Below are 72089 nucleotides of genomic sequence, written 5' to 3' on the forward strand. Positions count from 1 at the left end.
ACACACCTAAAGAAAGGTATCAAATGAATCACTCCTCTATGTTTGTGGAAACTAAGAAGGCTCAGTAAAAGAGATAGTACTCCAACTAACACAAAGAGATGAATTAAACATTCCGACAAAAGTGTCAGGGCAAGCAGAAGAATTCCGTTAATGATGCAGATTTCCAGGAAGTCTTTTAATCTAAAATTCAAAAGAATAATACAGTTAAATTTTACTTTGATAGAATAAAAACTAAATAAATTTAATATATATTTTAATAGGAAAAATAGTACATTATTTAATTGGGAAAAGAGGCTTTTTTTTCCTTCAGCAAATAAAAATAAAAGTGTAAGTTCAGCGGCTCTTAACAACTGGTCTAGCGAACCAGTACTAATCTGCAGGAAAATCTGACCGGTCCTCAAAGATTTTTTTACTTTCTGTGTTTTTTTTTTTTTTTCATGTTCCAAAAAAATATTTTAGTATTTTATAAGATTATATTGTATTAATTACTTTGCATACATTTGGTGGTTTTTTTCAAACATTTATTCACTAATGCAGAATTAACATGATAACTAGTTATATTTACCTTTAAATAATATATTGAAACAACTAGACAATAATAAAAAAAATTATTGTTCTTATAAGTGCTTTATTTTGAATTAGTTTTTCTTTCTTTTTGTTTTTCTTTTGTAAGAAAGAAAGAAAAAACCTCAACGGTCAGCAGAATGTTTTCAAGTTTTTACCAGCCCATGGGTCAAAAAAAGTTGAAAAATGCTGGTCTAGTTTAATTTTAAGAATTTCTCCCCACCTCAACATGAAAATTATACTATCCCGTTAGAGCTTGGTATGCAAACCATTGGATTAGTTCCTCAATAGTAAAATGTTTATAGAAGACAGAGAACAAGATCAACATCCTTTACAACTTGAATTCACTTAACCTGAATGCATCATTTGGGAATGATGCTGTTGCCTCCTAGCCAAAAGTATTTCAGTACAAATTGTGGTAGCTAAAACGCTTTTTCTTTATTATATGGCTATATATATCTTTATGTATAATTTACAAAAAATAAATAAATAAATAATTGGTATTTCTAAGAATGTATATGTTTCTCACTAAAATAAAGAAAAATCGCAATACTTTTTTTTCTCTCTCTCTCAACAAAATGTGGTCAAAAGCTAAAAAACTGGCTTGACTTCAGTAAAAACAAGTTACCTGACAGATAAATTGAAAAAATATGCTGCCATCTGACTAAGGACAAATGCTGTAGGTACAAAAAATGTTACGAAGAAAACTTCACTGGGACTGGTTCCATCCATCCATAACTCTTCAAACAAAGTGATATTTGAAATGTTGGACTTCATTTTACTTTAAACCTAGAAATACAAATAATTAAAACATTTTTAAAAATTATTTAAAATAAACTGCTGCTTTCTTTAGCAAAATTCTTTAAGTGGCATTCAAGGATCTTATTAAACATTTTCAAGGGTCAAAACAACAAGAAATGTTACTTACAAAGATTTATGAAAAGCACTGTAAAGAAAAGAAAAAAAGGTAGAATAAAATTGATACATTACCTATAAATACTAAAAAAGCATTTTTCCTATTTTATTAGTGATGTTAAATACCTGGATATAAATTTTTTTAGCAGTGAATACCCTGGTTAGACACACAAAAAGGGTATTTATTTTTCAGTGAACAAAATTCCCATATTTGTGTATAATATGATAGTGCAATATATATTAAAATCTTGCTAAACCGAGATTGCTCGCGCGATAAAAACAAACGGGAGTACTCCCGATGGGTATCTCATATCCAAGGAGGTTTTTAAGTATTTTCGAGTTCAATTTTTTTTTTCAAAAAGGTTGAAAATACAAATAAGAGAAAAGAGTATAATGATAAAATACTTGCATTCAATTTCTACATTTTTTTGAAAATGCATGCCATAAGACAAATGTTTTGGTCATATTTTTCACACACAAATTTGGTTTTTGTCTTTTATATTAGGGCTTTCAGTGAAGCTTTTGTACGTTGACTTTTCTTTTTTAGCAGGGGATGTAATGTCTTCACTAGATCCTAGTTTTAATTTTAAGTCTCTTGGAAGCATTGCGTATGCTTTAGTTCAGAACTGCAGCAGAAATTACTCGAGCAGGGTATGATACACCCATTGAAGTCAATTCCAAAGAAACTAATTTTTGAATGTCCCCACCGTTTCTACCCCTTCAAGGTTATGACCTATGGGTCAGCTACTCAAGCAGTCGTCCACTACCAAAAAAAGGTGGAGAGAAATTTGATTGAAAGCGAAGAGGTAGGTATGTCATACCCTGCACGAGCAATCTCGGGAAATGATTCTATTACATAAAAATCTTTATAACTTTTGTAGAAACAACCCTGATTTTAAAAAATTTTAAATTCAAACATTTGAAAAGTAAGAAAAATCGCAAAAATCTGAAAATTGTTTGTACAAATGTAAAAAGATAAAAATGATCAAAAATTAACTTAAATATATTCAGTGTCAACTGACAATTAACTAAACATTTCTATTTCCAGGTTAGGGTTAAGAGAGGCTTTGAAGTGATTAGAATGGGATAAACTCTTGAGACAAAACCCAACCTAAAAAAAGAGAATACTTGATGACCAGTGTCATATCTGAGGGAAGAAAGCTGGTGGCCCCTGCTCCAGGGGAGGGGGGCACATTTATTCTATTTCTGTTTTATTGGTTGAAATTCAATACAAAAACTTGAGGGAAGATGAGTTAGGGCAGCAATTTTTTGCTCCGACTGAGAAAAATCTAAGATCTATTGCTTGTACTAACTATTAAAAAAAAAGCAAAACTAGTGAAATTTTTAAATTGTAAGGATTTCTCTCAAGGACTTAAGTCAAAAATTTATTTATTTTCATTCTTTTATTTAATTTTCTGTCCACTTTACTGTGTACTTTCCTTAAACAGAAAAATCAACTTGCTTTGTGTATATGTGGTGTTTCTTTTTTTTTCACCAACATTCAAATATAAAGTGAAAACATATAGTGTTCGATAACTATATACAGTGGTTTCCAAAGGTGTTTGTACACTTTGAAATTTTTTAGTAAAACCAAAATAACTCGAAACTGAATTCGAATATGAAGTCCAATATTTTTTCACATCATTTCTATATCATTCTAAATACAACCTATTGGTTTTTTCAAAATATTGACGCATCTTCTTCTTGAAATGGGTCAGAAAACGAAGAGACAGAGAAATAACACGCCACAAAAGTCATCGTACACTCAAATATTTTCGAATAAATTCATGATTAAAATTATCATATGCCGTTTTATTAATATTTTTGCATTGTGTTGACCCTTTTAAGTCATTTGGCTTTAATTTTTTGTTTATTTATTCCATAATATTGTGCTTATTAGTGTAAAATGGCTGGTATTCGTAAAAAAAACGCAAACACCATTCAAAATTTGAATTTTTTTCCCACAGTAGTGGTAGATTGGTTTGAAATGTCTCTAAATTAGTTAATTTATTTGTTTGTATAGTAAAGTGCTTGATAAAATGCTTAAAAGAAAGGAATCGGACCAAAAACAAGGTAAGAAAAGGTCAACCAGCAAAGTTGACAAAACGTGATCGGAGATTTAAAGTTAAAAAATTTATGAAAAATACACATTTGAGTGCTGTAAACGTTTCTGCGGAGTTAAATGAAACATATTACATTTAATTTTCACCTAAAATTGTTCACCAAGTTCTCTGATTAGCTGGATTAAATGGGACCTCTTCCCGCAGAAATTTTCTTGGTCGTGCGTAAAACAGAAAGCTTACGCTTTTCGTCGCAAAATCAATTATAAATAAGCTAAAAATGTTTTAGAATCACGTCTTACTTACAGATAAAAATTAATTCAACACTTATGGTTAAATTGTTGTATAACTGTATGTAGAAGAAAAAATTAGGCACTTAATCTTAAGAACTTATTTGGATTAGTTAATCAGGACGGTGGAGGTGTTCTAGTGAGAGGACTTGGTAGTTTGTAATTTTTTGATGAAATAATGAATCATGCTGTTCCTTTAAATATTTTAAAAACCAATTTTGAACTCTTAGCCAAAAATTTGGTTATTGGAAACAACTTTGTTTTTTATCAAGATAACGTTAAGAAGCACACGGTTTTCAACATTTGTGTCTAGTGCCACGAAAATTGTCCTAAAGTTTAGAAAATACCCCCTAAATCTCCAGATTTTAACTTAATGTAACGTATTTAGAGATATCTGGAGGCTAGATCACGCAAATAGGGCTTTAAAACGAAAATAGATCAAGAAACAGTAAGACTCGAAGTGTGGTAGAACACTTACTCAGAAATTACGCAAAAAAAAAGAAAGAAAAAGAATGAAATCTATTCCCAGACGTTTAAAAGGTGTTATGAATACTGCATGATATTCTACTAACTAATAACTTAATCAAAAGTTAGATTATTCAATAATATATAGACATTTCATAAAGTATACAAAAACTTTTTGAGATAAAATTTCCGGCACTTTTTGGTTTTTGATTTTTTAAAAATTAAATTTTAATATTTTTTAAAAACTTTTCATGTAGTTTTGTTAAAAATTGATCATAGATCTTATAATTAAATACCTATTCCAAAATATTAATTCTAACCAATCGATTGGGGCCTATTTCGTTGAAAGTCGTAGGTGTACGAAGACTTTTGAGAGCCACTGTATAAAACATAATGGGTTCAGAAAACATAATGGGTTCAGAAAACATAATGGGTTCATTAAAACTGGGAGAAGAAAATCATGAAAGCACAGAAAATAATTCTTTTCTCACTTCAACGAAACAAGCAATATTCAGGAATCCTTGACAGGACATCTAGCAGAGAAAATGTTTTATAATATTTATCAGAATTTCCCACATTGAGAAGTTTGTTTACATCGGCTGAGTCGTGAGCATGGCCACACTAGATTTTCTACACTGGCTGTAACAACAGCTGAAAATCATGGAAACAGATGGCGCTACTAGTTGCTCACATATCAACCTAAAAAATCATATTTAAAAATAAAAGAAAGTAATCGTTTATCAAGCATAAATTAAACAAATTTTTGATAAAATAAATATAACAAAGAAATATCTTCTTTTTATGACTTCATAATTGAAAAATGTACTGTTATGAAGATGATGACTTCAACTTTCATTCAATTTGTCGTTCGCTGTCGGTTTTGCTTCGTGCCTCGTGGCGTGTAAAGTAAATTTTTATTTTAACTTCGAATTTGTTAAAATAAGCGGACTAGATCAAAGTAAGCACTTTTTGCTCTATAAGTTTTTTATTTTTGTTCTAACTTTAGCAATTGCCTTTTAAATGAAATGTATGAAACGAGAGCATTCAATATTTGGCGAACTCAAAAGTTAGGGTAAACACTCGTGCGTGGATGAATGCTCAAGAAGTGCCAGCCGATGTTAAGTTTTAAATAGTAATTTTGCCTAAGAAGATTTCAAGGTCGAGGGTTTTTTTCGTTTCAGGTTATGATACTCTTTTGAACAATTAAGAAATCAAAGAATTAGCTAATTGCACGCTAAGTCGTCCTTGTTCCCAGCGCCAAAAATTATTCAAAACGAAATCCGTATATTTATTACAGAAAAATGAACATTTTTGAGTTTTGTAATGAAAAAGTCTGCTGTTATCTTAGTTTGAGTTGTAATTGCTCTGTTTCAAATAACGTTCGCCTTTATATTCTTAGATTGAAAATGAAACTGTTTTTGTGCAATTCGCATCGGGATAGATTATGAATATCCCTGTGAAAAATTAATGTATTTCACATGTAACTTATGATTGAAATCCTTCGTTATGTTGACATAGCTAGTGTTCAATGTGCTCTTTTTAACGTTATTATAAATTTCATATTCTTCATTTTAGATGCCATCTACAAGCGTTAAGGATGTAAATCAGCATGATTTTGTTAAAGCATTAGCAGCTCACCTGAAAAAGTAAGATGCATCAGTTGCTTTTATTAAGATATAAATTGTCAAAACACTATTCGCATATTGTAATATCTACTGTGTAGTTGTGTAATGTATTTTATAGTACTTTCATTTACTGAAAGTTGTAAAAATTTTGGCAGTGGTTGCGGCACCGACCGCCGGAAATGCAATGAAGTACCGACCTCCTTCTGCGCATGCGCAGAGTAGAAATTACTGCCTTGGGGTCGGGATTGTTTTATGAACCCGACCAAGGGGGCGTTACGATGGGCGGGATCTAATTTCAACAGCCGACCAATGATATTCTATGCGGTCGGACGAATTATGTATGGCCGACCACACAAATTAAGATACTTTCCCAATGACCATGCTGAGCGGTCGGACGAAATATGTATGGCCGACCACACAAATGATTCTTTCCAAATGAGTCTAAGCGGTCGGACGAATTATGTATGGCAGACCACCACAAATTAAGATACTTTCTCAATGACCATGCTGAGCGGTCGGACGAAATATGTATGGCCGACCACACAAATTAAGATTCTTTCCCAATGACATTCTAAGCGGTCGGACGAGTTATATATGGCCGACTACGCAAATTAAGAAAAATGCGCCGAGCGAAATGATAGTTCTGGAATTAATATAGATATTAAAACGGCATACACGATCTGTAATTATGCTTTAATCATAATTCAATTATTCGATGCGATACATCGACCATCTCCGACCCATGCCCTCGAGTGCCGCTGCTTTGGGTCGGACAGATTCAAATAGACCTTATGAAATTCTATGGAGGTCGGATGTATAATATGAGACTTAATATGAATTTCCAGTGAAATACTATATTTAGCGATAATTTAATAAGAATTAAGGTAGATTTACGGCGACTAACCGATGTGTGTCACCGCCGGTCGTATAATACGGCAGGAATTCTTTTCCGAACTCTGACTCATGCCCTCGAGCGCGAAATTCTAGGGAGGAAAACCGTAGAGGTATTCATTTTGAACTCTTTTAAACAGTTTTCGAATATTCAATGTACGCTTTGAAACTCGCACCGCGTTCCATGATGCTAGCCATTTTTACACGAACCAAGAGCACGCACGCACATGGTCGGAAGTAGTTGGAACTACTGACGTCGCTAGCTGGAACCGCCGCGCCACGCGAGGCGAAGGAGGCGTGTCAATCCGTTGAAAGTGTCAGATTTGCGCATGCGCAAGTTTCTAGGTCGGATGCCGAATCCAGCTCCGACGGTCGGTGCCGCAACCACTGCGAAAAATTTTACCTACCATGAGAGAAATGATCGCAGATTACATAGCTTTCTGGTATATTTTTTAACAAAGCAAAAAGAAACATACAGTCGAACCTCATTAAACTTCCAACCTTAGCGACGGGCCAAAAGTTGGCGAAATTCGAGGGTGGCGGTTTAACGAGGTTTCCTCTATCTTTCATAAATGCATGGTTTTAAGAAAATATAGTTAAACATATGTATTTTCCTTCCCAATTGATCTTGGAATCATCACCAGATCCAAGATGGGGTGGAGAATAGCTGAATAAAGGCGAAATGCTAAAATGAAGAGTAGAAACGTGGAAGAGAAGATAAGCTCAGGTTAAGAATTCTTGGAGACGTTGAAAACAATGTTCCTTGGGGAACTGAGCTTCGCAGGGGACGGACGGATTAATGGGTAAATGGCCAGAAAGTAGAGGTGGAGCACTACCTGTTGACAGTGAGCGAAAGAAAGCTGGACAATTACCTGGTGACTAATCTAGGGAAAATTGTTGAGGGCAACAAGAAGTGGCAGGTGCAAGTGATGGCATGTGAATGATTTCTGTGTACGTAGCCAGGCTTTAGTAAATGGTTTATCTCCTACTTTGAACTGCCTGACATTCTTTGAATAGAAGGCATTGAAAAGTATCCATTGTATAGTCTATCTTCTCTAGTCCTGCTTTCAATATGGCGGTTTAAACAGTTGTTTTAACATGCTGAGTATATAGTTTCCGTGGAAAATCAATGGCGGTTGGCGGACAGTGAGGTCGAGGTTTAATGAGGGAATTAGTACTACATTCCAATACGGAACGGTTTTTGGCGAACTAAGAGGGGGGGCGGTTTAACGAGGTTCGACTGTACTTCTGGTTTATAAAAATGCAGACCTTGTGCCCACCGTCGGAATATCCTTAACAAATTTAGTACAGTCAAAAAATCACGTTATTATGGATTTCTCAAGAACTACAAGACCAATTGTTCTGTAATTTTTTTTTCACACAAAGGGATACTCCAGCTGTCATTTTCCAACACGAATTAAATCTGCCATTCATTTAGGGGACCTGCAATAGTGATAAAACAGAAAAAAAAGTGTGATTATGGTTCATTGTAAATAGTTAGGAATAAGCTATAAAGAATATCTTAAACTATGTCGAGTTTAATTTTATATTTTCATGAAAGTATCTCGTTAAAAATTTGAAGAAATATGAATATTAATTTTTACTGCACATGCTAGAAAGGTAGCAATTTATAACCTTCATAATCCAAAGCGTAAGTAGATCCTGTAACTCATATCAAAATTCCAACTGGATATCTTTAAAATTAAAAAAGTTGTCAATGATCTAATAAGCCGAATTTCAATAATTCTCCGATTGGCAGTAAAACATAAGGGGTTGTTTGCAAACCGGGTACACTTTCCGGTTCTCATGCAGAGTGACTTGTGATAAAAAACAGATTATTTGCAAACAATCCCTCAAGATTCATCACCTATTGAAGAATTGTTGAAATTCGTCTCATTTGATAGCTTTTTCACTTTTAAAGATATCCAGCTGGAATTTTATAATGAGTTGCATTATCTATCTGAGCTTTGTATTGTGAAGGTTATAAATTGCTATCATCCACGCATGTGCAGTGAAAGATTAATTGCTTTATGCAATTAATCTTTCATTTCATCAAATTTTCCATCTTTTAATTTTAAATTTTATAATTGCGTTTCTTTTGTATGCTGTCGAATATTCTGAAAGTTTAATAAGGAAAAACTCTGTGTTATGAGCCAAAAAACCTTGAAATAAAAATTGGTATTTTTGAAAGGAATGCTGATATCTTTGCAGGTATGGGGGATACTTTCACAAAAATTAAAAAATATTCTTCTAATTAACATATTTCTTGAAGTTTATAGCTTATTCCAGCGATGATGGATGATCAAAAGCCTGTTTTTGTTTTCTAAATTTGCTGGCCCCTAAAATGAGTAGTAGATTCAATTTTTGTTGGAGAATGACAGCTGGAGTATATTTCTTATATGAAAAAATTACAGTACAATTGGTCTCATTTCTCGAGAAATCCGTAAAAATGTGAATTTTTGAAAGTTCCCATACTTTTAATCACATAATGTATTTATATATTTCATATATTGTATGAAAGCAAGTAGAGACGTACCGAGTAGCACTTTGGCCGAGTACCGAGTACTCGGCCGAGTTCCAAGTACCTATTATGTTTTAAGAAGAGCCACCGACACACATGTGATGAATTTTGAACTTATTGGAATAGTAGTATAAACCTCCTTATCCATATAATAGTTTTTAAAACTAAATTCATGCTGAAATTTAATTACTCATTATATATATACAATTTTGTTTGTGTCAAAACTTTTACAAAAAAATAATTTCTTAAATTAAAAATAAATAAATAAAAGGTATGATTAATCAAGTTGGAATTAAAACAAATTACAGTAAAATCCCACTAATGCGGACACTAACAGGACAAATTTTTTTTCTGCAATATAGAGGTTTCCGCAGGACAGGGGCTTAATAATGTTATTTGCATTGGAACTGGGGAATTAAAAATTGTCTGCATAAGAGGGATGTCCGCCTTTGAGGGGTGTGTGTTAGGAAGGGTTTCACTGTATACCAATAAATTATAGTTCTAATCTGCCAAACATAAATAATTTTTAAAAGCAGATAAAACAAATGTGCAGGAACACTCCAGACACGTGTTTCTGCTCCCCTCCCCCCTGTTACAAGGAACGTCTTTTTCAGTGCATAACATGTGAGCTAAAGAATGTAAAGACATTCAACAAAAAAATACGACTTTTGTCGGATGCCTTTAAATCTACGAGCCCCCATTTTGTGTATTGAAAAAGAAATTCCTTGTAATGCCAAAACACGTGTCTGCAGAGTTCCTGCACTGCTTTTAAGGTTGTTTTATTTTTTAAGCAAAAGTATTTTTATATTTTTTATAACTAATTTTTTTTTGTAGCAAAAATCCATTTTTAATATAAAAATTCCATATTTTCTATACTTACATTTTTTGCGTAATTTTTAATAAATAAGTTTTATTAACTTTGGGGACATTAAAGTAAAGATTTATTCCATTGAAGCATTACAAACTTCATTATTCTCAAAATTTAAATTTGACTTATAAATTTTAATTGTAAATGATTGCAGAATATAATGCTTGCTCTTTTTTTTATAAATTTTAGTATCTGTCTTGGACAATATTCAATTTTTTGCAACTACTCGGTATTGGCCGAGTATCTGATCAGAATTTGGCCGAGTACCGAGTACTCGGCAAATTGGCCGAGTAGGCCGAGTACCGAGTAGTTACCGAGTACTCGGTACATCTCTAAAAGCAAGAATAAATGAACAGGGGTCTGTCCGGGATTTTTCACAAGGTCCATTTTTGGTGGAAAATCAAATAATTTTCTGAAAAATCAAATAATTTTATATAAAAAACATTGTTAAAACAAAGTTTTAGTATTTAGAGATGGCACAAACTGCATCATTTAAACTTAAAGTTGAGTGTTTTCCTCTGCTATGTGGAGAATATCATTCTGGAGTGTTTTCTAATATTTGGTGTTTGGAGGGGGGGGGGCATCACTCAAGTATCAATATGTATCTACCATTCAACATTATGTTAAATTATACTAGAAAAATTTTTGTACAGTATTTTAAAAATTGTAACAAAAAAAAAAAAAAATCAGACGGGTTCAGCATTTAACTTTTTGACCCAAGACTCTCTTAAAAAGCACAGAATTTTGTTTAAAACTTATAAATTCTTTGATTTTAACAAATAAAAAGAGATTTTGTTTACCTCTTAACAAAGAGTACTAAACATCAAAAATTAGAAAAATCGTATTTCCCATAGCGGATGCAAAGAGATCACGATTCTCAAAGTGAAGGCATCAAAAATATAAAAACGGCTTGTAACAAGAAATATTTTTGACAAAATTATTTTAAAATTGCATTTTAGAGTCCTATGATAAACATATCATTAATATCTGAACACAGTCAAAGCAAGAAAAAAAAATTAAACCATCGATTCAGCACTTTAATTTGACTAGTAAAAGATTTTTTTTTTTTGCAAAATTAGCAGATTTTGTATTTTAACCCTTTAATTACACCCCTGTTGTGTAATAACTCTCTAATTCGACGTCAAAAAAGGTTCCAAAAATTATGGGTTTTATACAGGGAAATATGTGTTATTTTACTTTCAGATTTGCTCTTTCAATAAACAATTTGAAAGATCCAATCTTGTGTATTAGAATTTTGTAAAGGGTCTGTTCCGTTTCGGTTGATCGGATTTTTGTCAAGGGTCCGTTAACGGACCCAAATATCCTCTGGCTAGACCCCTGATGAGGTGTGCATATTTTTTTCCGAAATATATTTTCAAAAGCATCTTTCAACTAAAAACTAAGATCCTAAAAAATTAAACTAACTCCTGCAAAATTCCTCACTTATAACTTCAAAATTTGAATATGAATCTTACCATTGATTCCTGTACTTGTTATATTTATTAAATAGTGAAAAAGCAGAGTTAATTAAATATATTGCAAAAGCTTTGAAGAAGAGAGCAAAGTTCTAATATAACATACTTTGTGTTCTAGATCAGGAAAGCTTAAAGCTCCTGAATGGGTGGATGTGGTTAAAACTGGAATTCACAAAGAACTTGCACCATATGACGAAGACTGGTTTTATACCCGCTGTGGTAAATAATTTTATTTTTTAAATACTTATTGTTGTAAAATAATTGCATGTTTCACTCTCACTTGTTTTTTTTTTTTTTTTTTTTTTTTTTTTTGTGACAATTAAATTAATATTGCGCATCTTTTAGATAGTTCTGTATCACAAATGCAAAAATCTGGAGTGTGCATGCAAATCATAAGTCGGATATTTAATGTTAAAACCAGCTTGATTCATAAAATTACAGAAGTGGGATAGGGGGGTCATATTTGGATTCTTTGTGGTTAATACTGTCTCGCTTCAAAGCGATTTTGAGTGCATCTGACTCAACTTGGTTGAAAACTGCAGTTGAAAATTCATTTTCTTTAAAAGAGAAAAGCTTTATTCGTGAATGTTTTTGATTCTTCTGTAAGATTTTAAAGAATAGATTGTCCTAGTTTTGATAGGAAACACCTCAAGTATAAAAGATATTTTTTATGAACCAGAATTTTTCTCAGTATTAAGATTTGAAACTTGACCCCAGTTATATAACCTACATTTTCACCTTCCCTGTTACGGGTTAAATAAATGATGGTCAATCTGACACTTACCGTATATACTCGCGTATAGGTCGATTTCACGTATAAGTCGACCCCCTCTTTTTCAGAGAAGAAATCTAAAACCCGCGTATAAGTCAACCCCCATACTTTCCAAAAACATCGCGAATTATTTTCAAAGTAATGAACACATTCATTTACAAATAAAATAGGAATTAAATAGGAAAACATTTCTAAAAGCCTTCAAACACGGATTCCGAGTCGGGTGCAAAAAAAATTTATTAAAGTCCGCTTCCGTCATCACCGCGTCATCGTATACATCGGCAGCTGCGGAATCGTCAATGATATCAGAGTTTGAATCGCTGTCGGCACTAAGAAAACAGGAGGCAGAAGTGTGCACATACTTGAAACAAAATGTATAGCAGTTAATTATTTGAATGGCGTGACAGTTGACGATAAATATTTTCATACGTTTCACGATATTTGTTAATTGCTGATTTGATCCTTAATAAAGAGGAATAAAATTATCTTTATTTATGTGTATTATTTAGGTTTTTTTAGTTATTATTTTTGAATAAGTTTACTTTTTCACACGATCAACTTATCAGCAACTACCTGTAACCGTACATCGGCATTTCTCGTAGCTTCCCAGCTCTCGTTGATAGGAGAAAAAAAATTCGGAAACTTTGACCCGCGTATAAGTCGACTCCCCTTCTTTTGATCTCATTTTTTGGACAAAATTTCTCGACTTATACGCGAGTATGTACGGTAATAATTATCGTTCAGCTTGCAGTGGTGATTAGGGTGCCATAATTTGTAGTGCAATCTATACAAGAGATACATTTAATCAAAACAGCAAGTGTTTGGGGTAAGCTAGAAATTTGATCTAGCTTAACAAGGTTCTGCTGTATTTTGGTATTCTCAAGAATTTTATTGTGTTTTTGAATGACCTTTTTCATTAAAATTCTTGAAAATTTGGGTCTTAACCCTTTCCGGCGCGGTGGTCACAAAAAGGGACACTAATTTTAAAAATTTCTTTAAAAAAAGTTTTTTCTTTAAAACTCCAAAAATCGCTGCATTAGTTGCTTTTATTTCGTTTTAATTCACGCAGATTGCAGCACTATTAAATATGACTCTTTTTGTTGTCTTAATTTCTTGTTCAAAATACCTCTATTTTCAAGCTCAAGTACAATATTTTTTTCAAGATTCTAAAATTTACACCATAAACTAAATTAGTCAACCATTTTCCCTCAGGAATCCTGAGCTAATCAATCATAATTTTGTAAAAGATTCGAGTTCATTTTTGAATGCATAAACAAAGTTTCTTTCCAGGTGTCCCCAAATGTGGACACCGCCCGTCTAGAGCATTGATCTCACTGTTGTATGTGAAAGATGTAATTTGATACATTTCAGAAAAGGGAGACCAAAAGAATAGTCTACAATGGGCTTTTGTTTATTTATTTTGGGTTCTTGACCCAGAACAGGTGAATTTGAAGGTCCATGCGTGCACACATTTGAGATCTGCTTTTCCTACCAGACAGTTGTATACTTTTTTTATTATCAGCTTTGATATTATTTTTTCTGTAAATGGTATTATACAGTCGTATTTTTTCATTTAATATTTTATAGCACAAAAGGAATGCACATAAAGCAAGAACAATGTGCCAAAAATATTTTTAACATTTTAAATTGCTTATTTAGATAATTTTATATAATCTATATGAACTTTCTTGAATTTTACTTCATCATTATCTTGGAATTTTTATAGTAAAAATATTAAATTTTGTGTTCTAAATATTCTTAATGTCATAAATTATTGAAATAATTAGTAAAAATGCTTAAGAGCTTAAAATATTTGAAATTACTCTAATTGTCATACGTGGTAAGCATAACCACTTCAGAAAACAATTTCTGCTCTAGGCGGGCGGTGGTCACAAACGGGGACACCACCCCAAGATGGAGGGGCTGAATTTAAAAAAAATTTGACTGTAAAATCTACGTCCAGATAACCAATTTATCCCATTCATTGTGTTTTTTATTATATTTCTAAAATTTTAATGACCCGCGCCTGTAAGGGTTAAAAGTTATTTGAGCGGAATGCAAAACTGAGTCTTGGCTTTAATGATGCAAAAAGTTTTCCTTCATTTAAGAAGAGAACCAAGAAACTAAGAAAAGATGAATAATCGTGGCTTATCAGTTACGCTGAAAATAATTAAAAAAAGTTCGGTGTTTTTTATTTTTTTTTAATTTTTTTAAAGGGATTATGGTTGCATTGTTTGAGATTTTTTTCCCTAGACTTTATTTCTCATCTTTTTAAGATAGTGTAGATGCTTTTCGCTTTAAAAAAACCTTGTCTTTTATTTGTATATGATTCTCGCCAACTCTTTAAACCTTTTACCACCAAAAAACTACCACTGAACTACTTTCAATCGAAGTGTTTTACTTTTAGAGGCGTAAAATTGTCAAGTACTAATTTTCAAATAAATAGCCTTGAGAATTACAAAAAATGCAACTTTGGTTGTTATATTAGAATGATAAGTTATGTTTGAACATTCTAAAGGATGTAAAAATAGCATTACATCTATGAAATGGCAGACAGGACTTCTTCCATAACAGAAGGGTCACAATAAACTAAACAATTGTTGACTGTATTATTCATTTATTAAGGCTTTTCTCCTCTTTTAGCTTCAGTTGCGAGACATCTGTACTTGCGATCTCCTGCTGGAGTTGGTGCTTTTACAAAAATTTATGGTGGAAGGCATAGACGAGGAACCAGACCTTCACATTTTTGCCGGGGCTCTTCCAGTATTGCCCGCAAAGCTCTTAAAGCTTTGGAAGGTATCAAACTTGTAGAACAAGATCCTAATGGGTAAGTGATGTGAAAAAGAATATAGTTTGTTCATAATGGGAATGTGTATTGGCTCCTCGCTGAGGGAAGATTGTTAGTTTTCTTCAAATTTAAAAGGTATGGGGAATTTTAATGATTAAGATAAACAAGCAGCTACAGTTAATTAAATCTTTCCGAGAACTCGGTAACTACTCGGTACTCGGCCAATACCGATTAGTTGTAAGAAATTGAATATTGTCCAAGACAGATACTAAAATTTATTTTTTAAAAAAAAGAGCAAGCATTATATTCTGCAAACATTTACAATTAAAATTTATAAGTCAAATTTAAATTTTGAGAATAATGAAGTTTGTAATGCTTCAATGGAACAAATCTATATTTTAATGTCCCCAAAGTTAATAAAACTTATTTATTAAAAATTATGCAAAAAAGGTAAGTATAGAAAATATGGAATTTTTATATTAAAAATGGATTTTTGCTACAAACAAAAATTAGTTATAAAAATATAAAATGAAAATATAAAAACACCTTTGCTTAAAAAATGAAAGGAAATAAAACAATGTTAAAAGCACAGTGCTGGAACACTGCAGACACGTGTTTTGGCGATACAAGGAATTCCTTTTTCAATGCACAAAATGGGAGCTCATGGATTTAAAGGCATCCGACAAAAGTCGGATTTTTGTGTTGAATGTCTTTACATTCTTTAGCTCACATGTTATGCACTGAAAAAGACGTTCCTTGTAACGGGGGGGGGGGGGGGGACAGAAACACGTGTCTGCAGTGTTCCTGCACATTTGTTTTATCTGCTTTTAAAAAATATTTATGTTTGGCGGACTAGAACTATAATTGATTGGTATACAATGAAACCCCTCCTAACGGACACTCCTCTTATGCGGACACTCCTCTTATGCGGACAATTTTTAATTCCTCAGTTCCAATCCAAATAACATTATTAAACCCCTGTCCTGCGGACAAAAAAAATTGTTCTGTTAATGTCCGCATTAGAGGAATTTTACTGCAATTTTAATTCCAACTTGATTAATCATGCTTTTTATTTATTTATTTTTAATTTTAAAAATAATTTTTTTGTAAAATTTTTGACACAAACAAAATTGTTTATATAATGCGTAGTTAAATTTCAGCAGGAATTTAGTTTTAAAACTGTTATATGGACAAGGAGGTCTATACTACTATTGCCAATAAGTTCAAAATTCATCACATGTGTGTCGGTGGTTCTTCTGAAAACATAATTGGTGCTTGGTAACTCGGCCGAGTAGTTGAAAGGTCGAGTACTCGGTATGTCTATTCCAAACTACAGTGAAATTTCGATAGGCCTAAGTAAATCTTTATTCCCATCTTCCTGCATGGGAATTAGTGTTATTTCTTTCAGCTTTGGCAAATTGGAGTTGAAGTATTCAATAAGCCGAATTTTATTCAATAACTGTCCTTAGATTTCTCTTGTCAATGTAGCTCCATAAGTGAAAGTAGTTTTCCACTTTAATAATACGAGCAAAAAGAAAGGCTAAATTGAAAATTTGAGTACAGTTTTGTTAAAAAAGAAAACATTCACACAGACACAGATTTTATGGATATTGTTAAAGTTGATGACGGAATTAGTCACAGAGCACTCAACTGGTGAAAATATTTTTTTATGCGTAAGTGAAAATAGAAGAAACGTTTATGGTGTTGAAAAGAAATATGAACTTGAGACAATAAAATTATCTTCCATTCAAAACACTAGAAGAGCAGCAGGTGTTTTGTGCATTTTCTTGGTATCCTGTCCAAATATTCCTTGACCTCCTTGTTGGCGGATTTGTTTAATAAAATTTCTTTAAATTTAATAACTAAAAACTTATATTTCAGCATAAAAATTTCATTTGTTTTCCAACCTGTACAAACTCTTGAATTTATATAGTATTCATATTACATGTTAATTATGTCTAGTTGATATAGAATCTTCATGTGATTCATTATTAATTTTTGCTCATATTATAGATTTTGAGTTTCGTCGGTATGATGTTTTTCATGTGAGCCGAATTTTCGATAACTCTAATTTTCGCAGTTTCGACTAATCAAATTTTCACTGTATTCAAAAAGAAACAAATCATACATAAAATAATCACTTTCTCAGCTTATACTGTTTTTCTTTGCTAACAAATTATAGTTCTTGTTAGACAGTTAAGTTGGTTATGATACTCGTTATTGAAAAATCCGTAATTTTGGTCATGGAAATAAGCATGAAAGTTGTTATTTACATGAGTATCAGTAGTAGAATGTTGTCAGTCTTAATTAGTCATGAGTTAAAGTTTAGTCAACCGTGCTGCATAGCAAGTACAGTTGAACTTCCACATATCAAAATTTTCTATATCAAAATCCCAGCAAATTTCTATGTTCATTACATAGAAAAATTGTTTCTATATATCGAAAAAATTTCGAGATATTCATAGATTTTTATTTTATTTTTCTACTTTTGACTGTTTGTCTCATGGAAACTGAAGGTTACGATAGAAAAGTAGCTTCACTAAAGGTTGCTACAAAAACTCATAAGGAATCTGAGGTTGAGGGGTGTGTAGATATGTCGTTGTTCCCTTCTGGAGTTCTTAAATTCCCTCAAGTTTATTTCAAATCTTAGTTTTAACCAGTAGCACTGTAAAATCAGTTTCAAGTTATCCCTTTTGTCTGTTGATTCTCATTCCTAGTCTTTTCAGCTTCAGTAAAAATCATTCAAGTTAGAATGATTTTTTACTTCTCTCTGATTACATTGTCAAAACGAAAATCCCTCTTATAATGCGGATCAAGTTGAATTGCCGAAGAATGAAGATGTATGAAAGCGCAAAAATGTGATTTCTGTTAATTTTTTAATTATCAATTTTCATTTAATCCGATGCTCGTATAAATTAGAAATAGGGTTTCATTCGTAAAAATTAGCTTTAATTTTAATGTTTATTAGAGATTTTTATGATAAAATAAAATAATTTCCATATATCAAATTTTTTTCCGGCAATTTCCTACTTCGATATATAGAGGTCTGACTGTAATAACATAATGTTATGTTTTTCCTGTAGATATCGCATATTTCTAAAGTTTTTTCTTTGTACAGAAGTTTGGTGAAACCATGATTGCTGTATGCTGTACAGTTTTTAATCTGTATCAGGGTGGCGACAGATCAGGGAAAAGTCAGGGAACTTTATTAATCAGGGAAATATCAGGGAATTTTGAAAAAATAACAAAAAATCAGGGGAAATTGATTTTATGAAGAAAAAAAAATGTTATTAAGTACTACAATTCCCTACGCATTATCCGCGAATTATCTGTTCAAAAAAAAGTAAAATTAATGAGGCGCGATTATACACTGCCGCATATTTGTGCATCTTTTTTCCTCAATGTCAAAGTATTGAATCTTGCTTATTAACCACAGGATGAACTTCCTAAGATTGCTTTTGTGTCTGTTAGGTTGTTTATTTTACCTTAGCTTGGAATTTCCTTTTGCGTTTTCAATGCTACGTAAAATAAACAACCATAAAGGCAAAGAGGAAGCCTTCATTAATGTCTTAGCTCCATTGCCTTTATTCCATTGTCTCGAAGTAATTAAGTTCTGTAATCACTATTTCAAGAAGAAATCTTTGGTTTTTGAATTAATACAGTAAAAACTTAAAAGGTATTACTTTGGGTTTTTAATTTAATTGCTAAAATTGAACTTTCAATTAAAAAAAACTTTGTTTTTTGCCGTTATACTATTTGTTGTCACCGCAGATTATAAAGGTTTTCTTTTCTTCAGACTTAAATATTTTTTTAATTTTATAACCAAGTTGCATTCTTTTATATATTTTGATATTAACTAATTGCTTTTTTTTCCCCTTGCATTCGAAGTTGTTTGTTACAAAAGCAATCTAAGATTTTTTTTTTTCATTACATACTGAAATCATTTGAAATAGAGTTAACTTGTGAACTTAAGTAAATATCTTTATTTTTTTTATTGTTAAAATGCTGTATTCATTCATTAAAATCTATATTCTTGATTAGAGAAAAGCTCCCTACGAATAGATGTCAAATGTTTCATCTGTTTTGCATAAATATGCCAATTAGTTATATAAGAATAACTACATTACTTCTATTCTTTCACTATTACTTGTTATTCTTGCAACAATTATACTGTTTGAAAACTTAGTTCAAAATAATTTCAATTATTTTTTAGTCCTATCATAAATACACATATGTTTTTAAGAGTAATTTTAATAGTTTCTTAGAATTCTTATGCTAAGTGGTTTCTGGAAATAAAGTTTTTTTTTTTTAATTTTCTATAATCTTTCCATTTATAAAAATTTAATATACTGTTTTGTAGGTTTTTCTTTCCTTCCAAAGAAATTGTCTAAAACCATTTTATTAAAAAAGTAGCATCTTTTTAAAATATATCTTTAGTTCAACAACTTTACACAACTTAAAACGTTTAAAATACTGCATTTAATACAAACATACAATGGATTTCAAGTAGAGCAAAGAAAGAAAACCATTATCATAGGTAACGTAAATCAGGGAAAAGTCGGGGAACTTTTTTTCACAGTTTCTGTCGCCACCCTGTGTATCTTAGCAAGGGTTCAAAGGAGAGGCTGCTAGGCTAATATATTTTTAGATATGAATTAATTCCTGGCTTAAAGAACTTTTATGTGAAGTAGAGATACACCATATATTTGGTTGGTATTTGGTATACTGCATATTCGGCAGACAAACCGAGTAGTTTTACCAAATCAAGGTTTTGAAAAAAATTACATTAGTAAACTCTCAGAATTTCTTACACATACTTTATGTATATTTATCTTCGTACTATGCTACCACATTGCATAATGGTTTACAAGTTATTCTTCAACATTTTACTAGAGAGTTAAAATTTATTTCCATTCCTACTTCGATGTAACAAGATCTAGTATTCAATTTTTTTTGACTGGTTACTAGAAATTGTTAAAACTGGATTGTTAGCTGTCTCTGATTAGCAGACCTTATTTTTCATTTATAATTTCTTTCATCATAGTGTTTTGCAATAACTTTTCATTTCAGATGATTTGGAGGTAATGTTTTGTATTTTTCTTGCAGTGGTAGGAAATTGTCCAGCCAAGGTCGAAGAGATCTTGATCGTATCGCCAGTCAAATAAGAAAACCATCTGTTGTGTAAAAGAACTTTCCGAAAATAAATTCTTTATTACATTAATGTTGTTGTTAATTGTCCATAAAAAGTTTTGATTCATTTGCTTGGGTATCATTGCATAAATGGTTTCCTTTTGTCAGGTACGTAGCTAAGGGGGGGGGGGGGGGTTGGGGACAAACCCCCCCCTCAAAAAAAAAGAGAAAAAGAAGAGAGAAGAGAAAGAAAAAAAAGAAGAAAAGGAGAAAATTCCAAGCGATTATACATTTATATATATATAATATATATATATGTATATATATATATATATATGTGTGTGTATTATATATATTATATATATATATACATATATATATATATATAAGAAGTAACCCCCCCCCCCCCCCCCCGAAAGTCGGGTCTAGCTACGCCACTGCCTTTTGTCAAAAAGGTAAAAATTCTTGTGTGTTGCCTAAGGCTAATAATGCATGCGAGTTCAATGCATGTGTCTAAACTAAATTTTAACCTAGGTTTGGTTGAGGTAAGTGGGACCCCTTTTGAGAACAGTTCGTTTTTGAAACCTTATGCATAAGTTTTGAAACAAAAAAAAAAGTGAACTTATTGTCTTATTTTATCTTGGCTATTATTAATAATCAAAAGTTCATCATAATTTTCTAAAATGATGCTTTAAATATTCTTGACGAAAATATTTTTAAAAAACTGGATGTCTCACTTACTCCATAGTAGTGGGGTCTTGCATCATAAAGTATGTACATTTTTAGTGAATTTTTTTTATAAAAACAAAATTTCATTTGAAATTTATTGAAAGGCTGTAGGGATATATTTTACTTTTACATATAAAGGTGTTTCATTTTAATGAACGTAACACAGTTGATTAAGATCAATTTCAGTAAATTTGCCAAAACTTTAAGTTGAAAAAGAAAATTTAGAAGCACTAAATAACTCTTGTCTATATGAATTTGGCTGAAGGATAGCCATTATTGCTTCATCTGCACTATGCCAATATAAAGTCACTTTTTTTTTTTCGTTTTAGCAAATTCAACTGTATTTTTTAATTTGTATCAACTTCCAACATTAGACCTACTTAAATCTAAATGATTTTCTTTCATGTATGTTTCACAAATATAAAACCACCATGGGGAATCGATGGGAAAGCAATAAGAATAAGCAAGCCTTTCTATTATTAAAGAGATTGTTGCTTTATTTACATTATCGAATTCGAGATTATATGCTGGTAGATTAAGCCTTTTTGTTTTGTAATTCTTCTAATCTGCTGTGTTAAATTATGCACTCAAGTATTTACGAAGCAGCTTAATTTCAAGTGCTCTTAAGAAAGCTTGTTAATGGTTGAAATTTTCTCAAAAGGTAACCTTAACAATTTTTAAACTGAGTTTTTAAAAAAATCTATATATGTTTAAAAGAGAGCCAAATTTTTGTTTGAAATTAGTTTTAAATGTTAAAAAAATATGTTATGCATGATTTGTGACCTTAGTTTTTGAGGAAATACTGAACTTATGCTAAAAAATCAATGTTGGCGTATGGGAAAGTTGGCTCCTTTAGTTCTAGGCAGAACTTATTCTTTTACTTACATGGGAAAATCAAAGGGTTTTCTAATGTCATGATCCATAAATGAAGTTTTCCCCTAAATCTTCTATTGCAACAACAAATAATAGAACGAAAAAAATCCAATATGGAAAAAAGGTAAATGACTGACGATAAAGTCAAGTTCTTGCAGTGTGTTGCATTTATTTTTATCTTACTATTCAAAATCAAACATGTGTTTTTTCAATTATATCTTCAAACTTTAGAGCAGGAATATAAATGGAGGCAGCAAGTCCAATCACTGGCTTAGCAAAAGCTGAGGCTACGACGCTAAGTCACGTGACTCAACAACGACGAATGGTTGGCACGTTTTGCGCGAAACTAAATGCTTTGCCTTGAAATCTATCACTTGACTTGGGGTCTTTGATTCGCGTAAGAAAGTCTTCGCTCCCTCCATTTTATCTCTTCTCAATGCATTAAACAAGAAAAAAAGCCAGCACTATTTTAAAATTAACGAGGCTACATTCGGAAACAGGCACCGGTCACCGCAAGCGGTCAAAACGTTTAACTCAGTAATTAAAACGTATTGCTACTCGATTGTTTCCGAACGCTTGCCGTGGCACCGGTGCGGCGGATACAGGATTTCATTTGAGGGGGGGGGGGGGGGTCATGCTTAAGAACGTAGTCTTACGTACAATAACTTCCTTCTACGAACAACCCCCGCCTCCAGTATATTGAAATCATCAAGACTTCAAATATGCTTACAAAAATCATCGAAATCATTGACAAAAATCGTTTTAAAAGTTATCTTTTAAAATAATTTTTAAGTTTTTGAATGTAAGCCCAAAATTTTCGGTAACGACAACTCAAAAGTTTTCGGATCAAAAACCTCTGGATGATTAAATATTTGCATTAATACTCGACACATCCATCTTGTATGCAGAAAAATAACCTTACTTAAAAAAAAGTAAAACATCTCTTAAAATAATAGTAAAAAATGCGGCGAAAATGTAATTAAAAATTTAATATTCTATAAAGATAATTTGGACTTGATAAATTACTCACCGACTGATTCACTTCCAATTGTAGAAAAATCGGAGGTTGACGGAGACGTCGCAGTCTGAGTCTGATACAGGGACTCCAGATATGTTTCCTTGTTTTAGGTTCTTCAGTTTTTTCTACTTTCCAAAAAAGAGACTGCACTGCTTTCTTCTTTGTCACCGGAACGCTTCATTGTTTTTGTTATAGGTCAAGGGTTCCTAAAGTGGGTGCCGCGAGCTGTCCATATTTTCAATATGCGTGAATAATAGAAATAGATTATAGTCCGGTCAATTTAGACAATTGAAATAACAAAAATTCCGGGAAAGCTAAATTTTTGTAGAGACCTTGGGCTTACTATTACAAATAAGGTGCCAAAAGTCCCCATCGATCCCATGTGCGCTAAAAAAGTTATTCGGGGTCAAAGGTCAAAATTTTAGGTTTTTTGGATTTTTCTCAAAAACGGTAAGTTTTATCGAAAAGTACCGCAGACCAAAGTTGTAGATCTCAAAATTCTCTATAAAAATGGTCCTTATGATTTTTTTCTCCAAGACCAAACCTTTCCAGATATTGCGTACTCTCAAAAGACAGCCAGTCATTTACAGAATCCCCTCTACTCGCGTTCCCTTGAATAATATCTGGCTATTCTAGTCCGTGTGGCGTCGTTCACATACCCAGAGGTGCCCAACCCACTAAGGGCATGGGCGCGGCCCTCAATATCGCGGAGCCCCCCCCCCCCCCCCCCCCAAAGCAAGAGCCCCCCTCCAAAAACTAAAAAAAATACCCCTCAAAACAATTTCCCTAAAAATTTCGATGGCGCAGTCTGGGTCACGACCTCTCCTGGGGGGGGGGCACCCCTGACGTACTTGCTTCTTTTTAGAGTTAAACGTGCAGTTCGAGTGAATAAACGTATTAATCACAAGCGTCTACTATAGTTTGTGCTGATCAATATTTAAGAAAAATGTAACAATTTCGCTTTATTTGCAATAAACTTTTGACAGAATGTGAAACTGTTGTGCTGGGCAGTTGTGGAATGCCAACTTTAATCGATGCAAGTCTCGGGAGAAGTTATAAGAATGCTGATTATTTAAGAAGTCAAAAGTCTGTTACAATTCGCGTGGATTGCAGAAAATCATACACGCGGAAAAATTCAATCTCTGCAGCAACGTGAGGATAAAGAGGCTAGTACTTCAAAAGTAAGTCCTCCTCGTACTATAGCGCGATTAAGTGAATTTGAATCCAGCTTTTGTTTTTAAAATTACTGCTTATTTTGTGGCTGTAAAGCGGATGAGGAGGCTGAGAAGAAGAAAACGCAGAATAATGAAAGAAAAATTCATAAAGCAGCGACTAAATCATACTCAAAATTAAAACGTGCAAGAGCAGCTTTTGACACACCTCAGAACGATCTTTAGCTAATTTTAAAAGGGATTCTTTGAATGTAAGTGTGGAAACTTTATAAATTTTTCTGCGATAATTCTGCGTTTTGTTCTTCTCAGCCTCTTCATCTGCTTCCTCGCCACAAAATAAGCAGCGTTTTTTACAACAAAAGCTGGATTCAGATTCACTTAATCCCGCTCTTGTTCGAGGTGAACTTACTTTTGAAGTACTGGCCATGCTCATTAGGGTGGATTGAAGAAAAATCAAAATCTGATAAACGCTAAGTAATAGCCCGGAAAAGTTGCCTTTTGTAGAGATATTTGGTTCAACAAAAGGATTTCGACCGCAAAAAATATCTTGAAGTGTCGCTTGCGCCTCGAAGTTGACCATAGATGCATAAAAACTGGAAAAAGTTATAATAATTTCATCAAATATCAAAATTTGAGAAATTTGATGTTATTGCTCTTAAGAGCAGGTTTTTTGTGTACATTACACATTGCATAAGATCATTTTAATAATAAACTGTATTTTAAAGTTCCACACATGCGTTGAGTCTTGAATTTGACCAATATAGTCAGAATTGAATAGCATCGTGTTGCTCCGTACTTAGAGAAAAAAATAGTAGAAGTTATGATTTTTAAAAGTTTGTTTTCATATTAATTAATTCTTACGTAGATACGAAAAAAAAAGTAATAAAAGCATTTCTTATCTAGTAAAAAAATGTTTAATTCTCCACTTAGCAGATAACTTTGGCTCAAAATGTCAAATTTACCTATGATAAAGTATACAAATTTTAAAATAATGTGGCTTGCAACAGCCCACATCAGTCACCCTTTGAAAAAAAAAGACGTTGCTAAAGAAATTTTAATGGGTTTTGAGCCCTCAAACTGTAACCACATTGATTACAATAACACATAAGTTTGGCATGCGAGTTGAACTATTTTACTTCTCATAATTTTCAGTCTTGATTGAAATTGTGGCTTGATGGTATTGTGGCTTAATGTTTCTAGATTCTAATCTAACTCGAATAAATCCATCCCTTTTGGTTAGGCAGCAAACTGTACCTGACATTTATTTTTCTTATTTTACCTATCGTCTCACTGCATTAGTATGACATGTGAGGTTTTGAGTACCTGACACTTCTTTTTCTTATTTTACCTATCGTCTCGCTGCTTTAGTATGACGTGAAGTTTTGAAAACCATACTACTCAGTAGGTACGCCACCAAGCAATTTCTTTCAAAGTTTTATCGGAAGTCCCCTTTTTGAAAGAGGGAGCTGCCGAGTTTTACCAGTTCTGCTTATCGATGAGCTCATAGCAGTCTCTCTGCTGCAAAATTGAAATCTGGAATTATACATGTTCATTGTCCATCTTCGAACTGATCGTCGTAATCCGTCTTGAAACAAGTTCTCTGATGATGGTTATCCGCAATGCCTAGTGTTATATTTTTTAGATTCTCAAAGTAACCAGTTTGCAGAACAAGAGCTGATGTTCTAAACATAGTACGATGGCAAGTTTAAAAAATTCGATTGTATAGCGAAAATTTACAATTTCAGATTTCAACTTGAGTTCTTTGATAAGTAGAAGTGGAAAAACTCGGATCATCTTCTCAAAAAAGGAATATCAGATAAAACTTTAAAAGAAATGGTGCTTGAGGGTGTAACTACTGAATTATATGATTTCCAATACCTCACGTTATACTAAAGCAGTGAGACGATGCGTAAAATTAGACAAAGAAGCGTCAAACACAGTTTGTTGTCTAACCAAGAGAGATGGATTTCTTAGAGTCAGATTAGAATCCAGAAATCTTACTCGCAATGTATCACTAAGGCCAAACATTGTCAGAAGTCAAGATAATAATGCGACTCGCCAGCCAAACTATGTTTTATTGTATGAAATGTGGTTACAGTTTGAGAGCTTAAAAGGGGGTTGTTTTGAGGAGTATTTTTCTCAGTTTTTGGAGGGGGACTCTTGCTTCTTAGGGGGGGGGGGGGGGCTCCGCGATATTGAGGGGTGCGCCCATGCCCTTAGTAGGTCCGGCGCCTTTGGGTACGTGAACGTTGCCACACGGACTAGAATAGCCAGATGTTATTCAAGGCCATGCAAGTAGAAGGGATTCTGTAAATGACTGGCTGTCTTTTGAGAGTAAGCAATATCTGGGAAGGTTTGGTCTTGGAGAAAAAAATCATAAGGACCATTCTTATAGAGAATTTTGAGATCTACAACTTTGGTCTGCGGTACTTTTCGAAAAAACTTACCGTTTTTGAGAAAAATCCAAAAAAACCTAAAATTTTGACCTTTGACCCCCCATAACTCTTTTAGCGCACATGGGATCGATGGGGACTTTTGGCACCTTATTTGTAATAGTTAGCCCAAGGTCCCTACAAAAATTTAGCTTTCCCGGAATTTTTGTTATTTGATCACTATTTTTATGTCTAAATTGACCGGGCTATTAGAGTGTCGTGAAAAAATTGTAAATCGTCAAAGGGTGCCGTAAGTTGGAAATAATTGGGTTCTTTTCTGACAAACGCAGCTTTTTTCAACAGGGTTTCCGTCTAATACGGTGGGCTAGTTTACGAGAACCTTGGTATAATGAGGTTTTGCGCTAACATGATACTCAAATTTTATATTTCTTGCACGATACTAAATCCAAAACATTGATTTAAACTAATTTACTATTTACAGCAAGAAGAAAAACGAAACTATCAAAAAACTACAACAGAAAAAAAATTATAATTTACAGAGACTTAACATAAAAAAATATTTACAAAGTAACACTCAAATGTTTTGTCGATTGAAGCGATAATAACTATCGTTGATCGAATTTGTTGCATAAAAAGCGATCGGGCGTCAGATACTTCTTGGTTACTTTTCATTTATATGGCTCCAGAACGCAGTGCCGCAGACTAACTGTCTCAAGAAAGGCTACTGTATTGTCTACATCTTTTAAACACACAAACTATAAATAGAAAAGAGGCAGTTAATCCCTCCAAAAAAATCGAAAATTCTTATTATGGTTTCCGTCCGGCTTTTCTTTCTTTCTTTTCCTTTTCCAAGCAATCATTTTCTTACAAAGTATTGTCGCAGATTTTGATGGGGAGGGAGGGGTCATGACCCCCGCCCCTCCATGGTTTCCCACTTGCGGTTTCGATCAAGTTTTTTTTATTTTTTCGAGCAAACATTCAAATACTATTGGGAGGGGGGTGTCATGATCCCCATGACTCCCCCCCCCCCTCCATTGTATCCGCCACTGCCGGTGCCTGTTGCCCGAATGAATTAAGTTCAGCTGAGTGACACTTTTAACTACTATTGATATACTTTAGCCCAGAGGTTCCCAAACAGGGCACTGCGAAGTACCGATGATATAAAGATGTGTACATATAACAGACTTGGATACCGCAAAATAGTTTTTTAACCATACGAATTAGACAACAGGCAGCCATCTTCAGAATTGCAATATTTTCTCTGGCAGGAGCACAAGCAGTATGTAGTTTTTTTTTTTTTTTTGCATTAGAAAACAACCGCAGATAAATTCCGTTTGGAAATGTAAGATCAATATAAAAAACATATCTTTATTGTAGAGCTTCAATAAAATATGCACTTATTTTAAAGAATTGCCGACAGATGGCAGCAGTGAAGTTCATTTATTTTTGGTAAGTGTTCTTTGCTTTTCTGCATGTTCTACGATTTTTTCATCCACGAGAAGTCCCTTTCTCCTCCTGACAGCGTTCATATACTTGCGAGCTCGATTCTCAACATCAGCTTTCTCCCCAAAATGAGCGTATTCTTCTTCTGTACGCGGAGACCAAAAAGGATCCACATCAACAACCTGAAAAAACAAGTCAAACATAGTAAAATTTCAGCGGAAGGCGTAAATTATCATAGAACAGCAGGAGGGAAATATGGCGCAATTGCGCCATCAAAATTTTTGGGAGAGATTTTTTAATTTATTCATTTAAATTTGTTTATTGATTAATTTTTTATGAAATTTTTTTAGTCTATTTTATTCTGTTTATATTTCATTTAATTTATTTTGTTTTGTTTATTTGTGCGTGTGGTGGTGTGTATGTGTGTGTCATTGGCGTAGAACAGAACTTTTCTAATAAAATATTAATAATAGTAACTAAAAATAAATAAATAAAAAAATATTTAAAAAAAAATAAATAAATAAAAATAGATCGAAAAATAAAAAAGGGAAAGAGGGTTGAGATTGGGGGGGGGGCGCCATTGAATTGTGGGGGCACCCCTGTAGAACAGTCAAATGCTCGAATAACGATCAAACACACTAAGGGACATCGATACTGTGTTTTTGATTTCGAGAAATACTCACGCCCCGTACATCGTAAATTGTACCCCTGGATTCGAAAAAAGTTTTCAGTACAATGAAATACCGTAAAAACGAATTGCAAAGGATCACAAATTTTATTCGTAACGGAATTTAAATGTAATGGAATTTTTCGGGACTGAAAATTTTTTTTTCGTTGAAACGGATATTTCGTTGTATTGGTATTCGTTGCAACGTGAGTTCACTGTTTTTGCATATGAGAAGCCATTGAGAATGAGGAAGGATGTGCAGCTTACAATTCTTCATACAGTGAAACCTGTCTATAACAATAAACCTGTCGATAGTAACGATATTTTCATTGGTCCCAGCAAAATGGCAAAAAAAAAAAAAAAAAAAAAAAAATCAAACTGTCTATGACGGTAACCTGTCTATAACAATATTTTTTTACGTCCCAGCAGTATCGTTGTGGACAAGTTTTACTGTATATCGCACACTCCTTTCAAAAACGTCATATCTCAAAAATTAGCGATTTTGAGTTATGCCTTTTTTTTTTTTTGAACTGCCATGAATCAGTAGCATATCTCTGCAGTCTGCAAGACCTGCATTTCACTAGCTGAATACTTCTCCGTTAGAGAGCAAAAGTGTTGTATATGCATTTTCAAGTATTTTCGGAATGTTCTTTTCAGGAATGTTACATCTCGTGTTGTGCTTGATGCATTAGGCATGAAACATCTGTGTCGTTCAGTGAAAGATGGTATTTATTACGAAAACAGTATTACACACACAGAAAAAAAGTTTTTTTTTTCTTTTTTAAAATCAAGAACGCACTGTTTGCATTTATGTGTTGGTTTTGTCAATAGAATAATTAGTAACGATAATGCTTTTAAGATACTTCAAACCGGTATTTTTGAAATTTAGTGCAAGAACGTCATAAACAAAACGCAACTTTTTAAACCTTACTTTTTACACTTCTTCTTCATGACACCAAATTTTCTTGAAAAAGATATTATGCATAAGAAAAAGTTCAATCAGTGGCTTGAAAATAATTTTTTACTACATGGTATCCAGAGCTAGATGAGTAGATGCATGCGCGCACGCCGTGCGCGGATGCATCCGTTAACGTGCGGATACATTCGCCGCAGAGTTGCACGTCGTCCGATAATCGTAAAAGTTCTTAAATAAAAGATGGATTTAGGGGAGGGCAGGCGGAAGTACTGCCCCGGGGCCTCCACAACAAATGGGCCCCCACAGTAAAATTTCTACAAAATATCCCAACATTCACGGGTCAAAAATATCGGATATATACATGTATATCATAATAATCACAATTATATATATCAAAGTATCGGAAATTTTCGAAAATATGATGATCTTTTACATTGCGCATAAAAAAAACTTTGAACGATCCCCTTTATGGATCTTTAAAACAGGTACTTACTTTGAAATAATTACAGGATAAACTCGCTTAAATTTGAGCACTTTCATCCTAAAAACGATGCTGAAAAGCAGGGGATTCGGACTTAACCGCGAAATAAGAATTCCGCAAAATTTTACGATCTTTACTCCAAAATTTGGACATTTTTTCGATTTTAGCTCAATCCTTTTAACTAAAAACTAAAGATACGCATTCTGGCATAATTTTAAATTATCTTCCCGTTAATTAAAAAAGATTTAAATTACAGTAGAAGCTAAACTGTGAAAAAAGGCGGGACGCGCCGATTATGAATTCATCAATTTTTTACACAGTTGATCGCTTGGGGGGAAAAGCGTGTTTAATAATGCTACTAGAAATTCAAAAGGAAAATTTTGTTATTTTTTTATTTGAAACACATTTTGAACACATTTCCGATCATTTCGAGGAAAGTTCCAAACATTTCATTTTCCTTCTTTTCAAAATAGTTTTTTCTGTAAAATGTTATCAACTAAAAAAAAAAAAAAAACATATACGCCGCACCTGCTGTATCCGTTGCATCGGCAATTTATAATTTTTTTTTCTCGTAAGTGCCGCGGCGCTTACGTCCGAAAATACGGTATAGTTTTGGAATCTTTGCGTGCATTGGGCTATTAAGGGACCAAAGGCAGATGGGGGTCTCGCTCCTACTGGTATCTCTCATCTCCATGAATAACACTTTTGCTAATAGATTTATTGAACTTATTTTTGTCCCCTGCATCAATAGAGCATTTCCAAGAAGCAGCGAATTGCTAGTTTTTCCTTCATTCTCAGAAATTTGGATATCCTACTGATTTCTTGATTTTTCAGCTTAAGAAAAGAAAGGTTCCACCAATGTATGATTTGCAGTGGAAATGTAATTCCCAAAAATATGTGAGCGTCCGAATGCAAAGATATCTGCTAAAAGAAGCTTAGTTTTAAAATTTTGAAATTTAGCTTAGGTCTTTGCATCTACAGGCTCACATAATTGGCATGAAAATTAGTTCCTTGTAACCTCAAAGCATATACACTCAGGAACATTAAAAATAGCGCCCCAAGAAGGAAGCTTTGGATTGAAGTAAAATTTAGTGTACGGAAAAATACAGATGAGAGATACACTTGATCCCAAAATCTAGACAATTAAACAAATACAGGCTAAGAAATGAGAAAAATACAGTGCTAATTCACTAGCGCGTTGGACCCCATTTGCTGCAACACATGACGCAATACGGTCCGACATTGAGTTAGTTTAACTTCTGATGTTGTTCTGAGGCCCCAAATTTTGAACAGCCTCTTCCAAATCTTGCACAGAGTAGCACGGCGACATCTGGCGTTTCAGCTGATCCCATACATGCTCTATAGGGGACAAGTCGGCGGAGCGGGTTGGCGATGGAAGAGTCTCCAAAGGACGTAAGAAGTCTTGAGCAACTCTAGCTGCTTGCGGGTGAACATTATCTTGCTGGAAAGTTGCTCCTGGAGGTTTATTTAAGAACGGTCCTGGATGTGGTTGCAGAATGTCATTAACATAACGCTAGCCCATTAAGGTTCCACGTACCACAAATAGAGTGGACCGGCTATCATAGGCTATAGCCTCCCAGACCACTTTGCCCGCTGTGTGGGTAATGTGTTGTTCGATAGAATGGGTAGACTTGTACCTTTCTCCAAGGCGCCTCTACATCCGTTCGCGGATACCATTTGACACCAAAACGAATCAGGATCTCCGTCTGCAATGGCTCTGGCTTCGCACCATTGCAGACGGAGTTGCCGCGTTTTGGTGTTAAAGGCAGTACACGAAAAGGGCGCTTGGTCGGCAGATTTACTTCCGCAAGACGTTTAGAAATGGTTCGGGGAACAACTGCTACCCCTACGTCTGCTTGTATGGTGAAACGAGTCACTGTGAGATCCACGAGCGCTTGGAGCACGATCCTTCCATCCTCTCTCCTCGTGGTCTTCCCGGTCGCTCCAGACCGTTTTTTTTTTTTTTTTTTTTTTTTTTTGCACGTGGGTACCATCTTGTGTCCACTGCCTCCAACAGTTTCTAACGGAACACTTCGAACAATCCACCTGGGCAGCAACACGGCTCGTCGACCAGCCCGCAATTTTCATGCCGATGATCAAACCTCTCTCAAACTCGCTTTTAACTGTGAGAAACGTTTACCCGTCGAACTCGTCTACATGGCATCCTTTACTCATTAAGGTTCTCCAAAAACCCGGTTGTAATCGTAACATTTCAAAGTCTTAAATTATGCACTGGTTCATATTGCACCTTTTCCCCCATTTCACCGATACTGCAGAGTAAACGGTCATGCGCATTGACACCAAACTTGGATCATTTGCATATCAAATGTCACTCTTCTTATATGCAAAATTTCACGATTGTACCTTTCTTCTTTCTTGGGGCGCTATTTTCAATGTTCCTGAGTGTAACTGCAAGTATTTATTTCTTATGATTAAAAATGTTTTTTCGTTTTTTTTTTTTTTTTTTTTTTTTTTTTTGAGCAATCACATTGCTTATTGTTCTCATTTGACGGTTTTGATGCTCCTATGACTTAATCCTCCCCCTCCCGCCTCCCTCTGCAGCACCACCGTCGACCGGTCCCTCCCGATACTGTTCTTCTAGCGAAAACCGTCTCCAGGTTGCGTCCATAGCCTACACACACACACGCATACATACACACACCTACACACATACACATGCCAGTATACAGACACAAACACACACCTACACACTCATGCATGCACACATACACAAACACACACCTACACACACTTGGGGCATATATCTAGTAACACCTTAGTGATAGGGATCGGAACTTTGTACAAGAAGTTTTTCGAAATTCCAAAAACTCAAATTTTAGACGATCTTAGCGGTCATTAAATGGTGTTAGGAGACTCTTCTCTGTAAAGTTTTTAAAATTGAAGTCTAAAAATAAGCAATAAAACAACACTGATGACGTTAAGGTAAAGGAAGGATGGGATTCATTCCTCCGGAATTTTGTAGAAATAGAAGTTCCAAAAAAAAAAAAGTTAATTTGGATCTTGACATCCTGAATTCAAATTATGTTTTTTCGCAATCACGAGTGTGTGTATGTGTGTTTAGGCGTTTGTGTCTGTGTGCAGCATGAGTGTGTGCCTATGTGTGTGTGTGTGATCGTATGTGTATCTATTCGTGTGTAGGTGTGAGTGTGTATGTGTGTGCGTGTGCGTGCATGTAGGTGTGTGATGGTGTGTGTATCTATGCGCGTGTGTGTAGGATATGAACGCAACCTGGATACTGTTTTCGCTGGAGGAGCAGTATCGGGAGCGACCGGTCAACGATGGCAAGGGCGCCCATATAGGGGGCAAGGGGGGGGGGGGGGCTCAAGCCCCCTTTGAAATGAGAAATTCCTTGCTTTTAATGCTTTTTTTTTTTGCAAAAATGGTAAAAAAATCTCTTTTCCAGCCATTAATGAGTAAGTTATTAAAAATATAAAAATTTTAATATGTCTAATCTGTACTGAAATCGGTTTCTATGGATAAAATGCTCTGCTAAACCATGAGGAAAATTTTTGAGCCCCCCCTTGAAATTTTGCATATGGGCGCCCTTGAACGATGGTGCTGCAGAGGGAGGCGGGGGGAAATAAAATCATAGGAATTCAAAACAGTGAAGTGAGAACAATAAGCAATGTGATTGCTCAAAAACTTAATTTGAGACGATCTTCCATGATGTTAGGAGGTAAAGAGTTGGAAATTAGTAAAAAAATTAAAAAATGTGAAATCGATTGCCCCTCCTTGAATACTTTCTGGATCCGTCCTGGACAGATAATAAATTTCATTAAGGTGCTCCGAAAAAAGCAGATTTTTTACTGCTTACTTTTTTTTTTAATCACATCTTCTAAATCGTCATTAAGTCTGCAAACACAATTCCAAGTTATTCGGCATTCAGTAGTATTCACAGCACACCCTCATTTTCATTCATTAATCGTCTGTAATTACTGGTTGTCCAATTTCTGATTTTCAACGTACAGTAGACCCTCATTTTACGCGGATGAGTTTTGATTTGACGCGGAAGCGGCATTGCAAACAGAGAAAATTTTCCTCTCTTTCAACTCCTGTGACTGCAGATTACATGCATACATTTTGGCCTGCTAATAAACGAGCTTGGGCCGTGTGGTTTTGTGGTTGGTTTCAGATCTTTTTCTTTCCAGAAGTAATGTTATAAAACTCATGAAATAAACTCATTGCTCTTTGAAAGAAGAGCTTTAAGAAGTGATAAAGGAGTACGAAGCCAACGAGGATACCGACATCGATGACACCCAACGAAAACTTTCACATTTAAGGTTTTGGGTCATTCATTGGTAATGGTAAATGATCTTTCTGATTTGTGAGTGAAGAAAGATTTCGTCATGTAAGTGACGCAAGAGATCATAGATGCGTTAATGCCCTACAAAAAACTACAGAGAAAAATAATTCCAGGTGGCAGCCCGGGCCCCGACTTTAAGAATTCATTTGATTTTTGGCAACGGAGGCAGAAAATACAATTTGGAAATGTGATCTAGCTAGCTCATTAAACACATCCTCATGCTTCAAGAAATAAATCACCACTTTCAAGTTTACCACAATAGTTTCAAAAGGAATTTGAAGCCCTCACTTTCGAATTTACCACAATAACCCCAGAAGGAATTAGAAGCCAGTGATTTATACAACAGAACTAGGTTGCAAAGCAAAAAAAAGTACATTTATTACAAAGCCATTCCGTCTCACTCTTCATCTTTTATTAGACTTTTTTTTTTTTTTTTTTTGTGACTACGCCCCCTCGCAAACCAAAAAAAAAGGGGGGGGGGGAATCAAACAAGGGCAGGTTGCATTTCTTTGGATTGCAGCCCATTAAATACGATCTTCCCTTATCCGTTCTGGTGTTTCCGATTTCATACCGAACGTTGTTATTCGACCTTCCCTGGGCCCCACCCCTGACGCATGCACGGCACGTGCCGGCCGAAGTCAGGTGCGTGGTGCATGTTCGCGCGCGCGACCCCTGACCTCCCCCTCTGTCGACCCCTGGCCCTGAAAAAGAAGAAGTGGGAGGAGAGGTGCTTTCTCGAATTCTTGCAGATCCGTCTCTGTTTCCATTCTGAGGTCTTCTTTCATTGGGAGAGAAGAGGAAAAAGAAATGGTGAAGAGGGGAGGATGGAATTCCGAAATCATGGATGTCGTCATCACTTAGCTATAGAAGTTTTTCCAAGCAGGGCCAAAAAGCCAAACCAAACAACAATCAGTGTCACGTGGAGGTTTCTGGGAAAATGATGAGGGTCATTATTGCTTGTACAGGTGTAAAGAGGAAGAGGAACAGAGGAGGGGGAGGAAATTGAACTTTTTGCTCAATAAGAAAGTTTAAAAAAAAACAGAATGTCCCAGAAAAATGTTTACCCTCAATGAATTACTGCAACAAACATAATTGTCACGATGCAGAAAAGTTTGAAATATGAAAATCAAGTGAACCAAAGTAGAAACCAGCCTTTCAACGAGAGTGTTCAAATTGTTGATCGTTGATCAGTGTGGTACGGGCACTGTGGATAATGCTGATTAATGGAATGCAAAGCGTTGCTATTTCGTACTTTGATTGGTATTTGGGCACAGCCCTGCCCTAGTGGCTGCTCTCAACTCATTGACTAAAAATTAAGCTTGCCAGATTTCTGAAATATTCAACCGGGACCCGTAATGTCCCCTCCCCCTCCCAACGTTGCTTGTATTCAAATAGGTACACACTCTTGGCTGGTTTTTAGAGTGTTTTAGATAATAGTTCATTCTCAATGCTATGTAATGGTTAGTAATTATGAACCCAAAAAAGGGTGTAACAATACTTGAAAATGACACAAGCAGATAAATTTAAATATTTTATTTCTTGCATGATAATTTTAGACGGTTACTTAAGTAAGAAACACTTTCAATGAGGAATAAAAATTTGAACAATACGTATTTACATGTAATTTTCACTGGCTCCGACTTCTTTTCAGAAAGTTTTTTTTTTTTAATCTTGAAAAAATCTTTACAAGCTAATTGGATATTCATTTTACATGTTAATGTTAGTTGTTGACATGTTAATGAAGTTAATATCCTAAATAATTCTGCACAGAAAATTATTTTTTGACTTTTTTTGTTCATGCGTAATCAAATTTATCTTTCACCGGGACATGAAGTAAACCGGCCAAGACACTGGGATTTTTCCTGAAAACCGGGACGTCTGGCAAGCCTACTAAAAATTGTTTCGAGATGTAGTAAACATTGTGCTTGATACGTCCTTAAGGGAAAAAAATCCTCGGGGGTCAAATCCATAGACCGTAGGTGCACTAGCAGATCCAGGAGATGGGGCAAAGCGCTTACCCATGTTATCAATAAAAAATATTTAAATGTAATTTAATTTTATTCGTGTTCTGGCCCTCGAGATTTATCTTATTATGAGGTGCGACCCTCTGGAATCTAGTAAAAAAGATTGGACACCACTAGAGTAGATGGTCGAAAAAAATCTAGTAACCAACCCTCTAAAAACAAGAGTTAGTTTTCAAAGGTAATTAATTTTTTTAAATGTTTTTTGTTCCCGAAAATTGATAAATCAAAAGAATATGTTTGATGCGTGCAGTATGATATGAGAATGGTAGATCTTCGATCCTGCCCCCCCCCCCCCCCCCACCTTGAAAATTTCCTGTATGCGCCACTGCCTGTAATGAAAACAAATTGATAAAAATAACCTGATAAAAGCAATGTTCGGGGGGTTTCAAGGAACGCCTTTATCAGCGCCCAAACACGCGAGTTTAGGGATGAAAGTCCTCCAAGAAAAGCCGAAAACTTCTTATTTCTTGATCTCGTGTGAGTGAGACTCTGAGAACCATTTACTATTCAATTTGATTGCAGATTTGAGCCCTATCATGTTGAGTATTTCCAATCTGAAGATCAATTCACCACAACATCATCAACAACTTCAACCATCGATTGGTTGAAGCTGTTTTTCGTAGGATGCCTTATTTCCAGGGGCGTGACCAGGGGAGAGGGCAAACTTTTTAAAATAAATGGCGAAATATTGGGACCTTATATCATTAACACAAAGGTCTAAGGTAAGGACGTAGGGGTAATCGATACGGGGGGGGGGAGGCGTAAAAGTCATCTGTGACGGACCCTGTTCCGTGCACGCGCCTGCTTACTTCATATGTATTTTTCAGAGCCGGATCTTCGATTTTTATGAGCCGGGTCAAATCTTGAAACCGCCACCCACACCCATTTTCCATCAAGTTTTTTTATATCGAGTTTCAACGGAAAAAACCCCACTGAAATAAGTTGAATTTGCCGCCCTCCGAAATTGTCACCCGAAGCAAGGACCCTGGCTTGCACCCCCTAACTACATCCAACACTGATACTTATAATAGTCCGCATATAGGGGTGCCCACCTGGGGGGGGGGGGGGGGCTCATGGCGCAGACTGCGCAATTGAAATTTTTTGGGGGTTGTTTTGAGGGGTATTTTCGCTTTTTGGGGAAGGGGGCTCTTTGCGACTATTAGGGGAGCGCGCCCTTGCTCTAGGGGGGGGGGCAAACCTGCCGTATAACAAAGGTGCCCATCCCGCCCAAGAGCAAAGGCGCACCCCCCCCCGCCCAAAAGCGAGAGTCCCCCTAAAAATGAGAAAAATACCCCTCAACCCCCCTTAAAAATGTCAATGGTGCAGTGTGTGCCATAATCCCCACTACCCCTAGGTGAGCACACCTGCGTATAAACAGTTCCGAAATGGAGGGAAAGTGACCGACTGCGAGTTTCGGAATTTAAAAACCTTCGACTGTCATGCCTTCACCTTAAAATCGGTCCGAATCTGACTACACAGTCATTGGGAAAATTGCATTTTAATAAACTGCTTTGTTAATTCGGAAAAATATCAATTCTTTAATTCTGAATTTTCAACACTTTTGAAAAATGGTAACAAATGACTCTCCTTCCCTCCTGACCCTTATGAAGAACATTACGAAAGAATTTTCTTAACATTGTGAAATTGTAAAGCATCGCTTCAGTTTTTTTTTTTTTTTTTTTTGCTTGTGTGATGATTTACTCCATGTAGACGTTTTTGCAGTTCGTAAAGACAACATTTTAATACACTGTCTTCTCTTTTTCAGAAAAAAATAGCTCTTTTATAGTGAGATTTCGACAAATTTGAAAAATGATAACGAAGTGTCACTCCCCTCGCCCCCCTCCTCTGACCCTTGCAAAGGAAGTGTACTCAGGAATCCGGGATAACGCTCCCGAGGTTCAAGAGAAGATTTGTGGGCTCGTCTTGTGGCGTGAGGCTGTTCTCAAGGACGGTCATATATCACCCCTCCCCGGCTGAAAGAAGGGAATGGAATGCGCGCGCGTGGGTGTCTTCGAACGATTCCGAGGAGTGGCACATTTCGCGCGCGCCTTGCACGCGCCCGGGCTCGCCCAGTACACGCTTGCCCCCCAGAGGGCGCTCCTCTTGCATCTATAGAACGCCCACGCTGCCATCTTCACTTCGACGGGATCGTTTGTCACCATCTTTCTCTTCCAGTGATTTTTTTTCTTATATTTTTTTCTGAAATTTGTTCGAATATTCTATTATTCGGAGAAATACAGAGAAAATGGTGTGTGTGTGTGTTGGGGGCTTTTGAAGCATTGTGTTGAAAAAAATGCCATTTATTTGACACAATGCCTCAATACATGAAAACCCATTTTAAAAGTAAACAGTGATGGAAATACGATTTTTCTGAGCCGGAGCTAATCTTGAAACTGCAGCCCTTACCCCTTACCCATATTTCTTCAAGTTTTAAAATCAACTACAGATGGACAATGTAGTTCTTTTTAATAATCCGTTCATCAGAGGATCGTTCAGTTTTTTCACCCGCTCATTGGACTTGTTCATTCAAAAAAGTTGCAGGTGTTCTCTCATGTTCACTGTAAATGTTTCACTCAATCATTAATAGTTGATTTTTTTTTTAAAGAAAAACAACTAAAATTAGCTTGCAGAAAGAAAATATGCCAAAAAATTAAATTAAAAAATATTTTATTTCGGTTTCGACGCATAAAGCAATTATAATTTATTTGGTAAGATATTCCGGTCATCGAGTGGTAAGATATCTGTTTCTCATTCCAAAAGCGGCAGTTAGATTCCAGCTTGGTACAAATTCAAAAAAATAAATTTAAAAAAAATAAAGTTGATGTGACGTCAGAAGATACCCAAAATTGATCTTAAAAAAAGAAAAGAAAAAAAAAAAAACAAATACCGTCCTCTAACAAAATTTGAAAGCTTTGAACATAAAGAACAAAATACAAACTTAGGCGAAACAGTGCATATATTCTGAATTGAAATATCATATCTCTTACGGTTACAGGTGAAAATAAAACAAAAAAAAAATCTTTAATATGTAAAAAATTTAAGTGATATCAAAAGATAAATAAATAAATTAAGAAATAAAATGAGAAAGAGAGAGAGAGAACTATAAAATAATATCGTCGTTCATTTTTTAGGAGATCGTTTTGCACCGTTCAAATTAAGGAGTAAGTCATTTAGACCCAACATATTCCTAATATCGACGAAAAAAAGAGAAATACGGTGTATTTGACACCCCCAGGGAAGTTTCCGCTCCCCCTCCCTCAGTCCAGGACTGAAAATTAAACCAAAACATAAAGATGAAGCTGTGATCATATCAGTCATAGATATCATATCATAGATATAATTTTCTGCCTGCCCCAGGCATTCGAAATTAAAACTTTATTAGAGGTAGTCAAACAGGGCCATCCGAAGGGAGGGGGCAATCGCCGCGTGCGCCACAAAATGAGAGAGCACCGCAAGGCACCCCTCATTTCGTGTATCATAGACTCACAGTCATTAACACACAAAATAATAATAATAATAATTGCAATACTGTCCAACCACGGATTGCATGGAATTTTCAAACGTCCAGATAAGATGAATCTATGTGAATAAGTGGGAAAGGTAAAAATTTGATGCGCGTATTCCGCTCATTTGAACGAGACTCTGCTAGTGCAAAAGTTGACATCGGTAAAAAATAATAGATTCGTCCATTTCCGGCTGTAAAACGGATGTTTGTCTTTCCATACAATCCGTGGTCAGACAGAAATTCTTTATTTTTTCCCAGTCCACAGAAATATTCCTTTTCCCCAGTCTCCAAAATAGTCGTTTTTTCCTTTGTAGCATTGAAGCAGATAGAAATTCTGAGAATATAAAGGTTTAGAACTAAACAAAAGCCCCCTTCTCCATTGTCTAGTTCCCACCAAATTTCTTGGAATTCTGCTCCTGTGTGCAGGTAGGTAACCTGAAGAAAGTTTTAGGGCACATTGAAAGGTGTTGGCACAAATAGGTGTTGGGCACATTGGAAAAAATAAATAAATAAATAAATAAAAATTTTGATCTGATAAGAAGGGGGGGGGGGGGGGGGTCCAAAATTTTGAAACGGTTTTAATATTTATAATCAACAAATTATTTATTCGTATTCTTAATTTGATCAATATGAGTAACTAATTCAGTTTTAATTTTCATTGTTCAGTTTTGTTGTTCATTAATATTTAAAACATACAAGCATGACACGTTCGCGCGTGATGCATATTGATACACTGATGTCATAACCAGGGCCGTATCCAGAGGGGGGGGGGGCCTGACGGCCCCCCCCCCGAAATTCGAAATGTTTTGTACCGTAAAACAAGGTTTTTTTTTTTTTTTTTTTTTTTTAATTCCTAATGTCAGAAAAGGAAAACAACAAAGTTTTTTTTATTCTTAATTTTGCTACCATTCAAAATTTATAATATTTTGCAGAAATACAGAAAAAGCAGTTCTAGTTCTCATTAGCTTTTTCTTTCCCAATTCAATTCAGGGCAGTCCAGGATTAAAGCAGGCCCTTTGTCAGTTCGGTAGACTTTTCAAGTCTACCAAACTGAATTCTGTGCACTTCCTCCTCCAGGGGCGTGCACAGAAATTTTGGGGCTGTCACAAATGCTTTTTTTGGGCCCCCTCCATATTGTTTACCCATATTTTCAACCCTAGGTTTAAAAATATTGGGCCCCATTTAAGCTCGGGCCCGGGCCAACAGGTATCTCTTCTCCCTGCTGTGCACGACCCTGCCCCTCCCCCCCCCTAAAACTCTTATAAAACTTACACTGTACTGATTTCGAGTCGGGGACTCCCCAAAGGCTGGGCCCCTATTTTCCGATTAGGCGAGTATCTTGTTACCAAGATGTGCCAAATTCAGCTCCTTGATACATCCTGAGTAAAAAATGCAAAAAACACGATTTTCGCGTTTTTGTAGCATAATTTTCAAAATCATTTTTGTGACTGATATGTTTCTTGTCTTGCATTTATTTAACGCCGAATTCAATATCATGGAAGTTCTTTTGTTATTGCTTGTTTTTTTTTCTTACTTCTACTGCATACTGTTAATACCTTTAGTATGAGGGAAAAAAAATAACACTTACTCTACTCTCTTTCATTTTCTGCACTACTTGTGATTGAAAAAAAAAAGTTTGTTTCGAAAAATATTTCATTTATTTTTAACTTAAAACGGGTGTGTCTTACAAAGTTTCAATCATTTTGTAAGACTGTGCAATCAACTTTTGAAAAGTGTAAATAAAGAGCTTCAAATAATTTCAACTGTTCGATAGTCTTTGAAAATTATTTAAGTTTTTGAAATTCCTTGAAAAGTTCTTCAATTTTGTATCTTATCAAGAAAATAAAGTATGAATTGTCCAAATGGCTAGGATATTACTCTTCCGTTCTTATTTTCTGAATGTCTACACCAATTCTTTTAAACTATTTTGTACAATTTTCATACTGTAGGGCATTTAATGAAAAAAAAAATGGGGATAAGGGAAGTGATCAAAAACAAACTTCACTAAAAGACGATATGAGCAGATGACGAAGTGCTTCTCTTTACTCCTCTCTCGTTTTTCCTCTCTGTCCATTGAGTTCCATGATTTGTCGAGCAAGCAATTATTATTTTGTTTGATCTTGATTTGCAAAAGAATGTATAACTTTTAAAAGACTTTATTTGCCTAGTTTTTTTTTCATATTTTTGTAGCCTCAATTACCTAATATAAGTCCTCAAAATACAGACTTTTTTTTCGAAAATTTCTCGGGGGAAAAACCCACGGACCCCCTGAAATTATGGATGTTCTACATCCGACTTAAAGGGACACTCTCCTGTTATCCTTACCACTACAAGGTGAATAAGAAAAATAATAAGAAATTAAAATAACAACGTCCAAACAGTGGAATCATTAAAAATCGAGACAAAAAGTCTTCTATGTTAACATTTTTATGCGTTTGTTGTGTCTATATATACTATATGTGTGTGTGTGTGTGTGTGTGTGTGTGTGTGTGTGTGTGTGTGTTAGGGCAATGTGCTAATCTGGGTCCCTCCCGAAAAAAATTTCTGGATACGGCCTTGGTCATAACCAGGGGCGGCAAATAGGGGGTGCGAGAGGGGGCGGTTGCACCCCCAAATTTTTCACTAAGAATAATATAAAATGGTAAAATTCAATTTAGATAACTTAGAAAATCATTTGCCTGAATTTTCAGAACAGAAAAAACTGATGGAGGATAAGTGTTTGCCTTAACTAAAGAAGTAATCTCTTCATATGGGTTAAATATTTCAAAATTGAGTAATCTATTTTATGATGGTGCATCTTGTATGAGATACCCGTACAGTGTAGAGACTGTGCAATTTTTATGCGTAAATTCCATGTCATTTTACATAAATTTTTATGCTCATATTATAACTTAATGTTCAGCTAGTAAGTGTTCATTGATGCCATGTACTAGAAACACATTTTAGCAACTCGGTGTATCATATGCTTTCATGGAAACTTTTTGTAAAGATATGCTATTTTTGAAAAACATCTCACATCAAAAAATACTTTCACATCAACAAATGTATCTTGAGGCTCTTTACTTGACAATCTCTGAGTGACACAAGATGGTCTTCAAGAGTTATAAAAGCCCCCTGGAAGAATTACTGGAAAGCGACCTTTTCATTGATAAAAAATTTCATGTCATTTTAATATGCATGCCTTTGTCTGAATTTTTTGTGTACTTTATTTATACTGCGGAGCGTTTTTTTTTTTTTTTTTTCTGATAAATGCCACACTCTATCATAAAAATTTTAATTCGCTAATCTTAATTCTTGGATTGACAATTGAAACTCTTAGTAATTTTCGCATCAATGCATACTTGAACCAGGTGTGGAACTTCGTGACAGAACTTTTCGTAACAGTTTTTAATGTATGCCAATGTGGAAGAGGTGACAAAACCCCCAGATGAAGTTTTAGTCAAAATATTAAATCAATATTTTGAATAAACTGATCAATTCAGTTTCTCAAGAAATTGAGACAGGATTTAATGAGATATATTTATTATTGGTCTTAACTTCAATATTATGTAGGTCGGTTATAGAAAGCGAAAAAGAAAATATTACACTTATAAGTAAAGCATGAGGGAAGAGGAATTGTTTTGTGAATTGTGATTATACTTTTTAATGACACAAAATAAATACTAGCCTATTTAAAAAGCTTTCTTGGTTATTTTAAAGAGAGAAATCTAATGGAAATGTGCTTTTTTTGACATAACTTTCTTGCTTCCATTGTTTTTTGACTGTTTCAATCAGGTCAGTCATTTGAAAGATGACTTTCGTGATTAAATTGAAAAACCGACGTAAATAAAGCACAAATTTACACGAAAATACAGCATATAGCTATTTTAAAGCTACAATAATGGAGCCTCTTCATCGGTGTAAAAAACTACGCACACAACCAGAAAGTTGTAGGAGAACTGAACTTCAACCAATTTTGACTTTTGTGTCTTGGGAGGTTAGAGAATTGCCTTCGAAGCGCAATGAGGCAAAGCAAGACAATCCTCTTTAGCTATACTGGCAATAAATTAAGTCATTGGATATTGATTAACTATAGTTACAAAATTTTCTGTTCTTCCTGACTCCAAAAATAGCAGATTAAAAAAATTACTAATTAATAAAAACTAGTACCGAGATATTTTGTGAGATAACTTATAACAAAATAAATTTAAAGCTTCGGTCGAAAAATTTTTAATTGGTTCTTTACAAACCTAATTATTCTTAACATTAAAACCATTTAATTATCAGTTCTTGTTAACCAATATGTATTTTATACCGTACTGAGGAAATTCATGTTCAAGAAACTCGAACCCCCAAACGAAATGCTGAAATGCCGCCCCTGGTCATAACTAACTTGATTTTTCTGTGTAGGGAGGGGCGGGGGGGGGGGGGGGTCAGGAAACTTTCTCCCCTTGCGCCGTCAGCTCTTCGGACGGTCCTGTAATCAAATTAAAAGCAACAGTAAAGCCAAATTTCAAATATTGCTTCATATCCTCCTCTGAAATCATCTTTATATCCGTGTCTTCCACAAACAACATGGAATGTCGGTGCTTATGTTCAGTACTATGTGACTGTTACTGTAATCATAACGTTATAAGCGTTAATCAAGTTAACGTTAATTACGCGTACATTGACAAATAAAATCAAGAAAGTCTCAGAAAGGGTTGATAACGCATTTTTCTTTTTTTCCCCCCTCTGGATCATTCAGTGGCGAATTTTCAAGTTTGGGGACCCGTCATAGTGCAGTTTTGGGGCCATTATCTGTCACGGAACCATGTAAAACATTTATCATGTGCATATTTGTAACTTCTTATGGTTGCAGGGGTCCTCGCAGTGGGGTTGTTTCCTTCAGTCAAAAGTACTACTTTTAGTCACTGAATTTGATAGAATGAGCAAAAAAATAAATAAATAAAATAACATGGACCCAGAAAATACTTTCATTTTCACAACAGTTATTTTTTAATTCTTTTTTTTTTTAATATCCGATTTTTCAAACAAGGTGTGGTCTCTATGACGTCACAAATGATATACTTTGGCGCATTCCACTTGCGCGTTGAATGTCTACGCAGGCCTGTCTACGCATTTCCCAGTTATGATAATTCAGAAGCGAATTAAATATTGCGCTCTATGCTTGCTATCAACCACATCGTTGCCACTGCATATGAATAAAGATTAAAGAACTGAATCAAATATTTCGCTCTGCGCCAAAGACATCAGTGAACGGCAGTTCATCATTTATGATGTCATGCGCAGAAGCTTAAAAAAATAAAATTGAGTCTACGCACCGATTTAAACAATTTTTAAAAAATAGTAAACTTTGTCAATTTATTTGAAAAATGGTCAGATCCTATGTTTTTAAGCAAGCTATTTCAGAAAAAAATACTTTTAAAATTTCGGAAGCGAGCCTATTGTTAGATGGGTGAAGCCGCCACTGGCACTATCAACACTTTCAGCACGCTAGGATCCAGCTTCTGGTTTTGGAGCGGGTCATTCTGGAAGGGAGGTCGTAAGTGTCATTTTCTGGGAGTAATAAGGCACACTGGGACGAATTTTTCGAAACATAAGCTCCCAAAACGAAGCTTTAGGTTAGCTTTTGTTATGACCCTCATGATCTTAGAGCGGGAATTAGTAAATGGAGAAAGTAAGTCCAGTCATTGGCTTAGCAAATAGAACCCGATTAAGATATCAGGGGGCCCTAGGGCATATGCTTTTTTGAGGCCCCTGTATAGTCAACCCTTACAATTTTAGCCATTGGCGAAAACAGTTTTAGCTATTGGTTAAAAAAAAATTAACCTTTTGAGGGCCCAGGGCCCCTAAAAAGTGGAGGCTTTAGGCCACGACCTAGTTGGTCTATTCAGCAATCAGGCCCTGTTAGCAAAAGCTTACCCAGACTCCAAGTCACGTGACTCAACAACGACGAATGGTTGGCACGTCTTGTGTGAAACAAGCGAAAGAAACTAGATTTCTTCCAATGCTTTGTTTTAAAATCTTTCTTAAATCTTCAAATACTTCGTTTAAAATCAAATGCTTTGCTTAAATCTTCACTCCATCCATTTTATCTCTTCTCATTCTCCACACTCATGACCTCTCTCTGGATCTGCGTCTGACTTTTAGTGACCCGTCGTACACTACCAAAAGTCGGGGTTTAGTATTCAATAGCAATTAATTCCAATTAGTTTAATTCTGTGTACTGAGATAAAAAGGCAGGAAATCAGGTCCTATCGCGGTCGTGATCTCGAATCTCATCCTTGTCAATCTCCCACGCACTATTTATTTACACTGAAGTAAAAAAATCAGAAATGTCCTAAAATTAAAAAAAAAAAAAAGACGTTTGTGCAGCAAGGAATAACAACTCAATTAACGGCTGCAGGAAGTAGGATCAGCGTGAGCTCAGTTTCACTGTGCCACAGAAGCAGCACGAGAGGCGATAAAATTCCCTTCTAAAGTTTCCATTAATGAATTCCTCCCTTTCCCCCACAAAGTCAGGAGAGAAAAAAATAAGAGAGAAAATGGACCAGGAAACAATGGGAAGTTGTAGCTGAGATGCTCCTTGTAAGTCACAGAACATCCTGTTTTGAGACACGGAGTAACAATCTAACGACACATTTTATGATGTCACAGGTTTCGTAATAAATTTTTAGCCCCCAAGGAGATAACCTTAATTTTTGACATGGTCAAGAACACTGCAGACATCATTTAATTGAAATGTCCAAATTATACAATGCATCTAATAAATATGACTAAAGCCCTCTTGTAAACTGACCTACATTAAATGATTTCTTGCGGTTGTCTTTCATACCTTTCCTGAGATGAAGTTGGACATTTAATCTCAATGATGAGTTGGTCATCTATAAAACATTATATAACCAATGAACAATGATTTCTTGCTGAAGTTGGACAGTTATTATCAATGATGATTTGGTGATCTAATACAAATTACATATGCTGTCTTTCAGGGCTGTAGTTGGAGAAACATGTTTGGGGGAACTCACTGTGGTGTTTGGGGAGGTTCAGTAAAAGAAAACGAAGTTCGAAGCCAATTTACATTATTGTTACAGTTTAAAAAAAAAACATATTACGGGGAGGGCATCTCCGTGTGTCCTTTCTCAACTGCAGCACTAATCTTTTGTAAATTGATTTCACATAAATGATTTCTTGCGATTATTGTTCATATCTTTCCGCATGAACTTGAACATTTAATATTGATGATTGAATTGGTCAATTAATAAATATGACCAATAAATGATGATTTCTTGCGGTCATTCTTTATATCTTCCCTGATGAAATTGGACATCTAATATCTATGATGAACCATCTGAATGATCAATTCATACCATTCGATGGTATGAATTGACCATCTAATAAATATGACCAATGAATGATGATCTCTTGTGGTCATTCTTCACGCCTTTCCTGATACAATTGGTCATTTAATAAATATGAATAATGTCCTTCTGAAAGTTGACTTACATTAAAAATTTTTTTATCGTCATTCTTGTTGATTTTGCCTTTCCTGGTGAAATTCATTAGCTATGAGCACGAAATCGGATAAAATTCAAAACTGAACCGAAGTTAATTTTGATAAAAACGCTTAGCTGTAGAGAAAGATTCGATAACTCGCATAAAGATTCTTCTCTAAAAATCGAAACAAAAAATTTCGACATTCTATATTCGACCCCATCTCTAGCATTAATTCTTAGCTACTATGTTCAAGCCACGGAATAACCATTATTTTTTTGTGGTCAGCCAAATATTCAATGCATTCTGTTTCTGTGGTAATTTACCAGTCACGAAAACATCCGATCTTTCCAATTATCTAAATTATCTGCGCATCACGAAAACACATAGCAAATGTGTTGACCGCATGCGGATTTAGATACGTACTGGAGTGCAGTGATCATTAGCATTCTACGAAATATTTCGCATTTTTTAAGCATGTTGCTAGCTGTTGTCTAGAGGTAGATCACCGATGTTTCGGTAAAAGTAATGAATCACTTAAATGTATGCTTGAGTTGGTAATTTTCCAAATTTACACTATTTCTTGAAGAATGAATACTACTTTAAAACACGAATCATAGCATTTCGATGTTTGAAACTTTTTTCGTTTTTGTTTTTCTTTCCTAAAATATATTTCAGAAATTCAGACAAAGGTCAAATGCAGGAACGCCATGATGAGAGGTCGATCACTGTGACTTCCCAATTTTTTTTCATCTTATTCTGTAAATTTGGAGACAGTATTGCCGTATTGTAATTTGTCTTTTAATCTTTTTTCTTTTTTGATGATGCCTAATGTCTCTTGTTATTAGATGTAGGAACTTACGCATATACGCAGGGGCGGCAAATAGGGGGGTCAAGAGGGGGCGGTCGCACCCCCAAATTTTTTGAGCAGAATGATATAAAATGGATGAAATTATTTAAGTAAGTTGGAAATCAATGTTCATTTAAAAAAAAATCTCGCTGGTTCTCAGTAACTATTTGATGAAACTCGACACATTCCCAAACTAGAAAGTGTTTTTCGTTATTTGGATGATGACTTAGAAATTCATGAAATATTTTCCGGCCTTTTCAGAACATAGAAAACTGATAGAGAACCATGGTTGATTTTAACTAAAGAAAACATTTCCTGATAAAGGCTAAATATTTCATACTTGTATGCCCGTAACGATGGTATGTTCAATACGAGAGGCTCGCGTAAAGTGGTGTGGCTGCTAAGAATGTGAAATATCAAGAAAATTCCATGATATTTCACATTCACTTTCACGCTCATTTTTTTTAAGTGTATATTTATTTAAGGAGTGTTCATTGCTTTCTTCTACTAGAAACACGCTTCAGTTGCTCAATGCGTTATATGAGAGTTATATGCGTTATATTAAGAGGTTTCAAAAATGCATGTGATTATTGAATCAACAAAAAACATATCAACAAATACCATTTATGGGACTCTATAATTATGCAACCTTGGAGTGACACAAGATGGTCTTCAAGAGTTAAAACTATTCTGTATAACTTCGAAGCAGTGATTTGACGACTGAAAGAATTATTGCAAAACGATTCTTTCAATGGTGAAAAAGCTCATGCCCTTAAGCATGTATGACTTCGTTTGAATTTTTGTTCAATTTGTTTGCATTGAGGAAAGTTTTCGAAAAATGCTTTACTCTATCAAAACATCTTCAATCCGCTACCCTTAATTTTCAAACTAGTCAAGCCACAGTTCAATCTACGATTGATCTGTGCACTATACTACCATAGTTCAATTTACAATTGAAACTGAAAATAGATTTTACATAGATGTATATTTCAATCAATCGTGAAACGTTTCAAAATAATTCGTCCTCCGAGGTGACAAAAATCCACATGATGCTGTGAAGTCAAACATTGATTTTTTAATATTTTGTATGAAGTAATCGATTCAGTTTTGATTGAAATTAACACAAGGTTTGATGATAATTATTTTTCTGTATAGTTGGCTTTATATTATCTGGATTGGATTTTGAAAACGCAAAATAAAGTGTTTCAATAACGAGTAAAATTTTTAGCATATGGCAAGAAAAATTACAAGCAATATACCGACAGACCGGTATCACATCCAGAGACTGCACCTTCGTCCTTGTTATGAACTCATCAGTCTGGAATAGTGAATAACAGAGCTGGAGGCAGATGACATCTCATTGAAGCTGAGAGCGCCGACGAGACTAGATTATTCAATGAGGAAAAATTAAGTCCCTCACAATTTTTGAAGTTGCCTTAGGTGATTTTGAAAAGCAAGATATAAAAAGTGTCTTCATGCATATCTTAGTTACTTCAATTATTTTTTAATTATTCCAATCAGCTCAGCTAGCTGAGCTGATTGGAAAGTACTTCTCTACTAGTAGAGAAAGATTTTTTTTATGTCTCAGGAGGTTAGAGAATTATTTTTGAAGAACAATGGGCAAAAAAAAAAAAAAAAAAACTTTTCTATTTAGCTCTACTGGCAAAACGGCACGACACTGGGCACTGTAGTAACACGATTCCTTGCTCTTCAGAATTCCAAAAATTATGCATTAAAACTTTTCCAAAAGGTATAAAAACTTTAGTATCGAGATGTTATGTATGATAACTTATTAAAAAATGAATCAAAGTTTTAATTGTTTCTAAACACTAAATTTTATTCATATTAAACCGATTTTATGACCACTTCCTGTTATAGCTTATGTGTCTTTAGCACCGCACTGTGGTAATACATATTTAAGAAACTCGACCCCCCAAATGAAATGCTGAAATGCCGCCCCTGCATATACGTATGCGATTTTTTTTTCCTTTAATTATTCGGCAAAAATTCGGAGTTTTATTCTGTTAATTCAGAATTTTCCCAACCGAAAAATTTAGGTTCGAGGCGCCTTTGGTCAAATTTATTTATTTACTTAGAAAAAAAACTTTTGCAGGAAGTAGACTAAAATATAAATTGATATATTATATATAATATTATAATAAAATATATTATAAAAAAATGTTTTGTACTTAAAAATGAAATTGATTTCCAATTCGCAGAGGCTTCAACGGTTTCTATTTGGTAAAATAGGGGTGAAGAAAGTAGGTTTGCGTCACCAATAATGAATATAAACGCAATCTAAAAACTTCTCTCTCATCTTTCAAACCAAACATAAACCAGCTCATTCAAGATCAAGCATCAAATTACCAGAGTCACACTCTTTGTTCAATGATAATCAATTAATTACCTCCCAGTGGCTGAAGACGAGTTGAGGCATAGCCATGCCGCTGGTTTGTTTGCGGATTTCGTTGGCGAAGTCGAAGCTCTCTGTAACAGGCAATTCAGCAGTTACGTGGAAAGTCTGCGAACCTTCCTGCATATCGGCGTGTAAGATTTTCCCATGACGACGACCCAACACTGCATACATCTTACCTGGAAAAAAATCATCATTTCAAGTTTCAATGTTTCTATTTAATTTTTCATAATTCAAAAATTAAAAGTAAGATTTTTCCTCACAGTCATTTGATAAATTTGAATCATGTGAGTCAAATTCACACTATTTCATATTTTTTGGTATGCGGTAGAAATCCAATAATCCGAATCAATTGGGACCGGATCCAGGGCCGCTGAGAGCCAAGGCGGGTCCCTTGTCAGTTACGTCGCAGGGCTCCTCCCGCCTCTCAAAAAAAGAAAAAGAAGAAGAAAAAAAGAAAAGGGGGAAAGAAGAAAAAGAAAAAGGGGGTGAGGGAAAAAGAAATAAAGGGGGAGGGGGGAGAAAAAAAATCTAAACTGCTTAGTAGAAAACAATTAATTCTATTTAAAGTGCCACATAGTAGATTTTTCTTAATCTTCACGTTTTCTGTTATTTCTGTTATTTCTTTTCTTTCTTTTTTTTTTTTTTGAGTTAGTGTGTTTTGCGTTTGCTCCCCCCTCCCCCATGGCAAGGGCTCCTAGTTTCCGACTAGACTGACATGGCTTCTCGTCGGGCTTGACCGGATCCTACTTGGATAATCAAAAAGTTGGATAATGAGATTTTTTTTCGATAAAGAGGTCTGTTCCAATCGATTACTGTATATATGTTGAAAATGAGAGAGAAAAAAACTAATTTCAAAGAAAACTAGCTTTTAATTAATCAAAAAAAAAAGGTAAGTCTTTTCATACTAAACGTACTAACAAGTGCTGGACATAAGTACAGAGTACAGTATGTACTATGTAAATTCCGTACTGTAAATGAAAGTCCTAGCTTGCTGAGCATCTCGGTCAAAGAAAACTGTTTGATTAGCTTGGCGGGGGAGGATAATAGCGTGCGTCGACAGAATCGTTAATTTGAGAATCGCAACAAGTGTGATCTCCTAAGTTTTTCGCCCAAATTATGAAAGCGAATCGGGATAATCAGAGGTTCGGATAGTTGGAGTTCTGCTGTATTTGATTTCAAAAGAAACTACGTGACCCATTGATGCATTCTGCTGGCAAGGTTATATGTATCAGTTTTCTACTTTTAAAAGATATCAAGAATGACCCTTTATATGAGTGAGTATGAAGTGAATAATTAATAAATGTAAAAAACGTTACTGATTTCAAACTCTTTAAAATTATTTTAATTATGCTCTTAAAGATATAGATAATTCCAGTCAAAATATTAATAGCTCTAAAAATTATGGTATATAAATAAAAAATATTGCTCACTTTAAGGAATGTTTCCTCGCTAAAAGCAAGTTATGCTCACACAAATTTAACATTGTACCAACTAAGAATTTAGGATGCCTCGTTAAATCCGGATTCTCGCTATGTCAGGGATCGTCGCTCGTCACATAAACGAATTCGAGTTCGGCTGTAGTTATGTAAATTGATAATACTAAAACCATTGGAAATTTCCTTACTTTAATTTGAGAAGTTTTGTGGACTACATGAGAAATATAATGACAGCGCTACATACACCCCACCTCACCACTTACGTCACAAAAAAAAAAAAAAAAAAAATCCTCCTCATCAGTTAAGAAGGGTTAATATGAGCGCTGTAACAGCTGCAAAGTTTATGTCAGAAAAACATCCAACTTCTTTTCAACTCACATCAAGCAAAAACTGCACTCAAACTCAAGAAGAAATATACTAACGGTACAACCACAGTCCCCGAATGTTTATTCTTATTCATATCACAGAAACTTTCAACTGGGCAATAGCAAATAAATCTGCTTCTTTTTTATCCTCCAAGAACCACCTGCTACATTCACAAGAAGAAAAAAACACAACGTTTCACTTTCATAGTCTAAGTCTACTGTACTTTCCCTCATGACAACTTTTATGACATACGTATATCTTCGACAATAGTTCTTCGGATTTTAAATAACAGCCTGGAATAAAATTTTAGGATCAGCATCTAGATTGCAAACCATAAAGTAGGATCAAGAAGGGAGGTGTACCCCACACTCAAACAGGCAACATGTGGTTCTACTGACAATTGGAGGGTTGTTTATGTAGGTGGCTATTATGTTTTAGGAGTACAATAAATGGTAAGCATGCGGGCGTGCACCTGATCAAACACGGGGCACGCTGGTGATGGCTTTATTATGGATGCAAAGACCTTGCATAATATTTTTGACGATTCCATCGAGAGGGGGGGGGGGGGGAGTGGGGCCTAATCACCCAAAAGGCTCCGGAAGCTTCAGCTTCCCCTCAGAATGTTTAGGAGGTCCAAATATCACTAAAATTGCTTAACAATTCCAGTTTCTGCTTTTAACTGAGTTTGTAAATAGATTGCAAACATTTGAACTTGCTTAATAAAAACGTTTGAAAGAAGTTATTGAAAGTGAGGACACATTTGATCAAATGTAACTACAAGCTAGATTTTCAAATGTGTAATTTCATTCAACTCTGTTACGATGTACTTTTATGACATTTAATTTCTTTTGTCAAGAGTCCAATATGATTCAACATGTTACTACCCAAATTTGCAGAGAACTCGCAACATATGTAACAAACAAAATTTCTGTCAGTCGGTAAGGTTGAATAAACTTAAATCTGAATCCTGCTGGGCCACTTAGCATTAGTCAGTGTTGTATCAATGTAATTAGAATATAATGTTTAGAAAATTTTTCCCAACCAAAAAGTGGGAGGCCCCAAAATGAGGCCGAGCTTCCCCTAATTTCACAGGTTAATCGGGCCCTAGGAAGAGAGGACAGAGAGAGAGAGAGAGAGAGAGAGAGAGAGAGACCTCCACAGAAAATAAGGGTCATTCTTCAAAAAGTGTAACTTTTCTGTCACACGCCTTTTGCAGAAAAGATTTTAAGGAACAATTTCATTTGACAATGGTTTTTAATTTCATCAAAAATATAGATATATCTATTTAAACCTGCTAACATTTTTTTAATAATAATTTTTATTTTAGTATCTTTTTGGTTCACAACGCATGTGAATTCTCACCTCCGTGGCATGTCACACACCTTGTGTGACTGTTTAAGTTGCTTAATAACTTGTTTAATTAAAAGTATGTACTTATTTATTTATTATTCCTTTCACAAGTGTCTCGAATACTAATTGTTTAAGCACGTTGAATTTTTTAATATTGTGCTTTAGTTCGTTTTAGTAGGATAAGGACTCATGTCACACAATAAATTCTCACCTCCATCACCTAAACACAAAATGCCATTCCTCATTAATACCTGGCAGTAATGACATCAAATTTCATTTTTCATGATACAAGAGAGCCCCCTTGTTTATTTTCAGTCATAGTTGAAATTGTGATATTTTTATCGAAAAACAAGAAGATAGATTTTGCTTTAAAAACTTAGTGTGGTTATTCTGACTTCTCACCTCCGCGAACTTGAATTTCAGTGATGTAAATTTATCTAAAAAAGAAGTGAACATGTTTTGATATGCTTAACATGTGCAGATTGTAGCAACAAAGAATTTTTTTTCCCCTGAAAAATAAATCCATTCGGCCTATATTAATGGATAATTCTCACTTCCGTGAATCTCACCTCCGTGACAGACCTTATCAATATCATTATTTCTGAGGTGAAAATAAATGATGGAGGGGAAATACATCAATAATAGGCATTTTACCAAAATTATAAATTGCTTCGAAATTACTAAATGCTATTTTTTAACATACATTTGAAACTACTAATTAAACCGTACTTGAATTAAGAGAGCTTAATATTATATTCCCACTAATCATTAAAATAGTTGACTGTTTGCACAAGCAACAAAATTATTACTTTAAAATTCAATTGCCCTCGATTTTTAAATATTAAAAGTTTTTCTTTTCTTTTCTTTTTTTTTTTATTTCCGTGAACAAGGCATTTTTTATTTATTTTTTTTATTTATAAGTAAAATAATTGGAACTTAGCTGGGCCATTGTTTAAGGTTACTTCTAGTAGGTAACACCTTCATGCAAGAATGAAAAAAAAAAAAAAGGTTTTGAAATTGAAAAAATTTCCGTTCAAAAGTTTTCTGGAGAATGACCCATAACAGAACAGGGAGTTGGAGCAGGGGCGGCAAATAGGGGGGTCAAGAGGGGGCGGTTGCACCCCCAAATTTTTTACTGAGAAAAATAAAAAATGGGTAAATTTAATTTCGATATAGAAAATCATTTGCCTGCATTTTCAGAACAGAAAAAACTGATGGAGAATAATGGTTTGCCTTAACTAAAGAAGTAATTTCTTCATATGGATTAAATATTTCAAAATTGTGTAATCTATGTTATGATGGTGCATCTTGTATGAGATGCCCGTACAGTATTGAGACTGCGCAATTTTTACACTTCAACTCCATGTCATTTTACATAAATTTAATGCTCACATTATAACTTAATGTTTAGCTAGTAATAAGTGTTCATTTGATTCCCTGTACTGGAAACACATTTTAGCAACTCGATATATGTATTATATGCTTTCATAGAAACTTTTTGTAAAGATATGCTATTTTTGAAAAACTTCCCACACCAAATGTTATTTTCATATCAACAAATATATCTTGAGGCTCTTTACTTGACAATCTCTGAGTGACACAAATGGTATTCAAGAGTTAAACCTATAAATGCTCCGTGGAAGAATTACTGGAAAGCGATCTTCTCAGTGATAGAAAATCTAATGTTATTTTCATATGTATGACTTTGTTTGAATTTTTGTTTACTTTATTTCCTGCGGAGCGTTTTCTGAACAATGCTACACTGAATCATAAAAATTTCAATCTCAATCGGATTGAAAATTGAAACTCTTAGTAATTTTCGCACTAATGCATACTTGAACCAAGTGTGGAACTTCGTGACAGAACTTTCTATAACTGTTTTTACTGTATGCCAATGTAGAAGAAATGACAAAACCCACATGAAGTTGTAGTCAAAATATTAAATTAATATTTTGAATAAAATAATCAACTCAGTTTCTCAAGAAATTGAGGCAGGACTTGATGAGATACATTTCTTTTCGGTCTCAAGTTCAATTATGTAGGTTGGTTTGTTGGTTATAGAAACCGTAAAAGAAAATATTACACTTATACACTAGCGCAGCCAGAAATACCTTCTAAAGGGGATTTTCTGATCAAAAATACCTTCTTGAAGGGTTTTTTTTTTTTTTTGGTGAAAAATACCTTCTGGAGTGGTTCTTTGATCAAAAATCCCTTCTGGAGGGTTTTTTCTTTTTTTTTTTTTTGATGAAAAATACCTTCTGAAGGGGATTTTTTGATGAAAATTACCTTCTGAAGGGGATCTTTTGATCAAAACAGTCCCTTCATATGCATAAACTACTGCATTAGATTTTGCGATTATGTTTAAACCAATGGCTTTAGGGGTTGTCCCCCCCCCCCCACTCACTGCGCCACTGCACTTATAAGAAAAGTTTATAGCATGATGGAAGAGGAATTGTTTTATGAATTACGACCATACTTTTTAATGACGCAAAATAAATACTAGCTCAATTTAAAAAGCTTTCTTGATAATTTTAAAGAGAGAAATCTGAAGGAAGTGTGTTTTTTAACATAACGTTTTTGCTTCCATTGTTTTTTGTCTGTTTTAATCTGGTCAGTCATTTTAAAAATGACTTTTGTGTCTCAGGAGGTTAGAGAAATACTTTCGAACCGCAATGTGGCGAGCGAGACCTTCATCTTTAGCTATGCTGGAAATAAAGCAAAACACTGAATATTGATTAAATATAGTTACAAAATTTTCTGTACTTCCTGACCCCAAGAATAGCAGACTAAAGCTTTAATAAAAAATAAAAACTAGTATCGAGATATTTTGTGAGAAAACTTGTTACAAAATAAATTTAAAGCTTTGGTCGCAAAAATTTTAATAGTTCTTAACAAACCTAATTATTCTTAACATTAAAACTATTTTATTATTCCTACCTGTTATCCAATATTTAATTTATACCGTACTGAAGAAATTCATGTTCAAGGAACTCGACCCCCCAAACGAAATGCTGAAATGCCGCCCCTGAGTTGGAGAACGTTATGTGTGAGTGAGGAAATGGTCTTGACGTTTAACATTTCGGCTCTTTCCCAACATTCAACTACGGAATTTAAATTAGTGCAACAAAATCACAGTACGTTATGCAACGTTCATGAAGCACAAATTAGCAATTGGTTGCAGACACGTGTTTCGGGGGTTAAGGAAACCCCTTTTCCATGCAAAATGTTGAGCTTTGGTCTTTAGGATGTTAAGTCATCTTAGAAAAGCAACGAGATGGAACAACATACAGTATGAATAGTAAAAAAATGGGAAATAACAAAACATAATTAAATCTGGAGAAGAAATTTATCGCATAATTTCCATTCAAAAAAAAAAAAAAAAAGTTAAACAATAGATTTCTCAAAAAAAAAAAAAAAAAAAAAAACTATGAGCACAAATTTGCTATTGCAAAAGAAACCGCAACTAAACAAATTTGCAACAAATTTTCTATTGGAAATTGCATTGAAAAGTAGATTCTTAGAAACCTCTTAACACGTGTCCGCAACCGATTGCTAATTTGTGCTTCATTGTGTTTGTTAATATAACTTCTGTTTTACACTGTAAAAAGTTTCTGAAACCTTTTTGAAATAAAGAGATACTTTTTCGAAAACTCCAGAAAACTCTGTTTTAAAGCACTTTACACTCTATCTAGGTTTCTTTTCTAAAATATTGGGTTTTGTCTCGGAAACCAAACGGAAGTTGCGTGGCTGGGTGCGCACAAGCAAAACAGGCCGAAAGAGAAGAAAACGATTTCCAAAATACTCCGCAATGTTTTTTAAAATTTCAGTTTCCGACCCACTCAGAAACGTTTTCGAAAATTACAGAAGGAGGATTCCGAACACGGAGACGATTTTGGAAATTTCAAGAAACGCCGCTGCCCCATAGAAACGTTACCGGATTTTTTTTTTTTTTTTTTTTAACTGTAGTTTTATTTTCAAAACGCAATAACGACCCATCATGACAGCCAAACGGCATAAAAAAATATTAGGGTCACGTAGCAAACAACTCAATAAGCTAAGAGTTTCTGATCCACAAGCGCAATCAAACAGAGCTTTGATTCAACTAACAACACTCACAACACATTTAACAGAGTCAAGATGCGGACAAAAATAGTATAAATTAAATAACTCGGGCATAAACAAGAAGCCGGCGCGACTATCTGAGCGTGAGATGAACTGATAGTCACAAATCAACGCTCTGTCGATCATTTGAAGGGTGAGAATCCGACAGAAAACGGTGATCGTGTAGGGAGGCAAAGATTAAAAAGAAAAAAAAAAAGCCTCAACAGTTTCGTCAAAAGAACCTCTTTTTCTTCAAAAAGAGTTCTGAAAGTGTTCGTCCTATCTTTCTTCCATCCCATTTTATTCGGTTTTTACGAAGCGTTTCTAAATACTGTCAGCCCCGCTGAATCGGGTAACGGATAAACGAATACCCCGCCTCGCGGAACCGAATATTTCCCCATAGACGCAATGTTAAAGATTTCCGCTTAATCGAATAATTTCCGCGGATAATCGAATAATATTGATCAGCTTTCGCAAATATTTTTGCTGAGAAAAGTTTTGAATAAATTAGAAATAAATTAAGTAAGAATAATTGTTGACGTTAAAATATAAAGTAATAATTTTCGCCAACAACCGGCGAGAAAAACAACATTCATATTACATCGAAACATTTCCACCGTTCTATCGAATTTCAAATTTTCATACAGCACGAGACTGACAAGCAATACCAAGAGAGTTACAAAATGAATTTCTTCATGAGTTATCTAAAATGTGACTATAGTAATAAAGAAATAACTGAAGCCTAAATAAAAAAGTATGGTTATTAAATGACAAAACAAAATTTATATAAAAAACCTCCCTTAACAGATACCCCAATTTCTTCGAGTACAAGTCCCACATAGAATTTTCCATATTATTCTATCTGAATAGCTTACACTTCAAATAACGGACACTCATTTCAACGAAACAAAAAAATCGATTACTACATTCTCTTCTTCGCTTCTTTTTACAAAAAGAAGAGTAACCTTCATCATTACCTGCGAATTGCTTTATAGTTCAAGAAATACAAGCATAAAACAAAAAGTGAATCAGCAATATTAATAACATATTTTACTTTTAATAAAACAACTACGAAATTTATGGCAACTTCACTACCTATTCGAACAGCATTTTTATATAAACAAATGTCTCAATAAATCTCTTTTGGAACGATTGAACAACAACAAAAAAAAAAAAAAAAAAAATATGTATATAAATATCCCGTAGAATAAAAATATTTATTTCCAACTAATGTATTGGAAATAAATATTTTTATTCTACGGGATGCATAACCAGTGCTTGGGAAATTATGCTAGGAGAGATTTTTTAAGGACAGGAGTATGACACTTTTTTGACAGGAATATAACACTTTCCATCCAATTTGCCTGTTGCGAAAACCATAATTAAGGTAACTAATATTATTTTTCGATTCTAAGCTCTTAATTCAACTACACACTATGAGTAAAATTATTATTTTTCTTTTATTTAACACAAAAATTTTGTCGAGGAGAATGACAGCAAAAATGTTTCATACCCATTTTTGAACTTCAAAGTTTTAGTAAGAACAGCAGACAAATCATATGAACTTAATACTCAACTCAATGAACTGAATCATATGAACTTAATACTAAAGAAATCTAACAAAATGGCGATAATGAACAGTGTTTTAGCATAGCAAATCAAAAATTCCTTTTTTTTTAATCTATAATAATTGAACTCATTCCTAGGACAGGAGAATGACATGAAACCTGGGGATAAAGTTTAAAACGATGTACGTTGATGATTTAAATAATTTAATTAATTTAAAGAATGATATTTTTCACCTTTAGGTATGCTTAATTTTGTACTACAAATTGAATTTGTGGAATGTTGACATAAAATTTTTAAATAATTTAAGTCCATTTGATAAACGGATGGGGACAAGCCAAAAGTGTGACTTTTTGATTATTTAAAAAATTTTGTAGAAAAATCTAAATGAGTTATTGTTTTAATAAGAGTAGAATGACATCAGATAAGTCATTTCTAACTATTAAAAAATTGAAAACACTTTCTGAGTAAAACAATTTTTGTGTTAGGCTACTGGGACATAATATTGTTAGAATTTTGGAGAATCATCCAGCTATTGATTTATTACTATTACGTTTTAAGACAAATGTTGTTATTTTAGAAAGGTAAAAAAAAATTCTTACTTAATTAAATACCCCGCTTAATGGAATAATATTACTTAGAACCGACAATATTTGATTAATCGGGGCCGACAGTATAAGTTAACCTTTCGCAAGTCCATTTTTAGCAATTAGCTAAAAATGCAGGACTGCGGAGTCAGAGCCGAACTGATTTTGAGGGAAAAGAGTCGGAGTCGGGAATCGAAGTTTTTAGCCTCCCTCTCGCCTCTAGGGCACCACTTTATGTATCACACATATTTATAAACACCATAACGAACATCTTAAAGCCTTTATTTTCTAATAAAATTTTCTATGAGGCAGTGAGAAGCAAAGGAATGCATGTGGCAAATTTAAAAATTTGGAGACAATCAGTACACATGGTAGGTGATAGAGATAAGTTCGGGCTTATTTTTGGAACCCCGAGCCCGCCCGAGCCCGAGTCAAAAACTCTCAAAACCGAACCCACTAGCGCCCGACATGGTTTCTCAGCTGTTGTTTTATTTTAAGTCAACCAAATATGGGTTCTTATATTTTAACAGCGATTGGTTTAAAACATTTTTTTTTTATAAATATGTCTATTAATAAAGACCATTTTATTAAAACTTTTCTCAAAATGCTCTATTTCAGATGAATTAGTATGCAAGACGTAAGTCTTGTAATAGTAATCGCAAACAAACATGTTATAAATAACTGTTAATTAATTTTTTGTCTTTTTCTTTTTAATTTTCTTGTAAGGCAAATATTAATTCAAATATCCTTTTTTTTTTTTTTTTTTGAAAAAAAGTAATAGTATAATTTTATTGTCCAAAAAGAAATTCTAAAATTAAAATATTTTATCCCATCGTTTAAGTTTCATGCATTTTTACACTGACTAGAGCAAAGTAAAATTTTAAAAAAGAGTAGATTTTCAATAGAAAAAGTATTTGTATGGAGATTGAAAATGCTGCCATGAGCCCGAGCCCGAAACCTATTTCAAGTTCTAGAGCAAGAGCCCGATTCGGGTTTGGGTTCTCGGGCCCGGGCTGAGCCCGTCTCATCTCTAGTAGGTGAATCTCTCCTCTGTCTTGGGGCAAAAGATAGTACTAGTAGCCCAAGTAGGTGCTGTAAAACAGTATGGTTTGGAAAAAATTTTCAATGAAAGCTTACCTGGGACCTTATCTTTAAACGCGTTTCACTCAAAACTTGAAAATATCCACTAACATCCCTTTGCTTCTCACTGCCAGATGCGTGCACAGAAATTTTGGGGCCCGTCAGAAATTCAACGGGTCTCCCCCCCCCCCTTTCCCGTGCAAGCCCCTGCTCACTGCCTCGTATGGTTTGTAATTTTTGGAGGCCCCTAAACTGGGCTAAATGGTAAATCAAGCGCTTCTTGTTTACAGATTATTTGTAGAAGCCTGCATTTGACATCTCAACATTATACAATCAAACACAAACTCCATTCAATTTTATGACATGAGGTCTTATAAACTGGCTAACTCCTACGTGGAAACTGCTTTCACACTGAAGAATTTTATTCGTTTCGAATCGCTCCATCTTCATCACGATGGGGAGAAAAGCAAAAGTGAAACAGCACGGGGAAGCAAAATAGGCAAATAAGCCCACGCCTTTCAAGGTGGAGTCGCAGCTACAACATGAACACTCACTTCCCCCTATGGCGCAGTTTTGAATACTGGACGTGATATCCGGTGAATTTTTAGCCAAAGGGTGAACTGGAACATGCCTCCGTCTCCGAGAAGACCCCCTCTAACTTTACCACACCCAGATATCGACTGCCATTTTGGATCCATATTGGGGTTTGAGCTACGTTCTAGTAAATACCCCTTCTATCGTCTATCGCAGGGTCTTATTTCTAACAAAAATAGTGCAAAATCGGTACAGTCTTCAGAACATATGTTTTCATGGGGAAATAGCTTTGATCCCATAAAGATTAAGATTTGGTTAATGGCAAATTAACCAGATCAACTAAAATAACAAAATAACCATTAAGATCATAAGTTGTAATGATGAATGTTCACACAGTTCTGTGATACATAACAGGAGCCCCAAACAGAGTCGTCCGAAGAGAGGGGTAAGCAGGGAAATCGCACCGGGCGCTCAGATGTGAAAGGGCGCCCTAAACTAAGTTTTTGCTGCATTATATATTTTTTAGTATCATTCTGCTTTTAAAAACAGTTTTGAAAAGCTAACACACTAGATTTAATTCCTATCTATTAGAATGACATCATCTAGAAATATTTCAAAGATTACATGTTCAAGTGTAATCGAAATTAATATAAAAATGTTGGGTATTTTTCTATTATACGTCCACCCTTCTGTGCATAGGAGGGAGGAAGGAGTTAGAAGAAAATACTCGCCCCGGGCGTCGTCAACACTTGAGACTGTCCTGGCCCCAAAAACGCATTGTGACGCAATGGTGTATCCAAGGAGGGCGGGGGGGGGGATGTATAATCCATTCCGACATACAGAAATTTTTGTTTTGTTTTTTTACTGTAAAAAAGGACTAAACTTAGCTAGCCTAATTAATCACTTTCCAAAATTTAACCATATCCCTCTCTGAAATTTTCTTTCTGGCTATGTCATCAAACCTTTGAATCCATTCTGCACCCAAAATACAAAAACTTCGATCAGTAGCTCCAATATTAATGCGCAAACTTAGAAAACGCTCAAGATTCAAACAAATATGTCGAATGAACCCGACCCGGTAGAAAGGAGTACTCCTTACTCGCAGCTAAATGAAGATTAGAGTTGTTTACGGGGTCCGCCCACGTTACGAGAGGGGGCCTCGGGCGCCAGGGCGTAGTCACACACCCCCTCCCGTACGGTACGGGGATGGGGAAATATCTCACCCCATAATTTATTTTGCTATCCAGGCACACCCTACCAATGATTTTGCATGTTCTGTAATCTCAGTGGTATAATAAATAGAAGGCAAAGCAATAGTATTACTTTATTTTTGAAAAAGAAATTACAAAAACTAGAATTATTATTATTAGGTAAAAGTTTAAGTTATGTCATCAATTAGATTACAAAAATCTTTTGAAGAGGAATAAACGTAGTATTTAATTTTACGGAAGAAAGGGAGGGGTGGGAGCCAAAAATTTCTTGAATTAATGTTGTCAATTCAATTTATATATATATATATATATATATATATATATATATATATATATATATGATTGTTTGTGTGTGTTAGTATGTTCCTTATACAACTCCAGTTTACGCAGAATTTTTGGCAAATTTGGCACAGAGCTCCTTTGAGTTCAAAATTCACATAGGATTTTTTTTCGGGGGGGGGGGGGGACCAAAGAGGTCTAAATTTAAATTTTGAGCATAAAATTGCGCTTTTCTACACGTTGACGGGAAATTTTACTTTTTTTTTTCTTTTTATTTAAACCTGTTTGTTGAACATGCGTCACTTGACACAACGTTTTTTTCTTTCTCTTTTTTTTTTCGAGATAGACCGTGCAAACGCAGATATAGTTGGAGCAGGAGCAGGCCTAACCTGGCAACATTGTGAAGGTTACGCAGATCCTAATCACAGCATTACTACGGTGCCAGGTTAGGTTTTCCCCAACTATAGGTAGACTGTAAAAATCTCTTAAACAGATATAAAGTAATATTTCCTTTTGCGGGGGGGGGGGGGGGAGCAAACCAAACTTCTATTGCCGTTATGTTATCTACGCACTTAAAAATGGATGTACTATAGTTGGGAGAATCCAACCTAGCAGCAATGTGAAGGGTATGCAGATCCTAATCACAGCAATAGGAGGTTGCCAGGTTAGGTTTGCCCCAACTATATTATTGGCTTTGTGTGCATGTTTCTTCCACAAATCTGCAGTTTACGTCGGACCTTCGTCAAATAAGGTACAGAGGTACATTAAACAACAAGGAATTCACATAATATACGGCCGTTGGTTGAAAGCTGGGGTTGAAATTAAAAAAATAAAAAATCAACGCATTCTAAATGTAAATTTTGAGCCATAAAATTGAAATTTATATAAAAGATGAAATCTACTAAATTCGAAAGTACAGTAAAACCTCGTTTATCAGGCCTTGATTCATCCGGATTTATGGATAATCCGGATCAAATTTGTAGCTTTTATAAAAAATTTAAGTTTACGTATAAGTGAACTTAAATAATTGTCTATAGACAATTATGTCAGCAAGAACAAAAGCACACTTAGCATTGCTTCCTTTCTTCTTCTTCTTCTTTTAATGGTAAAGCGTTTGCTGAGCCGTGTTTCATTCAGACGCCAAGAATGTTGCAAACATAAGATAAAGAAAATACTAAGGCAACTACCTATAAAACATAAATTAACTTTATTTAAATTCTACACTAGAAAGGGATTGTAAATTTCCCTTGCTATGCGAATTGCCATGAGACGACCACCATCAACAAAAACCAAGGTATCGAAGCCACGAATCCACGATACAACAAAACAGAAAGATATCTAACGAAGTTGATTTACATAAACGACACGATAAACGAGCGCCCTCCTGCGCACAGGTAAATTTGAGGATTTTTATGGAAATTTTCCACAGAAGACAATGGACCAATTTTAAAAATAATATTTTAATTGAAAAATATTAATATTTTCAATGCCTTGCGCTCGTGATTGCAATACCGGTACACCGGTATACCGAAATCTCGAGCAATTTTGTAATTTCGTAATACCGGTATTCGCTGAGGTAAAATACCGGTATTTTCGGTATTAGCTGAAAATCATAAATAGTTTCAATTGAAGAATTTTCAAGTATCAACTTATATTTTAAGTGTACATTTCTTTTTTCATGATACCAAACCAAAATCAATCTATTGATGTAAAAATTTGGCGCTTTAAAAGCACGAACTAATAGAATATCATTAAACAAAAGTAGTGGAAAGATTGCAAAATGATATTATCATTACTAGATGCCGAGACGAATCGGATTTTCTTGCGCTTCTGTGTGCACATTCTTTTTATTTTTCTACTTCCCTGACTTTCCCTTTTGCGAAAGTTAATTTCGAGTGTAACTTTGAATGCATTTATCCTATATGCACAATTTATTCCGACTCTCACTTTTAGTAATACTTTATGATTATATATATATATATATATATATATATATATATATATGTGTGTGTATGTGTGTGTGTGTGTGTGTGTGTGTGTGTCTCAACTGAACTAAATTTTGACAAAAACTTTTTCTTGTTATTGTAACCAATGGTAATTTGTTGTCACCGGTATTGGTTTGTTGTCCTGTCTCGATATTTGGCTTTATACTTGGCAAAATAATATTTAGAAATTATGCAGTGTCTTGAAAATTTGCATAGAGGTAAATCATAACAAATTGAAATATATTTTCAAGTATTTACCAAATTATAATTGTAAAGAATTTTGAAAAGAAAGCTAAAACGAATAAGAGAAACTAGCAAGATCAAATTTAGTCAAGTTTATCGTATATTTGAAACCAAAGGGCTAATAAAAAGCAAACACAAACCTCACCTGCTCAAAAGTATTGGAAATCCAAAAATAACATGCAAGAGACCGAATTATTTGAATATGAAGGGCTTCTAAACAATTAAATCAGAAAGAGCAGTTTCAACTGTAGGAACGTTGAGCACTGAAAAGGAGTTCCAGAATGGGGTTGTTTCCTTCAGTTAAAAGTACAGTACTTTTAGTCATCGGAATTGATAGAATAAGCAAAAAAAAAAAAATAAATAAATAAATAAATAAATAAAAATAAAATAAATAACATGGACCCAGAAAAATCTTTCATTTTCCCAACAGTTATTTTTTGATTAATTTTTTAAAATGTCCTACTTTTCAAACAAGGCGTGGTCTTGATGACGTCACAAATGATGCTTTTTGGCGCATCTTTGTACTGTGTTTCCACGTTATGATAGTAAAGAAACGAATTAAAATTGCGCTCTACGCTTGCTATCAACCCTATCGATGCCAATACACGTGAGTAAAGATGCGAATTAAATATTTTGCTCTTTGAATGGCAACACAGAATGGCATTTCATCATTTGTGATGTCACACGAAAGAAGCGTAAACAATAAAAGCGCACCGATTTAAGTAATTTTTTAAAAATATGAAACGAAAACAAATTATTTAAAAAATGGTCAGATCCTATGTTTTTAGGCATGCTCTTTCAGAAAAAAATACTTTTAAAATTTTGGAAACGACCCCATTAGAGAGAATTCAATAGATGCATTATGCTTTTTACTATTATAGATTTTTTATTGTGACATTTTTTCCTTCATTTTATATTCGCTCTCAATACGTTTTCATAAATAATACAATTTTTGTACAAAATTATGAAATGTGGCAAGGAGGCAATATGTTTTGAAGCATTTTTTGAGAAATTTCAAATACCAGTATTAATACCGGTATTCCGGTATCATGTTTTAAAAATACCGAATACCGATATTGAATTTTCGGCTCGATATTGCAATCCCTACCTTGCATAGTTAGTCAACTAATTTAAGGATTTGTTTTGCTTATTAACCCATATTACCCGGATTATCAGGATTTTCGATTATTCGGATTGGTCCCACTTAGTCCGGATAAACGAATTTCTACCAGGAGCGGACTAGGTCCCGCAAGGGGGCGTCAACCTTGGCCTCCAAAGAACGCAAAAAATAAAATAAAATAAAATAATAATAATAATAATAATTCTACCAAAAACTAAAATAAATTTTAAAAAATTAAATAAAAAAAAGTGTTTAGGCTTGAAGGCGCAAGGGTGCATAGGCAGGAGGGCGCATCGGCCCGGCAGGCCAGTCTGCCCCTGAGTTCTACTGCTTTGGAATATGGAACTGCACAGGTCGGAACGTTCGATATACATGGCCGTTGTTTGAAGCATCAAATAGCCACATAAAAACATCCTCAAATGGGCGAATCAGAAATGCACCGATAAAAGAAAGAAATTGTTATGGTCCAAAACGTATATTGAAAAATCGTTGCGATTCTTCAAGACAAGGCTATTAAAGTACCTTATGGCAGCGATTAGAGAATGGGTGAGAAAGGTTTTTCATGACCCGAGAGGCAGTCCCCAGTGGCAACAAAGGAAAGGTCCGGGATAAGATAACTGGAGGATGAAAAAAAAGGGAAGGTCAGCGGGGAAAATTACAAAAAGGGACCCTGAACTCTCAGTGGCAATAAATGGATTGCAGTTACAGTGAATGGGAAAGTACGGCCATGAAAGATTTTATATTATACATATATAGAGGTTCAGAGAACAAACACATCCATGTTTGTGATGATGCTGTGTGAACTTCAATCTCTTACAAAAAAAAAAAAAAAAAAAAGAAATTGAAAAATCGTAACTAATAGCTCTGAGATAATAATTATATCAAATAATATACACCCAAACCACTTTTTATGCGGTGGATAGGGACCGCATAAAAAAAGTCTCACATAGAAAGGAACCCAAAATGTTATATTCAAGCGAAATCAAAATAAAGCAAATGATGATAATTTTGCCGATTCCCGAAAAATTTCCCGAATGAAGACATTTTTGGAGGTCACAGTGACTTTCCATCGGGATGCCCTTGATGTCACTTGAAGTACTACCTCGCACTCATTTTATAAATAATTTTCGTAAACCGCACAAAAAAGAAAAAAGAAAAAATAAATAAAATTGCACAAACAAAAGGTATGGGTGCAGTGGCGCACACAAGGGAGGGATCCAGGGGGTCCGGACCCCTCCCATAGGCATTGCTTTTTTTTTTCCCGATTGATTACGATTCTATGTATTTAGTACGTAGATTAATTTCAAACAAAGGTAACAAAGATTTCAGTTCTAATAAGTGAAAAAGTAAAATCCTCATGTTAAAAGATTTTTAAAAGAGTTGTGCACTTTTCCTATAAGAAGCAGGATTATTAATGAATACACTGTAATAATCATGTTTTTGGTTTTGCAATTACAGATTAAAATGAGATTTTCTGAACTTGAATCCATTTTTTAATTATGAAGAAAGTAAAACCGTAAATTATTTTGCTTTCTGGTTTTTTATTTGAGTATATTACATTAAATAATGCAAATTTTTTTAATCAATAGTTTATTTTCTACTGTTTTTTGTTCTCGAGAATCGATAAAATCAAGTCAGTATGTTTGAAATTGACGGAGTATTGGGGTATGATATGAGAATGAGGCTTTTGACCTTGGACCGTCCCCTTGAACAATTCCTGTGTGCGCCACTTTATGGGTGTATTATACATAAAACATAAATAAAACTTTTCAGTATCCATCCCATCTAAGGCTGGATATATTGTTGTTCCCTATATAAAAAAAAAAAGTTTTTTATTATATACAAATGGACGGGCAATATATTTGAATCTACGAGAGTAGGTTCATGGCGCATTCAAAATTTTAGGGGCTACTTTTAGAAGGCTTTTGATCTTATTTTGGGGGGTATCCTTAGGAGTTGAGGGGGGTGCGCAATCGCCTTTGGGGATGAGCTCGCCAGCGTATCTACGAATCAGTAATTAGGTAATGAAATATTGTTTTTTACGCCCAGTACTTGAATTTTGTACAATGTTTAAATCACATTCAAAAGCTCACATTACACGCCTACAAATTTTTTGAAGAATGTTAATTACTGATTCCATTAAAGAAGAATTAATGGACGAATCGCAATATTACGTTCCCAAGAATTCGAAACCAGCGAGTTAAATGTATAAATGTATTCTGCCACTCATTGCCTCCGACTCCAGTATTACTTCTTTAGCAAACAAAAATGTTTTTATTCAAAATATGCTCTGTGTGTTTTGTCTTCTTTTTTAATTAACTATATAAAAATATGCAAAAAATAATAATAAAAATAAAAACAAGTCAATTAAAAATAAAAGAATAAAATAATTAATTAAATTCATCCTTTTGGGGGGGGGCGCCCCCCCCCCTTTTGAAATCCGCTACTGACTATAACTTATTCAAATCATCTGATAACAGAAAAAATGTGGCGTCAAATGTTCGAAAAAGTGAAAAGTAATTAACTTATTAAACCCATCTAAATTCATCAGTTAACTAAAGCAGAAACTTCCTAATGATGATGCTTTTTTTAGAACGTGCTTCGTTAGGTCGTTTAGCTGTAATCACGAAATTTGCCCTGCTTTCGATTTCTTTCAATATCATCCACTTATCCAGGAAAGCAGAACTTGCAAGATATTTGAAGGGTACTCAAGGTCTTGGCTGGCACTTAACCACTTTCTGAAGAAGTCAATCATACAGTTCCATTGTCATGCTGGCGTCTGAAGGGACACTCAGAAGGCGCCGTACTGCAACCACAGCTTACGCCCCCTTTTCCGGGAACATCAGTTGTTAACTCCCCCAAACCAATTGTAGAGAAAAAGAAACTTTTCAGCAAGAAGAATGGCGTCCTAGAGTCCCGGAAGTCATCCACTTCAAGGCCTTCAGGAAGTCAAGCATTTGGAAAGAATTTGCACTTAAAAACCTCTCCTGGAGAAGGAAAGGTTTATGGTGGTAAAATTATGTCATACGTTAAACGTTAAGGAAGGTAAAAACCCATTCAGAAAATTTCAGATGTCCGTATGGATGTGCAAGAGACGTTAACACGGTAGAATGCGTCATTTCAATATAGCAGCCACGCGACATAACTTAGGAAAACAGCAAAACCAGTTACACATCTTTCCTTTTTTTTTTAAATTCAAAAAGCTTTTTCGCTCTTGTTTACTACAAAAAGCATTATACTTGAGAATGCAGCTGATTCTCACACGCTTGATGCAAGAAATAACAGAAAAATGCATATCACTGCACTGAATGCTCGTTACTACACACGTTCTCTAAAAGTACCAACGAAGTACCATAGATGTAGGAACTCCTACCTCCATGCGAAGTACAGTGGCGCATATAAGGGGAGGATCCAGGTCCAGGGGGTCCAGATTCCTCCCATCACCCTTGAGACAATTCGATTGACTTATGTATATAGTACGTAAAATAATTCCAATCATAGATAACAATAATTTCAGATTTAATAAACGAAAAAATGAATTTCACTTTCGCTCTTTCTTCCTCTGCAAAATTCAACTGTATGTGAACATAAATTGTTCTATAATGATGATTTTGCTTCTCTTTTTTATTTTTAAACATAAAAAAGTAAATTCATTCATACTTCTGCATTCTGGTACTTTAATTAAATATTTTCTGAGCCTCGCCGTGCAAAATTAAAAAAAAAAAAAAAAGCCCCTCCCTCCCTCCCTATTGAATTACAATGCATTGGATTCCTCTCCCTCCCCCGCAAAAAAGAAAATGGTCATTCTCATTTTTTAACTAACGTACAAAATGCTGCAAGGTAACTTCCTAGGTAACAAAAAAATAAATAAATAAAATCAACAGTTTTTTACTTAAAATACTAATATATATATTATTTATTTTAAAAAAATTAAGAAAAAAAAAACACGTCATTTTGAAAAACGGTTAACAGGGACCCGGATTTATTTTTTTCATTTAGTTTACGTTGAAACATTTTTTCACCAATACGAAAACAGCAAAACTAGGAGTATTTATTCATCCTTTTACATTTAAGGGAACCCTTTGAGCTTATTGTTTTCTACAAGGAAATTCTGCATCAAACAGCAGAAAAATACGAGATAAAAGTTTTACCTTTCCCGAAATTAGAAAACTATTATTGGATCTTTATTTTTCACAAAACAGCCATTCTAGCTTTTTTCCCCTTCTTTCTTTCTTTTTGTTTACCTAAAAAGGTTCAATGTATAATAAACTACAGCAACAAAAACGTAAAGAAATTAGTTTAAAAATGTTTGATACATTTATTTTCACGTTTCTTATTCTTCTTGCAAAAGAAGTAAATGAACAACTTTTGGAAGTGTTGAAGCAAAACTTCATGCAATAATTATCATGAAAGTTAGCCCAAGGATCAATTGTTAAACAAAGCAATTGAAAAAAAAGCTACATTTTAAAACTAATATTTTTTACTACCAATGATCTTGTATAAATTAGCATAGGCGGAATCAAACAACTAGATGAGTACAACAAATCCAGTTTGAAACGATACTCTGGCAACAGTTCTTCCCCCGTTGGGTGTGAAAACATTGAGGGGAACAATTTCATTTCATTGCTGTGGCATCCAAATATCCGTCCTAACGCATTAATATCAAAACGGAGATAAAAAAAGCATCGGCGAATTCATCAGTCATCAGTTCAGCCTGCAACAGCAGGAAAGCAGTTCTCCTGGGGCAAATAAGACGTCTGGGAGTTCCTGCTAGCACGCTTCCCCCGGATTCAGGTGGTGCAGCAATTAATCTCAAGCCACCAGTGACACGGTCCAACAAGATTTGAGATATAAAACGGGAGATTCAAGATGGTCTCCGGACATGAGATACAATCGAAGACAAATTCGACAATCATCCATGGACTACGAACGTGGACAATGTTTTCAGATTGAAATCGGGAAATCTTTTGCCTGATCCAGTTACCATCTGTTAGGGTGGATATCGAGTGAATAAAAGGTCGCCTATGGCCATTCATGTGTGAAATACATGGACTACATTGTATTCATGGGCATTATTAATCAGCTAAACTCATCTGAAGCAAAAGGAGGTTGTTAACATCTGTACTGTCGAGATTTGATACCTTTTTTGATTTATCAGTAAGTCTATTGACATCAGTAAGGTCTTTTTTTTTAATTTTCAATAGCGGGTGAAAAAAACAATTTTGACATCAAAACACATTATCAAACTAGCTGCGTCGCCCGGCTTTGCACGGTCCACCTCGAAAATAAAAGTTGTGTCAAGTGTTCAACACTCAGGCTTAAACCAAAAAATATATATATATCAGTAAAATTTTGCGGCAGATTGCGGAAAAATAACCAAAAAGTAAACATTTTAAATCCCCCGATTACAGGAAAAGCCTTTGAAACAAAAGCAAGAATTTTACTTGTTCATATTCGAGAAAAAAAATGGAAACATCTTTCGTCTCAATGATTTTCTTCACGCTACAAATTTTAATAAAAGCATTGTTACGAAAAGTTGAGATGAAGCACTGAATAATA

The 72089-nt window shown here is 34.6% G+C and overlaps 2 protein-coding genes across 2 annotated transcripts; one reads left to right on the top strand and one right to left on the bottom strand.

Annotated features, from left to right (window-relative positions):
• The first annotated feature begins 5140 nt into the window (after positions 1-5140).
• LOC129224417 (40S ribosomal protein S19-like) lies at positions 5141-20455 on the top strand. The gene is made up of 5 exons (XM_054858865.1): positions 5141-5252; positions 5870-5940; positions 11793-11893; positions 15090-15273; positions 20341-20455. Exons 2-5 carry the CDS (start codon positions 5870-5872, stop codon positions 20417-20419), a joined length of 435 nt encoding a protein of 144 aa, XP_054714840.1. The 5' UTR covers positions 5141-5252; the 3' UTR covers positions 20420-20455.
• A 7486-nt stretch (positions 20456-27941) lies between these two features.
• Positions 27942-52653, bottom strand: LOC129225270 (elongation factor-like GTPase 1). The gene is made up of 3 exons (XM_054859854.1): positions 52531-52653; positions 50664-50848; positions 27942-28174 (listed from the first exon to the last, which is right to left on the bottom strand). The coding sequence occupies exons 2-3, from the start codon at positions 50841-50843 to the stop codon at positions 27986-27988; spliced, it is 369 nt and encodes a 122-aa protein (XP_054715829.1). The 5' UTR covers positions 50844-50848; positions 52531-52653; the 3' UTR covers positions 27942-27985.
• Positions 52654-72089: the final 19436 nt, after the last annotated feature.

The sequence above is a fragment of the Uloborus diversus genome, chromosome 6 (genome assembly GCF_026930045.1).
Source record: "Uloborus diversus isolate 005 chromosome 6, Udiv.v.3.1, whole genome shotgun sequence".
NCBI lineage: Eukaryota > Metazoa > Arthropoda > Arachnida > Araneae > Uloboridae > Uloborus > Uloborus diversus.

Bases quoted from the DNA above. Each gene is read 5' to 3' on its own strand.
- LOC129224417 (XM_054858865.1), top strand. From the start codon at position 5,870: ATGCCATCTACAAGCGTTAAGGATGTAAATCAGCATGATTTTGTTAAA. The intron at 5,941-11,792 runs GTAAGATGCATC...TTTGTGTTCTAG, and splicing joins TTAGCAGCTCACCTGAAAAA to ATCAGGAAAGCTTAAAGCTC. The intron at 11,894-15,089 runs GTAAATAATTTT...CTCCTCTTTTAG, and splicing joins CTGGTTTTATACCCGCTGTG to CTTCAGTTGCGAGACATCTG.
- LOC129225270 (XM_054859854.1), bottom strand. From the start codon at position 50,843: ATGTATGCAGTGTTGGGTCGTCGTCATGGGAAAATCTTACACGCCGAT. The intron at 28,175-50,663 runs GTAATTAATTGA...TTGTTTTTTCAG, and splicing joins TCGTCTTCAGCCACTGGGAG to GTTGTTGATGTGGATCCTTT.